The 72089-nt window shown below is 44.6% G+C and overlaps 1 protein-coding gene and 3 pseudogenes across 1 annotated transcript; 3 read left to right on the top strand and 1 right to left on the bottom strand.

Annotated features, from left to right (window-relative positions):
- Window positions 1-19976: 19976 nt before the first annotated feature.
- Window positions 19977-20115, top strand: LOC125526129 (small nucleolar RNA Z247; annotated as a pseudogene).
- Window positions 20116-46516: 26401 nt separating this feature from the next.
- On the top strand, window positions 46517-46655 carry LOC125526128 (small nucleolar RNA Z247; annotated as a pseudogene).
- An 18213-nt stretch (window positions 46656-64868) lies between these two features.
- On the bottom strand, window positions 64869-65726 carry LOC147962735 (MEIOTIC F-BOX protein MOF-like). The gene has a single exon (XM_087534293.1). The coding sequence runs from the start codon at window positions 65724-65726 to the stop codon at window positions 64869-64871; it is 858 nt and encodes a 285-aa protein (XP_087390419.1).
- Window positions 65727-69957: 4231 nt separating this feature from the next.
- LOC147962734 (uncharacterized) overlaps window positions 69958-72089 on the top strand; it is a 4080-nt pseudogene continuing 1948 nt past the window's right edge.

The raw sequence follows: 72089 nt of genomic DNA, 5'->3' as shown, positions 1-72089 counted from the left end.
CTCTTGTTCAACAAGTTACCACAACGAAAACTCAAATTAAAATAACAAAAAAAAGTTTAGAAAATTTAATTAGTAAATGGATTTCCCCATTTCTAAAAGAAACCTAGAAGTTCAAATTAAAGTAATGGAGCGGTTCAATGTTTATTGAAAACACGGATTCTAACCGCTAATAGAAAATAGACTAACGTAAGATTCGAATTAAAATAACATGGTAGTTTGGAGGTTATTAAAACCTAAGATTTACATGTTTCAAAAACAAAAACAAAAACCAATGCCATTTAGACATTTTTAAAACCAACTCATAAAAATGAAAAATATTTCTTGCTAGAAGTTCAAGTGCTTGACGAGGGAAAGTTGGAAATTGCTACCCACTTTATGCACACATAATTCTCTCTCCCGTTTGTGTCTATGTTTTTACAAATAAATCAAAATTTTAGAAAAGGTGGAGGTTTCCAATATTTCGAGAAGTTCGATATTTATAAAGAAACTCAGATTTTTCTTGTTACTAAAGAATAAAAATGACGAAGTTCAAATTAAAATAGAGGAGTAGTTCGATGTATACGGGAAACTCAAATTATTACCGTCTCTAATAAAGATAAAACTATGAAGTGCAATTTACAGAAAAAATGTTTGGTGCTTATTTAAAAACATTTTTCTTTTCTAAGAATATGACTAAGAAGTTGAAATTAAAATAACAGAGAAAGTCGAAGTATATAAAAAACTCAAATTTGTTGCAAGAAGTTCACGTGCACCTCCGTGCACGGTTCATAATTTATAATGCGGGACGCCCGACCTCCAATTACATGTTTTAAAATGGCAAAAAATGGCGTCCGACCTTCAATTGCGTGTAATTCGACGTATACACAAAAATGTGACAGAAATTCATAGTGAAAACAACGAGAAGTTCAAGTACTGTAAGGAATGCATTTCAGGTGAGAATAAAAAGTATAGAAAAATAAAAGCTTAAAAGGTTTGTTGAAAGAAGTTCAAGTGCTCTGTCCGGAGAAGTTCAAAAATTCTTGCGAGAGAGGTTCACCTTGTATTTCCATGTTCTGTTTTTTCCATATAAAAATCCAATATAATTCTTACTCAAAAATAAAGAAAAGTGAAGTTCAAATTGAAATAACAAAGAAGTTTGGAGTTTATTAAAACATAGGATTTACCTGTTCAAAAAATAAAAAAAACACAAGCCATTTTTTGCACTTTTAAAGACAACTCATAAACACAAAAAATGGTTGCTAGAACTTCAAGTGCTCATTGAGGAAAAGTTCAAAACATTCTTGTGAGAGAGGTTCACCGTGTATTTAGATGTCCAAAATACATATAAAACATATTGTTTTTTGTGTTTTATAATAATTCTCTAAAACCAGAGAGAAGTTCAAAGTGATAACAACCGGAAGTTCAGTACTACATGGTGTGTATTTCATATAAGAAAAATACAAATAAAGTGAAACAGAGTGAAGTTCAAATAGGCATGCCCCAGAAGTTCAACTACTTCACAGAGTGCAAAAAACAACACGTCAAAAACAGAGTGAGGTTCAAACAGACATGCCCGAGAAGTTCAACTACTTCATGTAGTGCGTTGCCATTTCTCTAATTTACTTCAAAACGACAAGAAGATCATTTGTGTAAATTCAAGTCCTCGGTCGGAGAAAGTTAATAAAAATATTGTGAGAGAGGTTTGTACAAAAAGAATATCATTTGTGTAACACTGACGAAATGGATGACAAAATTACAAACGAAAATACGTCATAGTAGTTTAACGTGAAAACAGCACGAAGTTCGACTACTACACTGAATGAATTTGAGAAGAATTTTTTTAAAATTGTCGCGAGTATGAAAAAATGATCAACACGGGAAAGTTGCGTGTTAAAGTAGCTTTCCATCGGTATATCATTTGCTCAATTCTGGTGAGTGGATGGAGAGCTACAAGCAGTGGATGGAGATCTACGAGGAAAAAAAGCACGTGAATAAAAGAGTGAAGTTCAAGAAGACATGCCGAGAAGTTTAGGTTCTTCACGTTGTGCATTTTTGAAGAATCTGTTTCGCGATAAAGGCAGAACGAATGATCTCGCCATTTTCGAAATTACTTGAAAACAACTAGTAATCACAGAAAATCATCAACATGAAAGAGTTTTGCATTTTCTTTAGCGTTTCAACGGTATATTATTTGCCCCATTCGGATAAAGTTTTAGAAATTACGGCGAAAATACATTTTTATCCATTTTTAAAATTGACTTAAAACAGTAAAGAACTGGGAGAAACAATATACACCAAAAAGTTTCGCATTTCCTCAAGCTTTCCAACGCCATATCATTCACTGCATTTGGACATACGGTTAAAAATATATATCGAAAATACGAACTCCGTGGAACTTGTACCGTTTTCTAAATTGCTCTTAAACCGTTCAAAATTAGAAAGAACTTTCTACATGAAAACGTAGCGCATTTTCATAAGCTTTCCAACGCCATATCATTTGCCTCAATTAGATTAGCCATTTAGAAATGACATCGAAAATACGAACTCAACTGTTCGGTTTGCGAAATTTTACGATTTTTCAAATTACTCTTTAACCGTAGAGAATTAGAGAAAACTTTCAACATGTGGAAGGAGCGGTTTTGCAGCAACTTTCCAACGCCATATTATTTGCCTCATTCCGATAAACGGTTTAGAAATGCGATCAGAAATACGATTCACGTTTTTTGTATGAAGAAAAAATGGTTTCCAAACTGCTCTTAAACCACTTACATTTTGCCAAAAATTTAACTTGGGTCATGACACTGGTGTCCATAGCTTTCCAACGGTATATCGCAAGTCCCATTTGGGCAATGTTGGCGGAAGTTCAACCTAGCACTGGGAGAAGTTCAGGTCGAACAGCTCAGGCAGTAAAATTGCAATACAGACATGTTTCATCATGACCCGAGAGCAAATCTACCAATGGGCGAGATTCCTATTTAAAACATGCATTTAGTTGCTAAAAACCGTTTGTAGATTATACTTACATCACATAGAACATGATTAACCAAAAAAATTCGCGCGGGGAGACATGGTTGGGAAGATAGACCAAAGGTCGGGTTCCTACAGAGGGAAGTTCAGGCATGTAACTCAGTCGAAGAAAGTTAAAAAAATTTACTGTGAGAGACGTTTGTACAAAAGGAATATTATTTGTATAACACTGATGAATAGATGAGAAAATTACAAACAAAAATACATCACAGAAGTTCAACATGAAAACAGCAGGAAGTTCACCTACTACACTGAATGAATTTCAGATGAAAAACTTTCAAAATCATCGCGAGTATGAAATAATGAGCAACACGGGAAAGTTGCGTGTTTAGAGCAGCTTCCCATCGGTATATCACCCGCTCAATTCCGGTGAATGGATGGAGAGCTACGAGCAGTGGATGAAGATCTACGAGCAAAACAATCACGTGAAAAACAGAGTGAAATTCAGGTACACGCACCGAGAAGTTCAGGTTCTTCACGCGGTACATTTTCGAAGAATCTGTTTCGCGATAAAGGCAGAACGCATGATCCCACCGTTTTCAAAATTACTTGAAAACGGCTAGGAATCATAGAAAACCATCAACATGAAAAAGTTTTGCATTTTCCGTAGCTTTTCAGCGGTATATTTTTTGCCCCATTCCGATAAAGTTTGTAGAAATTACGGCAAAAATACATTTTTAACCATTTTCAAAACTGACATAAAACCGTAATGAATTAGGAGAAACAATATATACAAAAAAGTTCCACATTTCTTCAAGCTTTCCAACGCCATATCATTTGCTGCATTTGGACGTATGGTTAAAAAATTAGCTCGAAAATGCGAACTTGGTGGAACTTGTACTATTTTCTAAATTACTTTTAAACCATTCAAAATTAGAAAACACTTTTAACATAAAAAAGTAGAACATTTTCATAAGCTTTCCAACGCCATATTATTTGCCTTAATTGGATTAGCCGTTTAGAAATGGTGTCAAAAATACGAACTCGGGTGTTCAGTTTGCGAAATTTTATGATTTTCCGAATTACTCTTTAACCGTAGGGAATTAGAGAAAACTTTCAACATGTGGAAGGAGCGGTTTTGCAGAAGCTTTCCAACGCCATATTATTTGTCTCATTCCGATAAACAGTTTACAAATGCGATTCAAAATACGATTCACATTTTATGTATGAAGAAAAAACGGTTTTCAAAACTGCTCTTAAACGCTTACATTTTGCCAAAAATTTAACTTGGGTCATGATACTGATGTCCATAGCTATCCAACGGTATATCGCAAGCCACATTTGGACACCTTTTAGTTGAAGTTCAACCTAGTACTCGGAAAAGGTCAGGCGCGTTACTCGGGAAGTTCATGTTGTGATCAGAATATTATTCTGGTCCCGTGATCAGAATAGTGTTTATGTGTGTGTGTGTGTGTGTGTATATATATATATATATTAAATTACAGTTTGTCTATTTCACTTTGAAAAGCAATCCTTTTTCATCTTGTTTCGAGCCTCGAGCCACTAGCCTCTCTTTAATTTCTTGGATGGGAGTAATTTGTAGGCTAGGGCGAAGCCACACACATACTTCACCAGCACAGCATCCAGGACGCAACCTCTTGACAACCTTGGTTTCATCATCTAAAAAGTTGTACCTAAACACGCCACCCCAATAGACAAAGTAGGCACACCCGCCGCCTTCGTCCAGCTTCGCCGTGAAGCTGGCAGGAGTTCCAAGGAGCAACATGTGGTTGCCTAGTCTCCGGTTGTCTCTCTCCACCCACTGCATCTTGTTACCGCCAGACTCTTTCTGCAATGTGCGCACCATCACCCGCAGCGCGCGCTGGATGGATGCATTCGTAACGACACAAAGACGGTCTTGCCAGGACGGATGCCACCAACAACTCACCGTGTGACTCCAAGATGTAGCTACATTGATGAGAATAATGTATATCCCCATATAGATCCCAACTCGACTCGAGTCTGCTGCCGACATCAACGCTGTTGCCTTCGTAGTCAGTCGTCATCTTGAAGTACCACAGAGAATCACCATCCAACACTAGGACCTTGCCATCATGGTACATGGCATAGGGTTGTGTAAACAATTTCAGCATCTTTGTCATGACCGTCCAGGTCGCACTGTCGGGGCACATGATAGCCGCCGTAATGGACTCTGAGGGGTACTTGTTAATAAAGTTGTAGAGAAAAACAGTACCATCGCCATAGACGACGCCGCGCAAATTCTCCATGGACATTCTTTCTTCGTCTGGGAAGGGAGGTAAGGGCTTGACGGCTCCCGTAAGAATGTCGACGAGTCTCGGCTGGGGACTCGCAATGAAGAGCCAGGTAGCCGTGCCATCCGCGCTAGCCACCCAGATTCTGATTCTGTTATTGGCACGTGGCGCAGTTGGTGGATCGGCGAGGATGAAGTCGCGGTGGTTGTGCCCGTCGTGCGGCGTCTCGAGGGGGTGATGAAAGTCGATGATGGAGTGTAGCATCTCGTCGCCGCACGATGTGAGAACCCACGGCAGGCAGGTGCGGCGGGAGAGCAGCGCCGCCGCATCACGCCAGGGCCTGCAGACGGCGTGGAAGCGGACGAAGTCGGTGGCATGCTGCAGGCGGCCGGAGATCTCGAGGAGCAGCTCCGGCGGTAGACCGCTCCAGGGGCTGGGCGTGGACGCGGGCGCCGGCGTGGACGCTGGTGCGGCGGACCGAGACGCCGCACGCGAGGGGATGCACCCCATTGATCGGATCGGATCGGATCTTGGGAGGAGAGGAGAGATCGACGTAGGGCAAATGAGAAGAAGGCCAGGCCCAGCCGTGAAGTTTCAGCTGTGGCACTGCATGCAGAGGCCCATCTCCATCCTAACTTCCAAAGATATACTTATGAAATTCCTTGTAAAAAAACTGTAATTCTGAAAAGATACTGCGGCTTTCAGTTTGTTTTCCTAATCAAACTTCAGAACGACCAAGCTCAGTTATGATTCTAAAGCCCCATCTCAAGCAAGGCATGCAGTCCATGCATGCACAGAGGAGCTTCTTTGCTTGGCATGCCCGCATCTTAATATCTTGCCGGGATGTTAAACCAAAGGGGAAAAAAACTTAGTAAGGTATTTTTATTAGCTTATATAAAATTATAGCATACCACATCGTGCTTGAAAGTTTTCATTTACTTATCTAATACTCCCTCCATTCTTAAATATAAGTCTTTGTAGAGATTCCACTATGGACCTATATACATTCGTATGTGGTCTATAGTGGCATCTATATACATCCGTATGTGGCCCATAGTGGCATCTCTACAAAGACTTATATTTGGGAATAGGAGGGAGTAAATCTTAGCTTGCCCTTGCACTGCATGTTTTTTTTTTTGAAAAGAAGGATTACCCCGGGCCTCTACGTCAATCGATGCATACAACCATCTTTACTAAATTATTGTTCAACAGAGTCTGACAAAGCAGATACATGGATCGACCCAAAGCCACCTTTCTGGCGACCTCAATCCCTAGACCTACAACTCTGATGGAGTGCACTGGCGCATCCATGCATGCCATCTAATTTGGTGGCCTCACCAGGCTGCCCAACTGCGAGCCGAGAGCACCAACCGATCTAGCAGACCCTCAACGCACACCGTATGCGCACGCTCTAGAATCCGCCGCCGCCATATTCCGTTGTCTCATCTTCAGGACAGATCAATGCATAGGCCTTGCCAGTCCTAACTATCCTCGACGCTAGACAGTGCCACCATCCATCGCCAGGACCCCGCTATGCCACGCCGCCAAGACCCTCCATCGCCGACGCAAGAGATGCCACACCGCACAACCTCATGCTCCGCCACCCCAGTTAACAGTATTTTAAAACGATGCCCTCGGGAGGGAGAACTTCACTAAATACACCGTCATTGTCCGATCTGGGAGACCCAAATCTAGGGTATCCCCCGGAACAGCCCGAGCAAGGTGAGCTCCAGCCCATAGAATGCCAGAACAAGATCAAAACTCTTCCAAGCGACGCCCCAAAGGGGGATGCGACGACTACGACTCTGTCGCCAACCCGAAGTCAGGTCTTAGGCTTTCTCCTGAAAATCTTGAACCAAGTGTAGCAGAGGTCAAAGATCTCCATGATTGTGCCTCAAAGGAGGGAAACATGCCCGCGAGCACTACTGCCGTCGGCCGACAACAACCGAGAAAGCCTTCACCCGGAGCATCTCGGGCACGAACCATACGTGTGGCAAACCGCTGATTTGCTGACCTCCCGCGCAGCAGACACACGGGAGCCACCACCAAGCTACCCTGACTAACCTCTCGCCACAACCCCAGCCGGCAGCACCATGTTGGGGAACATAGTAATTTCAAAAAAATCCGTACGCACACGCAAGATCATGATGATGCATAGCAACGAGAGGGGAGAGTGTGATCTACGTACCCTTGTAGACCGACAGCGGAAGCGTTAGCACAACGCGGTTGATGTAGTCGTACGTCTTCACGTCCCGACCGATCAAGCACCGAAACTACGGCACCTCCGAGTTTTAGCACACGTTCAGCTCGATGACGATCCCCGGACTCCGATCCAGCAAAGTGTCGGGGAAGAGTTCCGTCAGCACGACGGTGTGGTGACGATCTTGATGTACTACCATCGCAGGGCTTCACCTAAGCACCGCTACAATATTATCGAGGATTATGGTGGAAGGTTGCACCGCACACGGCTAAGAATATGATCACGTGGATCAACTTGTGTGTCTAGGGGTGCCCCCTGCCCCCGTATATAAAGGATCAAAGGGGGGGTGCGGCTGGCCAGGAGGAGGGCATGCCAGGAGGAGTCCTGCTCCTACCGGGAGTAGGATTCCCCCCCCCCCTTCCTAGTTGGAATAGGATTCGGGAGGGGGGAAAGAGGAGAGAGAGAAGGAAGGGGGGGCGCCGCCCCCCTCTACTTGTCCTATTCGGACTAGGGGCGAGGGGCGCGCGGCCCAGCCCTGGCCACCTCTCCTCTCTTCCACTAAAGCCCACTAAGGCCCATATACCTCCCGGGGGGTTCCGGTAACCTCCCGGTACTCCGGTAAAATCCCGATTTCACCCGGAACACTTCCGATATCCAAATATAGGCTTCCAATATATCAATCTTTATGTATCGACCATTTCGAGACTCCTCGTCATGTCCGTGATCACATCCGGGACTCCGAACAAACTTCGGTACATCAAAATGCATAAACTCATAATATAACTGTCATCGAAACCATAAGCGTGCGGACCCTACGGGTTCGAGAACAATGTAGACATGACCGAGACACGTCTCCGGTCAATAACCAATATCGGAACCTGGATGCTCATATTGGCTCCTACATATTCTACGAAGATCTTTTATCGGTCAGACCGCATAACAACATACGTTGTTCCCTTTGTCATCGGTATGTTACTTGCCCGAGATTCGATCGTCGGTATCTCAATACCTCGTTCAATCTCGTTACCGGCAAGTCTCTTTACTCGTTCCGTAATACATCATCTCACAACTAACTCATTAGTTGCAATGCTTGCAAGGCTTATGTGATGTGCATTACCGAGAGGGCCCAGAGATACCTCTCCGACAATCGGAGTGACAAATCCTAATCTCGAAATACGCCAACCCAACATGTACCTTTGGAGACACCTGTAGAGCTCCTTTATAATCACCCAGTTATGTTCTGACGTTTGGTAGCACACAAAGTGTTCTCCGGCAAACGGGAGTTGCATAATCTCATAGTCATAGGAACATGTATAAGTCATGAAGAAAGCCATAGCAACATACTAAACGATCGGGTGCTAAGCTAATGGAATGGGTCATGTCAATCAGATCATTCATCTAATGATGTGATCCCGTTAATCAAATAACAACTCTTTGTCCATGGTTAGGAAACATAACCATCTTTGATTAACGAGCTAGTCAAGTAGAGGCATACTAGTGACACTCTGTTTGTCTATGTATTCACACATGTATTATGTTTCCGGTTAATACAATTCTAGCATGAATAATAAACATTTATCATGATATAAGGAAATAAATAATAACTTTATTATTGCCTCTAGGGCATATTTCCTTCACACCAATGAACAGATGAGGACCGCCTTGGTACAACGGTCCTACAGGATCGTATGCGCTAGATCTGGATCCCGGAGGGGCCAGGCTTGCCCGAAGTCACCTCGAAGCCCCATGGCCGGCCAGAGCTAGCCACTGGAGAGTGGATGTGTTGACGAGCCGCTGCACCGGGGAAGACCACCGCTGGTCAAAGCCTAGATCGCGCCCTCCACATCTCCCTAGGGCAGAGTAGCATGGCCCCGTCACCACCGTCCTTGTCCGCGGCACGGACTTCGCCGATGCCAGCCTCAGGCGGTGGCAAGGGATCGGGGAAGGATGAGGCCTGGCGGCGCTAGTTCCTTCGCCTTGAGTCGCCCGCGCAAGGCGACGCCTCCCTTGCACTACATGTTACTAGGTTCCACGCGACATGGAGAACACCACACGATCACTATACATGTTAGGATTTGTTTGGTGTTCTCCTTAGATCTTATTGTAACCCTAATCATATGCATTCGTTGATTACAAACTAGAGTTATCAGCAAAAACTGGAGCTTTATTTCTTTTTATTCTTTGCCTTTAATTTCTTTGTTTGCGGGTAATCTTTACCTCTAATTTCAATTGAGTTCTTTATCAATCAGAACTTGATAAGAGTTATTATTTTGAAACATATAGTTGATTCTAATTAAACGACATAAAAAAACCAAGTTACATATTTGACGGCTCCCAGTAGAGCCTTTACCTCATGAAGAGCATCGACGTAACCAACAAATTGTGTTGTGTTTTTCACCACCACCTACTTCTTAGAGATGTCCGGGGAGCCATCACAATGCATTTCTTTTCTTGAAGAAACTGAGAGGGTTGGGATGGTAACTTGCTATACTTGTTGATAAAATGGGGTTGTGGTCTATTACCACTAATCTGAATATATTGATTTGGTTCAAAAATGGGATAAATTTCACCTCATTTCTATTGTGACCTTTTGGTGTACTACAGAAGACGATTTTCCTTTACAGGAGTGTGTTGTGCAACAAGACCATAATGTCACAATGATAATACCGTGTTGATTTTGGTCGCAGTGTCCAAAATGAATTGATGGTTATGTATCCAGTTGGTATAGCATAGAAGATTTAACAGTAGAGTTAAGACAATCAAACTAATACGAAGGACATGCTTCTTATTAGCTCTGCTTTTAGATCTATTGCGCTAGCTACCAGCTCAGAAAGCTCGATAGGAGAGTGTGAGGTAAATATTCTCACCATCTCTTTCTCCCCTCCCCCTCTCTCTCTGAGCGGAAAGATGAGCACGTGCGGCTAAACGGCTACCTGAGAGATCTTGACAACAAACGAAGAATGGGAAATGATAGAGTTGCTATCCTTGTCAACCAGATTAAGGCAACAAAATATGAGGCATAGAATGTCATCAGAATAGATGATAACTTGGATAGATAAACCGGCTAAAGACGGGCTTTACGGGTGCTATTTTAAGGTATGTTCGCTTCAAAGTGACCTGATTACTCTTCATAACATCGGTGTTTAAAACTCGGCGTATAAAAATAAAGTTTAGTTATATCTTTGAAAGTGAGGAAAAAACAATATTGGTTTGGATAATACTGCTATAGCTGAGGATGAATTGCCACAAAATTTTAATATTATGGACCAAGACTATCAAGATGATCTTGTCATGGTTGGTTTTGAGAACGAACATAGAATTAGTGGTATGTTTGTTGGCAATGAAGACAAGATTAGTGATGTCTCCTTAGTTGCCATGGGTGGTGCAGAAAAAGCAACACTCGCAAGAAAAGTACATGCCCCCGTCAATCAAAAATTTGAAAATTTTGCTTGGGTGATTATATCTGAAATATTCAAGGGTATTGGTTTATTAAAGGATATTATGCAGAAAACTGTGGAGGATATATAAAAATCTATTTTATTTCATCAAATCAGTGAGTATATTGTGGGAAAATGATCTATCATTTTCTATTAAACAAAAGAGAGTTGGAAGTTCTTAATTGTAAGGGGAAAGTGGACATATGGGAACAAATAACTAGAACGGTAAAGGCTTTTCCAGATTCAAATAACGGCAGCAGAATATTCTTGACCACACGAAACAAAGATGATGTCAATCATGTTGAAATGCTAACCCATGTCCATGCACTGAAGAACACAGATGAAAAGAAAAGCTGGGAACATTTTATTAGAAAAGCTCTACAGGCATAACTCATGTCGATGATTTTGAAGATATTGGAAGAAAGCTCGCAAGGAAGTTTGATGGAGTACTACTTGCACTTGTATCTTTTGGTGGTTATCTATCAAAGAATCTAAATACACCAACATGGTATTATATACTACTGGATTGGACATCAACACAACACATAAGGACAATGTGTGACATACTAGCTCGCAGCTACAAGGACCTGCCAAATCAAAATTTACGATCATGTTTAGTTTTTCTTGCCACTTTCTCTGAGGACTAGAAGATATATGTGTCTGATCTTATTGAATTGTGGATAGCAGAATACTTCATTCCACATACACCAAAATGCAAACTAGAAGAAATAGTGCACAAGTATGTTACCAAGTTGTCTCAAAGAAGTTTGGTCCAAGTTGTTGAAGGAAGCATGACCCACGGATTGATTCGTAGAATAAGGATACATGATATCTTACGTGATTGATGCATATATTTCGTGATGTCAGTAACAAACCTATAGGTCAGGATTCAGGCTCCTTTCACTTTGAATGTATGTATGTATGTGTGTATTCATTTCAATATAACTCGTCATTTGAGGCCTCGTTCTTAGGTCTACATATACTAAAAAAAATGTAGGTCGAACTGATGCGTCATCATCCGATATAATTATATCGCATCATTTTTCTTTTCAAAGTTTGAGTGGTGAGATTTTACCAGAGAAACCTTATGCCTGACCTTTTCTTGACTTTGGACTCACATCAGCATCCCTACCTAAGCTGAGATTCTTGAGATTTTTTCACATTAAAAACTCACGTTTGAAATATTTTCTCTAGAGTAATTGTTGGATGCATTCATCTTAGATGCGTTAGACTGAGACAATGTGAATGTGTAACTCGGTGATGTACAATTGGACAACACCTTTACTTGCAGACTATAGATCTAATGTACACAAAACTGAACTCGGGGGTACCAAATTATATATGGGCCATCCCTACTCTCAAACATGTTTACCTATGGAATGATTTTTCTACACCACCGCATGGAAGGAGTTTACGACCAAAGTAGAAAGTGCTCCATACCTTAAATCTTAATTTTGCTCGTACAAAATCCCATTGCCATAACTTGGTGATTTTATTGGGACATATGACTCAACTAACAACATTAATATTGGTGATGAGACGAAAATTGCATACCCACCGGGATGGTTAGCATACTTGCAAACATGCCTTTCCTAGTTGATATTTATTTGGGTGGAATTGGTGTAGTTGACGCATTACATGTTGAGCTCCCACAAGGCCCGAGACATCTTATTCTAATTGTTGATATCATTAAGTAAGATCGAATGTCTATCCTGGAGAAGCTCCCATGTGCTGAGGCTATATGGTTATGAAGATGTCTCATGCTCTGCACAAGGATTTCCTTGGCTGCAACTTCATACTATTGCAATTTCTTTTCCCTTGAGGAGTGGAGGACGGAGGATACAATGCCAAAGCTCTGCAGTCTAATACTTATGATGTGCAAGAAGATGAGTAGGCTCCCTCAAGGGTTGTTGCATATTTGTCACTCCATGATCTTTTGGCCAATATGTCCCAGATTTTTGAAGATGACACAACATTAAAGGCGATGCTCTAGAAAGAATGCGAGGCAAAAAAGTGGTTTTAGCTTAAGTTAAGTTTCCATGAACTTAATCATTGACCTTATTGTCCTAATAATTATTTTCCTTAAATTGCTATAATTGACGCGAATTAGTTTCAAGCATCGAGGCAGTTAATCGAGATACCATCTTGTTGGTTTAACCATTGGTGCATGTAGCTATAATAAATATATGCTAACATTTGTTTGGATGAATCGATTAATTTAATGAGATTATGATCAACTTCATAGCTGCCTCCAGCTAAATGAAGTTATTGTTTTGAGTGCTTGTGTTTTTATACATGTGAAACATTAATTTGAAAAATTTAATTACAAAGGAGGGCGGATATCCATGATGCACTTGGAACGTGCCCCACGAGATTATTGAAGAATATTTCTGCATGGTGTATTGATTTATCGATTCATCCTACCTCCAATCCATGGAACCGTTCGGATACTCTGCCATAGCAATCCTTCAGACCAAAATCTGTATTATTAGTTTCTTGTAAACTCTGTTTTAAATACAATGAGTAGGGCCCATGTATTGCATGCTTTTCTTATTATCTGCCTCCATCAAATATGCATGTTTATCTACATTTTGCCTCAATGTACTATGCATCAATGTTCATAAAAATGCTTTGTCATCAAAGAGATATGCTTTTTTTTGCTTGTGATGAAACAACGAGTTTTATTCCACAATACTTGTGTTACATGCAACTAGTACTAGCCATGAAACACAATAATGGTTCACCCAATTCCTGGTGCTCCCTCAGTTCTACGAAGATATTATCGAGCCAATCGGCAAACCAATTTTGATCATTCTCAATCTTCCGGAGCACAAACTCATGGAGTTCCATTAGACCCAGGAAATATTAGCATCCGGAGAGTTGGGGTTCCATTAAATCTATCATGGTATTCCTTTTTGTCCTCCATAGGCCTATGGAGGACAGTTGGAGGACGGTAGTTCTAGACCAGTGCATGTAGTATGGCTGATGTATGTATATTCCTTTTGTATGATGGTTTGGTTTGCAGAAAGCATATTTCTACAGGGATCCGTTGATCAACATTGCATATCCTTCCAACTGCATGTACCTTTCACATACGTACCTATACGTACGTTCATGTATTGTAGATAGATGTGCTCCTTTTATTTTGTCTCTTCATGAGCAATGAATAATGACTATACACATCTATTTATTTGTACGTAAAAGAGGGCCTTGGTTCAAGTGCATCGGATTATAATGCTACAAAATCAAGTAAAATGTTTAAACATTGCACATTGCTTTAATATAAGAATATACTTTCGTTTTCGAGAATCCGTCACAAGAAGTGCCTTTTGTGATGAAGCATTCCATAACATATTTCTATTGTCGATGATTCCTTTTCTTTGACACATTCTTGTTGACAATAAGCCATGCACGTGGCGGTGGTGACCGGCGTGAGAGCGACCAAGTCGAGTCCGTGCCGGGCGTGGGCGTGTGTGTGCGTCGGCGGAACTAGCTAGCTAGGTGCGTAGCGTGGCCGCAGGGACTGGCCGGGTCGTTTGGATGCTAAGAAGGCTACGCAGGCCTTGACCGTGCATGTAGGTAGTGGGTTATTAGCTGCGTGGGTTTAGTTAGCTAGCTTCATGCTGGAGTTTGTTAGCACTAGTGCGTGAGTGGCATAGGAGCCGGGCAGGTTGTTGTCTTGGTAGTGTGTGCATGCGTGTGTATGCACCTGGGGTATAAATCCCTCCCTCGTGTACTGATGTAAAGCACGCCAGTATGAGCCGAGCCAGTGGTATGTTCCGGACACGAGTTTGAGCTCGAAGAAAATATCGTTGTTCATCCGGCGAGGTGTTTGTGCGCCGGAAAAACAGTGTGTTCCTTCTTTCACCTTCGTCCGAGCGAATGTGTGATGAAGTATTTTGGTTTTGTAACCTTTTTCTAATGTTAATGAAATTGTGGGCCACATTGAAACAGAAAGAAATTTGAAAGAGGTGAAATCTGTTCGCATTATAGTGGAGACATAGTTTACATAAATTAAATAAAAATGTATTACATACACATGTTTGCAAAAAAAAATCCATCGATGCTGATGCGGTCCTCAATATGCCTCGTTGTAAGTCTCAGTATGATGACATCTGGTCCTGGGCTGGGAAAGAAATGGTCATATAGGGCCTTGTTTGAGAAGGCGCAGTGTAGCAGCATTAGTCCGTCGACTTCATTGGTTGGAGAGGAAATTTGGAAGAGGCTATGGAAATTTCGTGTTCAACCAAAGGTTCGTGTTTTTTGGTGGAGAGTGGTCTGGAATATTTTGCCATCCTACCATGAATTGAAGAGGAGGCACGTCATGGAGGAAGCAAGGTGCACCTTAAGTGGAAGTGGAGAGGAGACACTGCACCATGCGAGAAAACAAGAAATATCCACAAACTAACCAAAGTTAAAGCTCTTGAACCAAAAACTAAGAAATATCAACAAATACATAGTAGAGAATTAAATCACCATTTTCTGTTCAAAGAAAATGTGGAGACAAAGTAAATCAAAGCTATTAAACCTCACTTTATCCTTTTGAGTTCAAAAATTTAATGATCTTCTTGTTTCAAGCCTCGAGCATTTCCTTAATTTCATGGACAGGAGTAAATGTCAGGTTGGGGCAAAGCCACGCGCACTCATCGCCAACGCGGCATCCAGAAGGTAACCACTTCACGAGCTTGGTCTCATTGTTAATAAAGCTATACCTAAATACACCAGCTCCAAGGACAAAGTAGGCACACCCGTTGGCTTCATCCAGATTCACAGTAAAGCTGGCGGGAGATCCAAGAAACAATGCGTGGTCACCTAGGTTTCGCCCATCTGTCTCCACCCACTGCATCTTACCACTGCCTGGCTCCTTTCGCATTGTGTGTAATGTCACTCGGTACGGGTGCCCATCACCGCTGGTGTTACGAATCGAACACCTTTTCGTCAAGATGGATGCCAACAACAATTCACCATGTGACTCCAAGAAGTAACTGCATTCATGAAAATAATTGATGTCCCAGCATACATCCCACCTCAACTCGAGGTTGCTGCGGATATCACCCCCATTGGTTTCGAAGTCCATCATCATCAGCAACCTACCTGGAAAATTACCTGTCAATACTAGGACCTTGCCGTTATGATACATGGCATATGGTTGTTCCCATAATTTAAGTCTTTCTATCCTGACTGACCATGTTGCATCGCCAGGATGCAGGATGGCCGCTATAAATGGCGCCTCGTACCAGTAAGAGGGAGGCGGGTTAATGAAGGTATGCAGAAAGATAGTGTCATCGCCATAGACGACGCCGCGTAAATTCTCCATGGACATCCTGATCTCGTCTGGTAAGGGAGGTAGACCGGTGACGGCTCCGGTAAGAACATTGACGAGCCTCGGCTCAGGGTGCGCGACAAAGAGCCAGGCGGCTGTGCCGTCCGAGCTAACCACCAAGTTTCTATTGTTGTTGTTGGAAGGTGGTGGCTCTGCGAGGACGACGTCGGGAAAGCGGTGGGGCGTTTCGTGGGGGCGATTGAAGTCGACGACGGAGTGCAACATCTGGCCGTTATTGCGGGACGTGAGAACCCATGGCAGGCACCTGGGGCGAGAAAGCAGCGCCCCAGCGTCGCGCCACGACCTGCAGACGGCGTGGAAGCGGACGATGTCGGCGGCATGCCGGAGGCGACCAGAGACCTCGCGGAGCAGATCCGGCGGTAGGGCGGTCCATGGGCTGGGCGTGTCGGCGGTGGACCGAGACGCGCGCGAGGTGCTGCACCCCATCGATGGGATCGGATCGGATCTAGGGAGGAGGGAGATGCAGGGCGGCAGATTGTATCGGAGACCGAAATTCCCGTAGGCAAGTCGATGATCACGTACGTACAGCAGAACCTGCAGCCTGCGCAGATATTTTTCTTTTCTTTTCAGGGAAGCGTGCGCAGATGGAACGAAGCCTGTTTCAGAGAAAAACGGGAATGCAGCATCTTCTGGGGGGAGACTGACTTTACTCAACTCTTCTCTTACTGGCATCATATTCTACTACATGTCTATGTTCATGCTATCTAAGAAAGTGATTGAGAAGTTAGATAAACACAGAAAAAAGTTCTTTTGGCAGGAGACTGATGGTCGGAAAAGATACCACTTGGTAAAGTGGTCTAGAATCTGTAGATCCAAAAACAAAGGGGGGCTGGGAGTTAAAGATCTGCATAGACAAAATATCAGCATACTCACCAAATGGTGGTGGAAATTGGAAACTAAGCAAGGGCTTTGGCAGGAGGTGATTCGTGCTAAATATTTCAAAAATGACACGATCCCCTCGGCGAAAAGTAAGTTTGGGGATTCCCCCATTTGGAAAGCTATTATGAAAGTAAAGGAAGTGTATTTGGAAGAGAGGAAAGTGACCTTGAACTCTGGTAATATAGCCAGAGTTTGGAAGGATCCTATTAGAGGTGCTGCCCCCTTAAGAGATAAATTCCCAACCTTATTTCACATATGCAACTATCAGGAGATTACTGTTGCTGAATTTAAAAACTTTGGGGGTGGTGATATGTTCAGAAGAAATTTACACCCTCCTCTCACGGATCAGTGGAAGGATCTGGTTGAGGTGGTTACCTCTTGGCAGTTATCTGACGAAACTGATCAGATTAGTTGGGCGTTGGGTAAAAAAGGTAAATTCTCGACCAAATCGGTCTATACACACTTGGAAAGGCATCTGGCTGGATGTGACTATAGATGGATCTGGAAAGCTAAAATCCCCCTTAAAATCCAAATTTTTCTTTGGCAAGTATTCCAAGACGCGGTTCTGACTAGAAAAGTCATGAGAAAGCGCAACTGGGCAGGCAATCCTAATTGCTCTTTTTGTGAGAATGTGGAGACCTCACAGCATCTTTTCTTTACGTGCCATGTGGCTCGGGTGGTATGGAGGACGGTTGGATGTGTGCTGGGCACATCTTTATGTCCAAATAACATTTGGCAGTACTATTCCTGGTGTTATATTTTCCTTCCTGATGGAACCAAACTTTACACCTCTGGTTTGGCGGCAGTCTGTTGGGCGATTTGGAACAATCGTAACCAAGCTACTTTTGAACATAAAGATTCCAAAAGCCGTTTTAATGTGGTGTATGCTGCTTGTGGTTTTTTGATGTACTGGGCAGGTTTGATGGCTGGCGATGATCGGGAGACCATGGAGCGCGGAGCCAAGATGCTCAGGTCTAGTGCATCGATGATGATGAGAATCTGCGCGGCTCCAACCAACTCAGCTTCAAACTGATCCCTTCTGCATCTCTTCGGAGCTTCGAGTTCTCGTCTGTCAAAGATAGGCTGCCTTTCACTCCTGCGCAAGTGCTCTGATTGCTCTTTTGTGAGCCTGTAAGCTTGGTGAAGTTAGACTATTTCGGGTTCCTTTTGGGGACTCCTTGGTGTTTAGATCCTTTAGGTTGCGTGATCACAGGTGTCGCTGGGTTTTCGCCCCGCAATAAGCTGCTCGATGACGAGTGCTCATGGTGTGTTTCCAAGTGGTGCTTTGAACTCGCCTCCCCTTTCTAGTTTCCTTGCGATGTAGTTGGTACTTGGGTCTGTGGTTGTCTGAACTATGTATTTCTGTTATGCTTTTAATGGAAAGGGGTTGAGGCCCGGTTCAAAAAAAGAAGAAGAGAAAAACGATCCCACCAGGTCTGTCCAATTCGGTCTAAAGCTGTAATATGTTGTACTCCATATTATAGCTATCAGTAATTTGTACTGCTATAAAGCAAATTTTATAAAACGAGTAATCTGTATGGCTAATTCTAAAGGACGGGGTGCTCCAACATGCATTGCTCGCGGAGTTTCTCCTATAAAAAATGCCAATGAGGGTTAGTCCGTGGATTGGTCTTTTTTCTTACTGCTAATTCTAAAAAAAGTAATTTGTACTGCTTTATCTAATAAAAAGTAATTTGTACTTCTCAAAAAGGGCTCTCAGTTTGTGCCATGATATAATATGTTGAAAACACACACGTAGTATCCTTTTCTCTGACAAATTGTTTGTACCATGGCTTCAAGTTTGGGAATTGTGATGCACCTTCATGGGTTGTGATGCTCTCTCGTACTTTGAGTCTATACAAAGTTTTAGACTCGCATATATCCCAGATCTCGGTGTGTCTTTTCCCTGTCTGTTTATTTTCTACTACTTGACAAACAGTGAAGAGATTGGAAGATACTTTTATACTAATTTAACTCCATCGCAGCCAGGCTTTATTTATTTATTGCAATCCAGCACAACACCTGCTCTGCTCTCAAGAAAATCGCGTACTTCTGAGTCGGGTTCAATTGGCAGCCGTGACTGTTATTTTGGCACGCATGTTAGACTAGTTGTATAGGGAAAGGAGAGTTGTTCAAATTGCAACCTTATTTTATCCCTTCTTGTGTCTATCTCCTCTACTGACTCTCTCATGTATTGATCGATCTACAACTTGTAAGCCACGGCATTGTCAATATATATACAAGTGCGGCCCGAGCAAAGAGTTCAACGCTTCCATCATAGTTTTACATGGTCATCAGAGCCTCTTCCTCCTAGATTGATTCCGTCTAGCTCCAAGGAAAGCCATGGCCGGAACTATCTCCTCCGCTCTCGCCAGCACCATGAGTGCCCTCACTACCGATTCATCGTCCTCCCTCTTCGCCCCTTCATCCAGTACTACCAACGCCATGTCCATTGAACCTCCACCCCAAGAGAAGCTATCCAGGAGCAATTTTCTCCTTTGGAAGGCCGTCGTGCTGCCTCGAATTAAAAGCGCTCAGATGTCGCACTTCCTTGATCTGGCTAGCCAAGCGCCGCCGGCCACCCTCACCGTCACCAAGGACGGGAAGGAAGAACAAGTTGTCAATATGGCGCGCGTCATCTGGTCCGTCCACCAGCAGCACCTTCAAGGATTTTTGATGGGATCCCTCTCCCGCGAGATCTTGGCCCAAGTAGTACGCTTCAGACGCCTGCCGAGGTATGGGCTGCCATCCACGCGACGTTTGTGGCCCAATCACAAGTGCAAGCAATCAACACAAGAATTGCGCTGCACAATCTACAGAAGGGGAATTTGAGCATGTGAGACTATGTCGCCAAGGTCAAGTCTCTCACCGACGAAATTGCTTGTGCTGGAGGAACTGCTCTCACTGATGGTGAGATCACCTCTCATATCCTTGCTAGTCTCGACTTAGATTATAATCCAGTCGTCTCTGCTCTTGCTGCTCGAGTGGAGCCGATCACTGTTCCTGAGCTATACAACCAACTCCTCTCCTTTGATGCCCGCATGAATCTGCTCCATGGTCTAAATCTTCGCCAGTCCTCTGCTAATGCTGCCTCTCGCAGGCGCAACATAGGAGGTCGTGGGCAGAACCAGCAGGGACGCAGCCTCAGCAATAGTAGCAGCGGGCGTGGGCACGGTGCTTCTCAGTCCTCCCGCTCCGGTACAGGACGAGGCGGCTATGTTGAGGTCGTTTTGTGTCTGGAGGGCTTGTGTTTGTTACAAAATATCTTGTGAGGCCCAGCAATCATTTGCTTCGGATTGTGCAGGAGCGATAAGAGGGATAGAAGAAGGAAGTAAAGGAGAGAGTGCAACCACCATAAAGGAAGTGCAGGTGATTCTTTCAGGCATGTGAGGAGAGAATGTAATATAGATGCTCATAATATATCTTAAAGTTATTTAGCACTCTTGCTAGGACGACATGTATATAGAGCACCCATTATATGTAAGCAATGTAACTGATCAGTAATAAATTTGGATGCTTTCCTCAAAAGAAAAAAAAAGGAGAGACCAATAGAGACCTGTGTTATGGACATGGTATAAGCACTATTTTTTTTGGTGCTATTTAATGGTGAAAAACTAGAAAGCTTTAATCCCTCAAGAGGAATCCCTTAGGGAGATCCTCCTTCATCCTATTTTTTTTGCTGGCAACAGAGGGCCTTTCGTGCCTCTTAAAATCAAATGACCAGTCATCACAGGTCAGTGGCATCAAATTGGCTCCATCGTCTCCTCCGATGAATCAGGTACTCTTTGCTGATGATAGCCCGCTGTTCTTTAAAGCAAGTCAAGAAGGTGCGGAAGAGGTATCATTTTTTGGATATTTATTGCAAAGCATCGGGACAGAAAATAAATAAGGAGACATCTTCAGTTTTCTTAAGAAAAAATGTCCCCACGCTGTTAAGGAGGAGGTCAATGGGATTCTCAATGTTCTTAATGAGTCACTCAACGAGAAGTATTTAGGCATGCCTAGTGATGTCGGCAGGTCAAAGAATGGCTCACTTAAATTTCTGAAAGATTGGATACAGAAAAAGATCCAAGGTTGGCTTGATAAGTTGTTATCGGTTGGCGGCAAAGAAGTGCTTATAAAGTTAGTAGTGCAATCCGTCATAGTTTATTCTATGGGCCGCCCAAGGAATTTGTAAGCATATGAATACTCTCACCAGAATTTTTTGGTGGTGTAGTAACAAAGGAAGGGGAATGTTGCTTGAGTCCCGTGGGATGTGATGACGAGGCCCAAATACATGGGCGGTTTCGGCTTCAGGGATTTGAAGTTATTTAACTTAGCCCTCCTTTCTCGCTAGGCTTACAAGATACTACAAGAACCAGATTCTCTAATTGCGAAAATATTAGAAGCGGTATACTTCCCTAACATGCCCTTTTTGGAAGCTAATGTTGGGTGACACCCTTCACAAATTTGTCAATCTGTCTTAGAGTGGAGAGATGTTCTCGTGCAAGGCCTAATAAGGAGAATTGGGGATGGAGCAACGACTAAAATCTCGGGTCATAATTGGGTCCCACATGAAAGTACTATGAAGTCAATTACAAATCCTCAGAGTTCACAGTTTGTCATGGTCAATGAATTAATTGATGAGACTAGTGCGGCATGGTGTGAAGCTCTTATAAGGGAGACATTCCTGCCGATGGATACGTCTGCGATCCTCGCCATACCTTTATGCACACGAGCTATGGATGATTTTTGGTTCCAGTCTCAAGACAAAAAATGGTGACAACCAATTACCGCGGAGCCAAGAAAGTACAAGGAACAACAAAAGTGTGTGGGATGATCCTATCCGTCGGAAGGAGTTATGAATATTAACGTCGATTCAGCAGGCAATTATGACTTGGGAAAAGGAAGCATGGCTGCAGTTTTGTGTGTACAGTCACGGCAAGTGTATGGTAAGAATCAGTAAAAAGTAGGTCATATCATATCCGTAACCATACCATTTGTTCATATGTACATTAAATGGCAACACAAAAATGTGGAAACACATCAAACTTGGAATAACAAATTATAATGTCATAGGCGTAGCATTGCAAGGGAGCTGAATTTCCTGAATGTCGTTGGCATCAAAACTGTCACTAAGATTGCAGGCAGTGACGGAGAGTCGTCGGAAACAAGAATACATGAACAAATATACAATAAATACGACCAGAATTAGGACATGATCATGTACATAATTACTCACTTTTTGTGACATGATAAAAACCGAATTGGAAGCATGAATGGCCGATGCACTTCGTCTTGGATTAAGAGTAAAAAAAACCCCAAAAGTCCCGGGCATGGAGAAATCAAGTACCAATTATAGATGGCCCCAAATGCACGTTGTAGACGCAAATATCCAACGCACAAAATTGATCATAAATTGTTGTTAAAGGGCACCTATTTTATTCCTCCACGTGCGGAACTAGAACATCAGATCATAGTTTAAAAACAAAATCAAATTAGAAAGAAGCAGCATACAAGCCCTTCTACCAGAAACTAAGAATTACTTACAAATAGATGGTCCCAAAGTAGAACAATTTCTTTTATTCCAAAAAATAATATATATATATATATATATATAGAGAGAGAGAGAGTGGCACTATTCTAATCCTGAGATTAAAATAACTATTTGGATCACAGAGCCCTATATAGAGAGCAACGGAGGTCCTCCCGAACTCCACACTCCGCCCGGCTGCCTTTCGCCGCCGGCCCCTGGCACCGGTGCGCCTCCCGCCATTGCCTCCCTGGCCCTGCCGCGCCTCCCGCCGCCGCTCCCACTCCCCCGACACGCCTCCCGCCCCGCTCCCACTGCCCCGGCGAGCCTCCCGTCGCCGTCCAACCCCCGCCTGCCCCTCGTCCCCAGCACGCCTCGCGTCGCTCGCCTCGGATCCTAGCGTGTCTCCAGCTGTTGGACCTCCATCGGCGACCAGCACCGCCCCTGCAGGGCGCAGATGCAGGGCGGAGAGGTCGCGCGCCTCCTCTTGCTGCCTATCCGTCCACACTCCGTCATCCCTCCCACCGCGCTCGGATCTAGCTTGCTCCACCACCGCGCTACCCCTCCCCTGCCCCCGGATCAACCAGCATCGCCCCAACCATACTAGCCTAAGACGCACTTCTTCCTCCAGGTGGAACTCCCACGCCGCCCTTCTTCCTCATCCTGAATACCACACCTCCGCCGCCTCCCGATTAACCCAACAAAACCAAGCGCCATCCCAGTCCAGCCGCGCTGTGTCAGGGAGGTCGAGGCCACCGCGAGCAGCAGTCCACAACAGTTAAAGATGAGGCTCAGCACATCACTTCCATCCCATACATGTTCAGCATGTTTTGTGATTTTGGTTAGCAGCAATGTATAATGTATAGAAGCGACCATGCTCGCGTAGTCGCGTGTGATGCCGCCGCTCACCTCCCCACGACCTGCATATAGTTCTAACTTGTTGCAGAAGTTCAAAAAAGAAGAATATGTGCAGTCCAACTTATTCTAGCATGATGCTTCTCCTACAAATCTAGTTGCTACAGCGTCTTCCTTTCTGAAGATGAGCAGAATATTCTAGTTTTCATGTTCGACAGAATGTGTATTGAATTTTTCAGTTTTGGTTTTTACATGATATTCCTCGAGCCGGCGGCCACTGACCCTGTGCCGCCACGTGCCTCATCTCCCGCTGTTGGCGACGGCACTCCCTTCCACCGGCGCTTCAGTAGCGCGGCCAGCCACCTACACCGACTTCGGCTGCAATCATCTCTCTCCGTCAACCTCCTCGTCTCCTCTGTGAATCAGTTCGACTGCGTATAAACACAATTATTTAGTTTTCATGTCTGAAATTAAGGAGTTCATGATATGCATTACAGCAAAAATGCTCATTTTTTAGCAGTTCTAGCACATATGTTAGAAGAGATCGTTGACAAAAGAAAATTATCCGTTCTTAACAGTTAAATAAATGGATTCAACAACGTTTGTGGTGCAGAAAATTTCATGACCGGTGTTCGAGTTGTGTACTTTTAGCTTCTCTCGTGGCGCGCTCCGGGCTCTCTCGGCAACCAGCGGGTGCTCTCTTTCCTCAACCAGATGGCTAGCAAAGAGAAGGTAACACCAACCACGAGTTTCATTTACAATTCCTATGAAGTTCATACGACTGAAATGACAAGGGCATGGCTTCTGAACACAAAGTTTGCCTCTAAAAAAGCATGAAGTTCAACTTGACTTTGTGTTAGTTGGATCACTCGTGGTTTCAACAACAAGAAAAGAGCACCGTCGCTGCCCAGCTTGCTCAGCACACCCAAGGCCGGAGAGTACAAAAAATGTGCAATTTTGTTAATTAATGCTTCCTCGCTTTGACCAGAGATGATGCTCCGCATCGTATGTTAATCAGGATTGCATTTGAAGTTAGCTTTTGGTAGTGCAACACGAGTTCAGACTTAAACAGGGGGAGAATGGTAGCACGTGAGAGGATAAATATGTGTGTGGTAGAGGAACGTGTGCAACGCAAGCAAGTTCTACTACCTAGAAAAACAACTTCTTGTATAAAAAACATAGCTCTTTGTGATGTTAAAATATTTAACTATGTTCTATGAAGTAATTTAGGTTTTATCAAAAACATAGCTGCTGACACCATGCATCCCCGACATGGCGCTGCTCCGGCTCCTCCCCCGCTTGCTGCCAGGTTTGTCTTTCCTTCATTCCCTCCTTGCCGTCCTGTGCGGCGGTGGACGAGGCTACCAGATGTCGCGAAGCCAACCTCCTAACACCGGCAGTTGCACTGCACCCTGCGAAAAAAGAACAATCACAAGTTCAAAATCAAAAATGGGAAGTTCAGAATCAGAACAATCACAAGTCTTCACTCACGTACTTGCAAAAATCGCTAGGCTGTAGCTCGTATGTTGTTTGCAACCACCTTCAATTTCTTGAGTAGCTTGTACACATTTTGCCAAAAGCTAGTACTTTTAGAATAGTAAAGTTGATAGGTGGGGACAACCAGGTTGATGGCAATTGAATAAAGGATTCTGAAATAATATTATTGGGACTGAAGGCCAAGTTTGATGCACGATGTCAGAGGATTCCAGGGATTTTTCTGAGGCGGTCGATGTCTTTCGAAAGATGTTCATATCTCACAAGTTTTTACGGGTTCAAGTTCATCTATATAAGAAGGTATGCCAATTTTTTTGTACATCTGTGTGTGAAAGAGGCACTGAAACTTGATGTACTTGCTATTTCTTTTCTTGTAACACCTACCTACCTGATTGAGACTATTCAATCCTAGTTATTTTTGCCTGACATGCCCTGGCACCTCCTCCATCTCGGTGCCGCCGTCACGACCCAGCCTCCATTTGCTGGTCGCTGCCAGCTTCTGTTGGTGTGGCCTGCCTCGCTCTCTAGCTAATGTTGGTGTTGAAGTTCAACTAGAATGCTAGAGAGAGATTTCTGTGAGAGTTTAGCTATTATAGTCCTTGGTTTTGTGTTTGAAGTTGTTGTTGTCCATGGTTAACGATTATGATGTTTCTTTTCTACATATGGTCTTCCATTAGATATATCATTCTCCATCCTCTTGGAAGATACAACATTCTGAATGATCAGAACAAAAACAATGTAATATTAGTGTCCATGGTTAAAGATTATGATGTTTCTTTTCTTAGCTAATGTTGGTACTAAGCTTGCTAATGTGTTGGTCGTGCATGCAGCACATGAAGTGTATGTATATAGTTGTGTAATTTTCTTGAATTTCAATAGCATGCGAAGTTCATGTTTCAAAAATGTTAAGCTCACGTGTACCACATAGTGAACAAATTCATCAATGGAAAAAAGGACCGCCTAGGCCATTTCACCGACAACAAAAATGCCGCGAGACAAAAAAATAGGACTTCACAAGATATAACATAGTAAGTTCAAAGAAAGTGGAAAAAACCATAAATTTGTTTTATAAGTTAAACCATTTCTCAAAAAATATCTTGAAGTTCAAATTTAAATAATGGGGCAGTTTAAGGTTTATTACAAACTTGTGATATTCCCCGTTACTATAGAATAAACCAATAAGTTCAAAAGTGAAAAATGAAGGAATTCGAAAATTTTATTAAAAAATGATGTTTCTATATTTTGCTAAAAAATGGAGAATTTAAAATTTAATTAACATAGAAGTTCAAAATGTTTATTCCAAAACCAAGAAGGTCGAATTAAGAAAATCGAGTAGTTTATAAAAATTGTAAACATTGATTTGCCCCTGTTTTTAAGATATAGAAGTTAATATTTAAAGAAGTGAGTGGTTTGATGTCTATAAAAAACTCAGATTTTTTTCGTTGCTAAAGTGAAATAGAGAGAAGTTGAAATTGACAACAGATGGAAGTTCACGTACTGCATGGTGTGTGTGTTTCATATGAGAAAATAGGAGTAAAAAGGCGAAGTCCAAAATTTTTGGTCCTAGAAGTTCAAGTGCATAGACCGAGAAAATTCAAAAAGTTCCTCTTGTTCAACAAGTTACCACAACGAAAACTCAAATTAAAATAACAAAAAAAAGTTTAGAAAATTTAATTAGTAAATGGATTTCCCCATTTCTAAAAGAAACCTAGAAGTTCAAATTAAAGTAATGGAGCGGTTCAATGTTTATTGAAAACACGGATTCTAACCGCTAATAGAAAATAGACTAACGTAAGATTCGAATTAAAATAACATGGTAGTTTGGAGGTTATTAAAACCTAAGATTTACATGTTTCAAAAACAAAAACAAAAACCAATGCCATTTAGACATTTTTAAAACCAACTCATAAAAATGAAAAATATTTCTTGCTAGAAGTTCAAGTGCTTGACGAGGGAAAGTTGGAAATTGCTACCCACTTTATGCACACATAATTCTCTCTCCCGTTTGTGTCTATGTTTTTACAAATAAATCAAAATTTTAGAAAAGGTGGAGGTTTCCAATATTTCGAGAAGTTCGATATTTATAAAGAAACTCAGATTTTTCTTGTTACTAAAGAATAAAAATGACGAAGTTCAAATTAAAATAGAGGAGTAGTTCGATGTATACGGGAAACTCAAATTATTACCGTCTCTAATAAAGATAAAACTATGAAGTGCAATTTACAGAAAAAATGTTTGGTGCTTATTTAAAAACATTTTTCTTTTCTAAGAATATGACTAAGAAGTTGAAATTAAAATAACAGAGAAAGTCGAAGTATATAAAAAACTCAAATTTGTTGCAAGAAGTTCACGTGCACCTCCGTGCACGGTTCATAATTTATAATGCGGGACGCCCGACCTCCAATTACATGTTTTAAAATGGCAAAAAATGGCGTCCGACCTTCAATTGCGTGTAATTCGACGTATACACAAAAATGTGACAGAAATTCATAGTGAAAACAACGAGAAGTTCAAGTACTGTAAGGAATGCATTTCAGGTGAGAATAAAAAGTATAGAAAAATAAAAGCTTAAAAGGTTTGTTGAAAGAAGTTCAAGTGCTCTGTCCGGAGAAGTTCAAAAATTCTTGCGAGAGAGGTTCACCTTGTATTTCCATGTTCTGTTTTTTCCATATAAAAATCCAATATAATTCTTACTCAAAAATAAAGAAAAGTGAAGTTCAAATTGAAATAACAAAGAAGTTTGGAGTTTATTAAAACATAGGATTTACCTGTTCAAAAAATAAAAAAAACACAAGCCATTTTTTGCACTTTTAAAGACAACTCATAAACACAAAAAATGGTTGCTAGAACTTCAAGTGCTCATTGAGGAAAAGTTCAAAACATTCTTGTGAGAGAGGTTCACCGTGTATTTAGATGTCCAAAATACATATAAAACATATTGTTTTTTGTGTTTTATAATAATTCTCTAAAACCAGAGAGAAGTTCAAAGTGATAACAACCGGAAGTTCAGTACTACATGGTGTGTATTTCATATAAGAAAAATACAAATAAAGTGAAACAGAGTGAAGTTCAAATAGGCATGCCCCAGAAGTTCAACTACTTCACAGAGTGCAAAAAACAACACGTCAAAAACAGAGTGAGGTTCAAACAGACATGCCCGAGAAGTTCAACTACTTCATGTAGTGCGTTGCCATTTCTCTAATTTACTTCAAAACGACAAGAAGATCATTTGTGTAAATTCAAGTCCTCGGTCGGAGAAAGTTAATAAAAATATTGTGAGAGAGGTTTGTACAAAAAGAATATCATTTGTGTAACACTGACGAAATGGATGACAAAATTACAAACGAAAATACGTCATAGCAGTTTAACGTGAAAACAGCACGAAGTTCGACTACTACACTGAATGAATTTGAGAAGAATTTTTTTAAAATTGTCGCGAGTATGAAAAAATGATCAACACGGGAAAGTTGCGTGTTAAAGTAGCTTTCCATCGGTATATCATTTGCTCAATTCTGGTGAGTGGATGGAGAGCTACAAGCAGTGGATGGAGATCTACGAGGAAAAAAAGCACGTGAATAAAAGAGTGAAGTTCAAGAAGACATGCCGAGAAGTTTAGGTTCTTCACGTTGTGCATTTTTGAAGAATCTGTTTCGCGATAAAGGCAGAACGAATGATCTCGCCATTTTCGAAATTACTTGAAAACAACTAGTAATCACAGAAAATCATCAACATGAAAGAGTTTTGCATTTTCTTTAGCGTTTCAACGGTATATTATTTGCCCCATTCGGATAAAGTTTTAGAAATTACGGCGAAAATACATTTTTATCCATTTTTAAAATTGACTTAAAACAGTAAAGAACTGGGAGAAACAATATACACCAAAAAGTTTCGCATTTCCTCAAGCTTTCCAACGCCATATCATTCACTGCATTTGGACATACGGTTAAAAATATATATCGAAAATACGAACTCCGTGGAACTTGTACCGTTTTCTAAATTGCTCTTAAACCGTTCAAAATTAGAAAGAACTTTCTACATGAAAACGTAGCGCATTTTCATAAGCTTTCCAACGCCATATCATTTGCCTCAATTAGATTAGCCATTTAGAAATGACATCGAAAATACGAACTCAACTGTTCGGTTTGCGAAATTTTACGATTTTTCAAATTACTCTTTAACCGTAGAGAATTAGAGAAAACTTTCAACATGTGGAAGGAGCGGTTTTGCAGCAACTTTCCAACGCCATATTATTTGCCTCATTCCGATAAACGGTTTAGAAATGCGATCAGAAATACGATTCACGTTTTTTGTATGAAGAAAAAATGGTTTCCAAACTGCTCTTAAACCACTTACATTTTGCCAAAAATTTAACTTGGGTCATGACACTGGTGTCCATAGCTTTCCAACGGTATATCGCAAGTCCCATTTGGGCAATGTTGGCGGAAGTTCAACCTAGCACTGGGAGAAGTTCAGGTCGAACAGCTCAGGCAGTAAAATTGCAATACAGACATGTTTCATCATGACCCGAGAGCAAATCTACCAATGGGCGAGATTCCTATTTAAAACATGCATTTAGTTGCTAAAAACCGTTTGTAGATTATACTTACATCACATAGAACATGAGTAACCAAAAAAATTCGCGCGGGGAGACATGGTTGGGAAGATAGCCCAAAGGTCGGGTTCCTACAGAGGGAAGTTCAGGCATGTAACTCAGTCGGAGAAAGTTAAAAAAATTTACTGTGAGAGACGTTTGTACAAAAGGAATATTATTTGTATAACACTGATGAATAGATGAGAAAATTACAAACAAAAATACATCACAGAAGTTCAACATGAAAACAGCAGGAAGTTCACCTACTACACTGAATGAATTTCAGATGAAAAACTTTCAAAATCATCGCGAGTATGAAATAATGAGCAACACGGGAAAGTTGCGTGTTTAGAGCAGCTTCCCATCGGTATATCACCCGCTCAATTCCGGTGAATGGATGGAGAGCTACGAGCAGTGGATGAAGATCTACGAGCAAAACAATCACGTGAAAAACAGAGTGAAATTCAGGTACACGCACCGAGAAGTTCAGGTTCTTCACGCGGTACATTTTCGAAGAATCTGTTTCGCGATAAAGGCAGAACGCATGATCCCACCATTTTCAAAATTACTTGAAAACGGCTAGGAATCATAGAAAACCATCAACATGAAAAAGTTTTGCATTTTCCGTAGCTTTTCAGCGGTATATTTTTTGCCCCATTCCGATAAAGTTTGTAGAAATTACGGCAAAAATACATTTTTAACCATTTTCAAAACTGACATAAAACCGTAATGAATTAGGAGAAACAATATATACAAAAAAGTTCCACATTTCTTCAAGCTTTCCAACGCCATATCATTTGCTGCATTTGGACGTATGGTTAAAAAATTAGCTCGAAAATGCGAACTTGGTGGAACTTGTACTATTTTCTAAATTACTTTTAAACCATTCAAAATTAGAAAACACTTTTAACATAAAAAAGTAGAACATTTTCATAAGCTTTCCAACGCCATATTATTTGCCTTAATTGGATTAGCCGTTTAGAAATGGTGTCAAAAATACGAACTCGGGTGTTCAGTTTGCGAAATTTTATGATTTTCCGAATTACTCTTTAACCGTAGGGAATTAGAGAAAACTTTCAACATGTGGAAGGAGCGGTTTTGCAGAAGCTTTCCAACGCCATATTATTTGTCTCATTTCGATAAACAGTTTACAAATGCGATTCAAAATACGATTCACATTTTATGTATGAAGAAAAAACGGTTTTCAAAACTGCTCTTAAACGCTTACATTTTGCCAAAAATTTAACTTGGGTCATGATACTGATGTCCATAGCTATCCAACGGTATATCGCAAGCCACATTTGGACACCTTTTAGTTGAAGTTCAACCTAGTACTCGGAAAAGGTCAGGCGCGTTACTCGGGAAGTTCATGTTGTGATCAGAATATTATTCTGGTCCCGTGATCAGAATAGTGTTTATGTGTGTGTGTGTGTGTGTATATATATATATTAAATTACAGTTTGTCTATTTCACTTTGAAAAGCAATCCTTTTTCATCTTGTTTCGAGCCTCGAGCCACTAGCCTCTCTTTAATTTCTTGGATGGGAGTAATTTGTAGGCTAGGGCGAAGCCACACACATACTTCACCAGCACAGCATCCAGGACGCAACCTCTTGACAACCTTGGTTTCATCATCTAAAAAGTTGTACCTAAACACGCCACCCCAATAGACAAAGTAGGCACACCCGCCGCCTTCGTCCAGCTTCGCCGTGAAGCTGGCAGGAGTTCCAAGGAGCAACATGTGGTTGCCTAGTCTCCGGTTGTCTCTCTCCACCCACTGCATCTTGTTACCGCCAGACTCTTTCTGCAATGTGCGCACCATCACCCGCAGCGCGCGCTGGATGGATGCATTCGTAACGACACAAAGACGGTCTTGCCAGGACGGATGCCACCAACAACTCACCGTGTGACTCCAAGATGTAGCTACATTGATGAGAATAATGTATATCCCCATATAGATCCCAACTCGACTCGAGTCTGCTGCCGACATCAACGCTGTTGCCTTCGTAGTCAGTCGTCATCTTGAAGTACCACAGAGAATCACCATCCAACACTAGGACCTTGCCATCATGGTACATGGCATAGGGTTGTGTAAACAATTTCAGCATCTTTGTCATGACCGTCCAGGTCGCACTGTCGGGGCACATGATAGCCGCCGTAATGGACTCTGAGGGGTACTTGTTAATAAAGTTGTAGAGAAAAACAGTACCATCGCCATAGACGACGCCGCGCAAATTCTCCATGGACATTCTTTCTTCGTCTGGGAAGGGAGGTAAGGGCTTGACGGCTCCCGTAAGAATGTCGACGAGTCTCGGCTGGGGACTCGCAATGAAGAGCCAGGTAGCCGTGCCATCCGCGCTAGCCACCCAGATTCTGATTCTGTTATTGGCACGTGGCGCAGTTGGTGGATCGGCGAGGATGAAGTCGCGGTGGTTGTGCCCGTCGTGCGGCGTCTCGAGGGGGTGATGAAAGTCGATGATGGAGTGTAGCATCTCGTCGCCGCACGATGTGAGAACCCACGGCAGGCAGGTGCGGCGGGAGAGCAGCGCCGCCGCATCACGCCAGGGCCTGCAGACGGCGTGGAAGCGGACGAAGTCGGTGGCATGCTGCAGGCGGCCGGAGATCTCGAGGAGCAGCTCCGGCGGTAGACCGCTCCAGGGGCTGGGCGTGGACGCGGGCGCCGGCGTGGACGCTGGTGCGGCGGACCGAGACGCCGCACGCGAGGGGATGCACCCCATTGATCGGATCGGATCGGATCTTGGGAGGAGAGGAGAGATCGACGTAGGGCAAATGAGAAGAAGGCCAGGCCCAGCCGTGAAGTTTCAGCTGTGGCACTGCATGCAGAGGCCCATCTCCATCCTAACTTCCAAAGATATACTTATGAAATTCCTTGTAAAAAAACTGTAATTCTGAAAAGATACTGCGGCTTTCAGTTTGTTTTCCTAATCAAACTTCAGAACGACCAAGCTCAGTTATGATTCTAAAGCCCCATCTCAAGCAAGGCATGCAGTCCATGCATGCACAGAGGAGCTTCTTTGCTTGGCATGCCCGCATCTTAATATCTTGCCGGGATGTTAAACCAAAGGGGAAAAAAACTTAGTAAGGTATTTTTATTAGCTTATATAAAATTATAGCATACCACATCGTGCTTGAAAGTTTTCATTTACTTATCTAATACTCCCTCCATTCTTAAATATAAGTCTTTGTAGAGATTCCACTATGGACCTATATACATTCGTATGTGGTCTATAGTGGCATCTATATACATCCGTATGTGGCCCATAGTGGCATCTCTACAAAGACTTATATTTGGGAATAGGAGGGAGTAAATCTTAGCTTGCCCTTGCACTGCATGTTTTTTTTTTTGAAAAGAAGGATTACCCCGGGCCTCTACGTCAATCGATGCATACAACCATCTTTACTAAATTATTGTTCAACAGAGTCTGACAAAGCAGATACATGGATCGACCCAAAGCCACCTTTCTGGCGACCTCAATCCCTAGACCTACAACTCTGATGGAGTGCACTGGCGCATCCATGCATGCCATCTAATTTGGTGGCCTCACCAGGCTGCCCAACTGCGAGCCGAGAGCACCAACCGATCTAGCAGACCCTCAACGCACACCGTATGCGCACGCTCTAGAATCCGCCGCCGCCATATTCCGTTGTCTCATCTTCAGGACAGATCAATGCATAGGCCTTGCCAGTCCTAACTATCCTCGACGCTAGACAGTGCCACCATCCATCGCCAGGACCCCGCTATGCCACGCCGCCAAGACCCTCCATCGCCGACGCAAGAGATGCCACACCGCACAACCTCATGCTCCGCCACCCCAGTTAACAGTATTTTAAAACGATGCCCTCGGGAGGGAGAACTTCACTAAATACACCGTCATTGTCCGATCTGGGAGACCCAAATCTAGGGTATCCCCCGGAACAGCCCGAGCAAGGTGAGCTCCAGCCCATAGAATGCCAGAACAAGATCAAAACTCTTCCAAGCGACGCCCCAAAGGGGGATGCGACGACTACGACTCTGTCGCCAACCCGAAGTCAGGTCTTAGGCTTTCTCCTGAAAATCTTGAACCAAGTGTAGCAGAGGTCAAAGATCTCCATGATTGTGCCTCAAAGGAGGGAAACATGCCCGCGAGCACTACTGCCGTCGGCCGACAACAACCGAGAAAGCCTTCACCCGGAGCATCTCGGGCACGAACCATACGTGTGGCAAACCGCTGATTTGCTGACCTCCCGCGCAGCAGACACACGGGAGCCACCACCAAGCTACCCTGACTAACCTCTCGCCACAACCCCAGCCGGCAGCACCATGTTGGGGAACATAGTAATTTCAAAAAAATCCGTACGCACACGCAAGATCATGATGATGCATAGCAACGAGAGGGGAGAGTGTGATCTACGTACCCTTGTAGACCGACAGCGGAAGCGTTAGCACAACGCGGTTGATGTAGTCGTACGTCTTCACGTCCCGACCGATCAAGCACCGAAACTACGGCACCTCCGAGTTTTAGCACACGTTCAGCTCGATGACGATCCCCGGACTCCGATCCAGCAAAGTGTCGGGGAAGAGTTCCGTCAGCACGACGGTGTGGTGACGATCTTGATGTACTACCATCGCAGGGCTTCACCTAAGCACCGCTACAATATTATCGAGGATTATGGTGGAAGGTTGCACCGCACACGGCTAAGAATATGATCACGTGGATCAACTTGTGTGTCTAGGGGTGCCCCCTGCCCCCGTATATAAAGGATCAAAGGGGGGGTGCGGCTGGCCAGGAGGAGGGCATGCCAGGAGGAGTCCTGCTCCTACCGGGAGTAGGATTCCCCCCCCCCCCTTCCTAGTTGGAATAGGATTCGGGAGGGGGGAAAGAGGAGAGAGAGAAGGAAGGGGGGGCGCCGCCCCCCTCTACTTGTCCTATTCGGACTAGGGGCGAGGGGCGCGCGGCCCAGCCCTGGCCACCTCTCCTCTCTTCCACTAAAGCCCACTAAGGCCCATATACCTCCCGGGGGGTTCCGGTAACCTCCCGGTACTCCGGTAAAATCCCGATTTCACCCGGAACACTTCCGATATCCAAATATAGGCTTCCAATATATCAATCTTTATGTATCGACCATTTCGAGACTCCTCGTCATGTCCGTGATCACATCCGGGACTCCGAACAAACTTCGGTACATCAAAATGCATAAACTCATAATATAACTGTCATCGAAACCATAAGCGTGCGGACCCTACGGGTTCGAGAACAATGTAGACATGACCGAGACACGTCTCCGGTCAATAACCAATATCGGAACCTGGATGCTCATATTGGCTCCTACATATTCTACGAAGATCTTTTATCGGTCAGACCGCATAACAACATACGTTGTTCCCTTTGTCATCGGTATGTTACTTGCCCGAGATTCGATCGTCGGTATCTCAATACCTCGTTCAATCTCGTTACCGGCAAGTCTCTTTACTCGTTCCGTAATACATCATCTCACAACTAACTCATTAGTTGCAATGCTTGCAAGGCTTATGTGATGTGCATTACCGAGAGGGCCCAGAGATACCTCTCCGACAATCGGAGTGACAAATCCTAATCTCGAAATACGCCAACCCAACATGTACCTTTGGAGACACCTGTAGAGCTCCTTTATAATCACCCAGTTATGTTCTGACGTTTGGTAGCACACAAAGTGTTCTCCGGCAAACGGGAGTTGCATAATCTCATAGTCATAGGAACATGTATAAGTCATGAAGAAAGCCATAGCAACATACTAAACGATCGGGTGCTAAGCTAATGGAATGGGTCATGTCAATCAGATCATTCATCTAATGATGTGATCCCGTTAATCAAATAACAACTCTTTGTCCATGGTTAGGAAACATAACCATCTTTGATTAACGAGCTAGTCAAGTAGAGGCATACTAGTGACACTCTGTTTGTCTATGTATTCACACATGTATTATGTTTCCGGTTAATACAATTCTAGCATGAATAATAAACATTTATCATGATATAAGGAAATAAATAATAACTTTATTATTGCCTCTAGGGCATATTTCCTTCACACCAATGAACAGATGAGGACCGCCTTGGTACAACGGTCCTACAGGATCGTATGCGCTAGATCTGGATCCCGGAGGGGCCAGGCTTGCCCGAAGTCACCTCGAAGCCCCATGGCCGGCCAGAGCTAGCCACTGGAGAGTGGATGTGTTGACGAGCCGCTGCACCGGGGAAGACCACCGCTGGTCAAAGCCTAGATCGCGCCCTCCACATCTCCCTAGGGCAGAGTAGCATGGCCCCGTCACCACCGTCCTTGTCCGCGGCACGGACTTCGCCGATGCCAGCCTCAGGCGGTGGCAAGGGATCGGGGAAGGATGAGGCTTGGCGGCGCTAGTTCCTTCGCCTTGAGTCGCCCGCGCAAGGCGACGCCTCCCTTGCACTACATGTTACTAGGTTCCACGCGACATGGAGAACACCACACGATCACTATACATGTTAGGATTTGTTTGGTGTTCTCCTTAGATCTTATTGTAACCCTAATCATATGCATTCGTTGATTACAAACTAGAGTTATCAGCAAAAACTGGAGCTTTATTTCTTTTTATTCTTTGCCTTTAATTTCTTTGTTTGCGGGTAATCTTTACCTCTAATTTCAATTGAGTTCTTTATCAATCAGAACTTGATAAGAGTTATTATTTTGAAACATATAGTTGATTCTAATTAAACGACATAAAAAAACCAAGTTACATATTTGACGGCTCCCAGTAGAGCCTTTACCTCATGAAGAGCATCGACGTAACCAACAAATTGTGTTGTGTTTTTCACCACCACCTACTTCTTAGAGATGTCCGGGGAGCCATCACAATGCATTTCTTTTCTTGAAGAAACTGAGAGGGTTGGGATGGTAACTTGCTATACTTGTTGATAAAATGGGGTTGTGGTCTATTACCACTAATCTGAATATATTGATTTGGTTCAAAAATGGGATAAATTTCACCTCATTTCTATTGTGACCTTTTGGTGTACTACAGAAGACGATTTTCCTTTACAGGAGTGTGTTGTGCAACAAGACCATAATGTCACAATGATAATACCGTGTTGATTTTGGTCGCAGTGTCCAAAATGAATTGATGGTTATGTATCCAGTTGGTATAGCATAGAAGATTTAACAGTAGAGTTAAGACAATCAAACTAATACGAAGGACATGCTTCTTATTAGCTCTGCTTTTAGATCTATTGCGCTAGCTACCAGCTCAGAAAGCTCGATAGGAGAGTGTGAGGTAAATATTCTCACCATCTCTTTCTCCCCTCCCCCTCTCTCTCTGAGCGGAAAGATGAGCACGTGCGGCTAAACGGCTACCTGAGAGATCTTGACAACAAACGAAGAATGGGAAATGATAGAGTTGCTATCCTTGTCAACCAGATTAAGGCAACAAAATATGAGGCATAGAATGTCATCAGAATAGATGATAACTTGGATAGATAAACCGGCTAAAGACGGGCTTTACGGGTGCTATTTTAAGGTATGTTCGCTTCAAAGTGACCTGATTACTCTTCATAACATCGGTGTTTAAAACTCGGCGTATAAAAATAAAGTTTAGTTATATCTTTGAAAGTGAGGAAAAAACAATATTGGTTTGGATAATACTGCTATAGCTGAGGATGAATTGCCACAAAATTTTAATATTATGGACCAAGACTATCAAGATGATCTTGTCATGGTTGGTTTTGAGAACGAACATAGAATTAGTGGTATGTTTGTTGGCAATGAAGACAAGATTAGTGATGTCTCCTTAGTTGCCATGGGTGGTGCAGAAAAAGCAACACTCGCAAGAAAAGTACATGCCCCCGTCAATCAAAAATTTGAAAATTTTGCTTGGGTGATTATATCTGAAATATTCAAGGGTATTGGTTTATTAAAGGATATTATGCAGAAAACTGTGGAGGATATATAAAAATCTATTTTATTTCATCAAATCAGTGAGTATATTGTGGGAAAATGATCTATCATTTTCTATTAAACAAAAGAGAGTTGGAAGTTCTTAATTGTAAGGGGAAAGTGGACATATGGGAACAAATAACTAGAACGGTAAAGGCTTTTCCAGATTCAAATAACGGCAGCAGAATATTCTTGACCACACGAAACAAAGATGATGTCAATCATGTTGAAATGCTAACCCATGTCCATGCACTGAAGAACACAGATGAAAAGAAAAGCTGGGAACATTTTATTAGAAAAGCTCTACAGGCATAACTCATGTCGATGATTTTGAAGATATTGGAAGAAAGCTCGCAAGGAAGTTTGATGGAGTACTACTTGCACTTGTATCTTTTGGTGGTTATCTATCAAAGAATCTAAATACACCAACATGGTATTATATACTACTGGATTGGACATCAACACAACACATAAGGACAATGTGTGACATACTAGCTCGCAGCTACAAGGACCTGCCAAATCAAAATTTACGATCATGTTTAGTTTTTCTTGCCACTTTCTCTGAGGACTAGAAGATATATGTGTCTGATCTTATTGAATTGTGGATAGCAGAATACTTCATTCCACATACACCAAAATGCAAACTAGAAGAAATAGTGCACAAGTATGTTACCAAGTTGTCTCAAAGAAGTTTGGTCCAAGTTGTTGAAGGAAGCATGACCCACGGATTGATTCGTAGAATAAGGATACATGATATCTTACGTGATTGATGCATATATTTCGTGATGTCAGTAACAAACCTATAGGTCAGGATTCAGGCTCCTTTCACTTTGAATGTATGTATGTATGTGTGTATTCATTTCAATATAACTCGTCATTTGAGGCCTCGTTCTTAGGTCTACATATACTAAAAAAAATGTAGGTCGAACTGATGCGTCATCATCCGATATAATTATATCGCATCATTTTTCTTTTCAAAGTTTGAGTGGTGAGATTTTACCAGAGAAACCTTATGCCTGACCTTTTCTTGACTTTGGACTCACATCAGCATCCCTACCTAAGCTGAGATTCTTGAGATTTTTTCACATTAAAAACTCACGTTTGAAATATTTTCTCTAGAGTAATTGTTGGATGCATTCATCTTAGATGCGTTAGACTGAGACAATGTGAATGTGTAACTCGGTGATGTACAATTGGACAACACCTTTACTTGCAGACTATAGATCTAATGTACACAAAACTGAACTCGGGGGTACCAAATTATATATGGGCCATCCCTACTCTCAAACATGTTTACCTATGGAATGATTTTTCTACACCACCGCATGGAAGGAGTTTACGACCAAAGTAGAAAGTGCTCCATACCTTAAATCTTAATTTTGCTCGTACAAAATCCCATTGCCATAACTTGGTGATTTTATTGGGACATATGACTCAACTAACAACATTAATATTGGTGATGAGACGAAAATTGCATACCCACCGGGATGGTTAGCATACTTGCAAACATGCCTTTCCTAGTTGATATTTATTTGGGTGGAATTGGTGTAGTTGACGCATTACATGTTGAGCTCCCACAAGGCCCGAGACATCTTATTCTAATTGTTGATATCATTAAGTAAGATCGAATGTCTATCCTGGAGAAGCTCCCATGTGCTGAGGCTATATGGTTATGAAGATGTCTCATGCTCTGCACAAGGATTTCCTTGGCTGCAACTTCATACTATTGCAATTTCTTTTCCCTTGAGGAGTGGAGGACGGAGGATACAATGCCAAAGCTCTGCAGTCTAATACTTATGATGTGCAAGAAGATGAGTAGGCTCCCTCAAGGGTTGTTGCATATTTGTCACTCCATGATCTTTTGGCCAATATGTCCCAGATTTTTGAAGATGACACAACATTAAAGGCGATGCTCTAGAAAGAATGCGAGGCAAAAAAGTGGTTTTAGCTTAAGTTAAGTTTCCATGAACTTAATCATTGACCTTATTGTCCTAATAATTATTTTCCTTAAATTGCTATAATTGACGCGAATTAGTTTCAAGCATCGAGGCAGTTAATCGAGATACCATCTTGTTGGTTTAACCATTGGTGCATGTAGCTATAATAAATATATGCTAACATTTGTTTGGATGAATCGATTAATTTAATGAGATTATGATCAACTTCATAGCTGCCTCCAGCTAAATGAAGTTATTGTTTTGAGTGCTTGTGTTTTTATACATGTGAAACATTAATTTGAAAAATTTAATTACAAAGGAGGGCGGATATCCATGATGCACTTGGAACGTGCCCCACGAGATTATTGAAGAATATTTCTGCATGGTGTATTGATTTATCGATTCATCCTACCTCCAATCCATGGAACCGTTCAGATACTCTGCCATAGCAATCCTTCAGACCAAAATCTGTATTATTAGTTTCTTGTAAACTCTGTTTTAAATACAATGAGTAGGGCCCATGTATTGCATGCTTTTCTTATTATCTGCCTCCATCAAATATGCATGTTTATCTACATTTTGCCTCAATGTACTATGCATCAATGTTCATAAAAATGCTTTGTCATCAAAGAGATATGCTTTTTTTTGCTTGTGATGAAACAACGAGTTTTATTCCACAATACTTGTGTTACATGCAACTAGTACTAGCCATGAAACACAATAATGGTTCACCCAATTCCTGGTGCTCCCTCAGTTCTACGAAGATATTATCGAGCCAATCGGCAAACCAATTTTGATCATTCTCAATCTTCCGGAGCACAAACTCATGGAGTTCCATTAGACCCAGGAAATATTAGCATCCAGAGAGTTGGGGTTCCATTAAATCTATCATGGTATTCCTTTTTGTCCTCCATAGGCCTATGGAGGACAGTTGGAGGACGGTAGTTCTAGACCAGTGCATGTAGTATGGCTGATGTATGTATATTCCTTTTGTATGATGGTTTGGTTTGCAGAAAGCATATTTCTACAGGGATCCGTTGATCAACATTGCATATCCTTCCAACTGCATGTACCTTTCACATACGTACCTATACGTACGTTCATGTATTGTAGATAGATGTGCTCCTTTTATTTTGTCTCTTCATGAGCAATGAATAATGACTATACACATCTATTTATTTGTACGTAAAAGAGGGCCTTGGTTCAAGTGCATCGGATTATAATGCTACAAAATCAAGTAAAATGTTTAAACATTGCACATTGCTTTAATATAAGAATATACTTTCGTTTTCGAGAATCCGTCACAAGAAGTGCCTTTTGTGATGAAGCATTCCATAACATATTTCTATTGTCGATGATTCCTTTTCTTTGACACATTCTTGTTGACAATAAGCCATGCACGTGGCGGTGGTGACCGGCGTGAGAGCGACCAAGTCGAGTCCGTGCCGGGCGTGGGCGTGTGTGTGCGTCGGCGGAACTAGCTAGCTAGGTGCGTAGCGTGGCCGCAGGGACTGGCCGGGTCGTTTGGATGCTAAGAAGGCTACGCAGGCCTTGACCGTGCATGTAGGTAGTGGGTTATTAGCTGCGTGGGTTTAGTTAGCTAGCTTCATGCTGGAGTTTGTTAGCACTAGTGCGTGAGTGGCATAGGAGCCGGGCAGGTTGTTGTCTTGGTAGTGTGTGCATGCGTGTGTATGCACCTGGGGTATAAATCCCTCCCTCGTGTACTGATGTAAAGCACGCCAGTATGAGCCGAGCCAGTGGTATGTTCCGGACACGAGTTTGAGCTCGAAGAAAATATCGTTGTTCATCCGGCGAGGTGTTTGTGCGCCGGAAAAACAGTGTGTTCCTTCTTTCACCTTCGTCCGAGCGAATGTGTGATGAAGTATTTTGGTTTTGTAACCTTTTTCTAATGTTAATGAAATTGTGGGCCACATTGAAACAGAAAGAAATTTGAAAGAGGTGAAATCTGTTCGCATTATAGTGGAGACATAGTTTACATAAATTAAATAAAAATGTATTACATACACATGTTTGCAAAAAAAAATCCATCGATGCTGATGCGGTCCTCAATATGCCTCGTTGTAAGTCTCAGTATGATGACATCTGGTCCTGGGCTGGGAAAGAAATGGTCATATAGGGCCTTGTTTGAGAAGGCGCAGTGTAGCAGCATTAGTCCGTCGACTTCATTGGTTGGAGAGGAAATTTGGAAGAGGCTATGGAAATTTCGTGTTCAACCAAAGGTTCGTGTTTTTTGGTGGAGAGTGGTCTGGAATATTTTGCCATCCTACCATGAATTGAAGAGGAGGCACGTCATGGAGGAAGCAAGGTGCACCTTAAGTGGAAGTGGAGAGGAGACACTGCACCATGCGAGAAAACAAGAAATATCCACAAACTAACCAAAGTTAAAGCTCTTGAACCAAAAACTAAGAAATATCAACAAATACATAGTAGAGAATTAAATCACCATTTTCTGTTCAAAGAAAATGTGGAGACAAAGTAAATCAAAGCTATTAAACCTCACTTTATCCTTTTGAGTTCAAAAATTTAATGATCTTCTTGTTTCAAGCCTCGAGCATTTCCTTAATTTCATGGACAGGAGTAAATGTCAGGTTGGGGCAAAGCCACGCACACTCATCGCCAACGCGGCATCCAGAAGGTAACCACTTCACGAGCTTGGTCTCATTGTTAATAAAGCTATACCTAAATACACCAGCTCCAAGGACAAAGTAGGCACACCCGTTGGCTTCATCCAGATTCACAGTAAAGCTGGCGGGAGATCCAAGAAACAATGCGTGGTCACCTAGGTTTCGCCCATCTGTCTCCACCCACTGCATCTTACCACTGCCTGGCTCCTTTCGCATTGTGTGTAATGTCACTCGGTACGGGTGCCCATCACCGCTGGTGTTACGAATCGAACACCTTTTCGTCAAGATGGATGCCAACAACAATTCACCATGTGACTCCAAGAAGTAACTGCATTCATGAAAATAATTGATGTCCCAGCATACATCCCACCTCAACTCGAGGTTGCTGCGGATATCACCCCCATTGGTTTCGAAGTCCATCATCATCAGCAACCTACCTGGAAAATTACCTGTCAATACTAGGACCTTGCCGTTATGATACATGGCATATGGTTGTTCCCATAATTTAAGTCTTTCTATCCTGACTGACCATGTTGCATCGCCAGGATGCAGGATGGCCGCTATAAATGGCGCCTCGTACCAGTAAGAGGGAGGCGGGTTAATGAAGGTATGCAGAAAGATAGTGTCATCGCCATAGACGACGCCGCGTAAATTCTCCATGGACATCCTGATCTCGTCTGGTAAGGGAGGTAGACCGGTGACGGCTCCGGTAAGAACATTGACGAGCCTCGGCTCAGGGTGCGCGACAAAGAGCCAGGCGGCTGTGCCGTCCGAGCTAACCACCAAGTTTCTATTGTTGTTGTTGGCAGGTGGTGGCTCTGCGAGGACGACGTCGGGAAAGCGGTGGGGCGTTTCGTGGGGGCGATTGAAGTCGACGACGGAGTGCAACATCTGGCCGTTATTGCGGGACGTGAGAACCCATGGCAGGCACCTGGGGCGAGAAAGCAGCGCCCCAGCGTCGCGCCACGACCTGCAGACGGCGTGGAAGCGGACGATGTCGGCGGCATGCCGGAGGCGACCAGAGACCTCGCGGAGCAGATCCGGCGGTAGGGCGGTCCATGGGCTGGGCGTGTCGGCGGTGGACCGAGACGCGCGCGAGGTGCTGCACCCCATCGATGGGATCGGATCGGATCTAGGGAGGAGGGAGATGCAGGGCGGCAGATTGTATCGGAGACCGAAATTCCCGTAGGCAAGTCGATGATCACGTACGTACAGCAGAACCTGCAGCCTGCGCAGATATTTTTCTTTTCTTTTCAGGGAAGCGTGCGCAGATGGAACGAAGCCTGTTTCAGAGAAAAACGGGAATGCAGCATCTTCTGGGGGGAGACTGACTTTACTCAACTCTTCTCTTACTGGCATCATATTCTACTACATGTCTATGTTCATGCTATCTAAGAAAGTGATTGAGAAGTTAGATAAACACAGAAAAAAGTTCTTTTGGCAGGAGACTGATGGTCGGAAAAGATACCACTTGGTAAAGTGGTCTAGAATCTGTAGATCCAAAAACAAAGGGGGGCTGGGAGTTAAAGATCTGCATAGACAAAATATCAGCATACTCACCAAATGGTGGTGGAAATTGGAAACTAAGCAAGGGCTTTGGCAGGAGGTGATTCGTGCTAAATATTTCAAAAATGACACGATCCCCTCGGCGAAAAGTAAGTTTGGGGATTCCCCCATTTGGAAAGCTATTATGAAAGTAAAGGAAGTGTATTTGGAAGAGAGGAAAGTGACCTTGAACTCTGGTAATATAGCCAGAGTTTGGAAGGATCCTATTAGAGGTGCTGCCCCCTTAAGAGATAAATTCCCAACCTTATTTCACATATGCAACTATCAGGAGATTACTGTTGCTGAATTTAAAAACTTTGGGGGTGGTGACATGTTCAGAAGAAATTTACACCCTCCTCTCACGGATCAGTGGAAGGATCTGGTTGAGGTGGTTACCTCTTGGCAGTTATCTGACGAAACTGATCAGATTAGTTGGGCGTTGGGTAAAAAAGGTAAATTCTCGACCAAATCGGTCTATACACACTTGGAAAGGCATCTGGCTGGATGTGACTATAGATGGATCTGGAAAGCGAAAATCCCCCTTAAAATCCAAATTTTTCTTTGGCAAGTATTCCAAGACGCGGTTCTGACTAGAAAAGTCATGAGAAAGCGCAACTGGGCAGGCAATCCTAATTGCTCTTTTTGTGAGAATGTGGAGACCTCACAGCATCTTTTCTTTACGTGCCATGTGGCTCGGGTGGTATGGAGGACGGTTGGATGTGTGCTGGGCACATCTTTATGTCCAAATAACATTTGGCAGTACTATTCCTGGTGTTATATTTTCCTTCCTGATGGAACCAAACTTTACACCTCTGGTTTGGCGGCAGTCTGTTGGGCGATTTGGAACAATCGTAACCAAGCTACTTTTGAACATAAAGATCCCAAAAGCCGTTTTAATGTGGTGTATGCTGCTTGTGGTTTTTTGATGTACTGGGCAGGTTTGATGGCTGGCGATGATCGGGAGACCATGGAGCGCGGAGCCAAGATGCTCAGGTCTAGTGCATCGATGATGATGAGAATCTGCGCGGCTCCAACCAACTCAGCTTCAAACTGATCCCTTCTGCATCTCTTCGGAGCTTCGAGTTCTCGTCTGTCAAAGATAGGCTGCCTTTCACTCCTGCGCAAGTGCTCTGATTGCTCTTTTGTGAGCCTGTAAGCTTGGTGAAGTTAGACTATTTCGGGTTCCTTTTGGGGACTCCTTGGTGTTTAGATCCTTTAGGTTGCGTGATCACAGGTGTCGCTGGGTTTTCGCCCCGCAATAAGCTGCTCGATGACGAGTGCTCATGGTGTGTTTCCAAGTGGTGCTTTGAACTCGCCTCCCCTTTCTAGTTTCCTTGCGATGTAGTTGGTACTTGGGTCTGTGGTTGTCTGAACTATGTATTTCTGTTATGCTTTTAATGGAAAGGGGTTGAGGCCCGGTTCAAAAAAAGAAGAAGAGAAAAACGATCCCACCAGGTCTGTCCAATTCGGTCTAAAGCTGTAATATGTTGTACTCCATATTATAGCTATCAGTAATTTGTACTGCTATAAAGCAAATTTTATAAAACGAGTAATCTGTATGGCTAATTCTAAAGGACGGGGTGCTCCAACATGCATTGCTCGCGGAGTTTCTCCTATAAAAAATGCCAATGAGGGTTAGTCCGTGGATTGGTCTTTTTTCTTACTGCTAATTCTAAAAAAAGTAATTTGTACTGCTTTATCTAATAAAAAGTAATTTGTACTTCTCAAAAAGGGCTCTCAGTTTGTGCCATGATATAATATGTTGAAAACACACACGTAGTATCCTTTTCTCTGACAAATTGTTTGTACCATGGCTTCAAGTTTGGGAATTGTGATGCACCTTCATGGGTTGTGATGCTCTCTCGTACTTTGAGTCTATACAAAGTTTTAGACTCGCATATATCCCAGATCTCGGTGTGTCTTTTCCCTGTCTGTTTATTTTCTACTACTTGACAAACAGTGAAGAGATTGGAAGATACTTTTATACTAATTTAACTCCATCGCAGCCAGGCTTTATTTATTTATTGCAATCCAGCACAACACCTGCTCTGCTCTCAAGAAAATCGCGTACTTCTGAGTCGGGTTCAATTGGCAGCCGTGACTGTTATTTTGGCACGCATGTTAGACTAGTTGTATAGGGAAAGGAGAGTTGTTCAAATTGCAACCTTATTTTATCCCTTCTTGTGTCTATCTCCTCTACTGACTCTCTCATGTATTGATCGATCTACAACTTGTAAGCCACGGCATTGTCAATATATATACAAGTGCGGCCCGAGCAAAGAGTTCAACGCTTCCATCATAGTTTTACATGGTCATCAGAGCCTCTTCCTCCTAGATTGATTCCGTCTAGCTCCAAGGAAAGCCATGGCCGGAACTATCTCCTCCGCTCTCGCCAGCACCATGAGTGCCCTCACTACCGATTCATCGTCCTCCCTCTTCGCCCCTTCATCCAGTACTACCAACGCCATGTCCATTGAACCTCCACCCCAAGAGAAGCTATCCAGGAGCAATTTTCTCCTTTGGAAGGCCGTCGTGCTGCCTCGAATTAAAAGCGCTCAGATGTCGCACTTCCTTGATCTGGCTAGCCAAGCGCCGCCGGCCACCCTCACCGTCACCAAGGACGGGAAGGAAGAACAAGTTGTCAATATGGCGCGCGTCATCTGGTCCGTCCACCAGCAGCACCTTCAAGGATTTTTGATGGGATCCCTCTCCCGCGAGATCTTGGCCCAAGTAGTACGCTTCAGACGCCTGCCGAGGTATGGGCTGCCATCCACGCGACGTTTGTGGCCCAATCACAAGTGCAAGCAATCAACACAAGAATTGCGCTGCACAATCTACAGAAGGGGAATTTGAGCATGTGAGACTATGTCGCCAAGGTCAAGTCTCTCACCGACGAAATTGCTTGTGCTGGAGGAACTGCTCTCACTGATGGTGAGATCACCTCTCATATCCTTGCTAGTCTCGACTTAGATTATAATCCAGTCGTCTCTGCTCTTGCTGCTCGAGTGGAGCCGATCACTGTTCCTGAGCTATACAACCAACTCCTCTCCTTTGATGCCCGCATGAATCTGCTCCATGGTCTAAATCTTCGCCAGTCCTCTGCTAATGCTGCCTCTCGCAGGCGCAACATAGGAGGTCGTGGGCAGAACCAGCAGGGACGCAGCCTCAGCAATAGTAGCAGCGGGCGTGGGCACGGTGCTTCTCAGTCCTCCCGCTCCGGTACAGGACGAGGCGGCTACAACAGGCAGAACGCAGGTGGAGGTGGAGCCGGCTACAAGAGAACTAGAACCAGTACGGACGTAGAGTTGCACGTTCTTCCAATAATCGATGGCCCCGCTGACAGCTATGCAAAAAGCTGGGCCACGAGGTGATGGAGTGCTGGCATCGCTTTGATGAAGACTACGTCCCCGAGGAGCGTCATGTTGCTGCAGCCATCCGAGAACAAGAAGAAGATGCAGGTATCGTGTGGTACGCTGACACCGGTGAAACGGATCATGTCACAAGTGAACTCGAGAAGCTCACTTTCCGGGAGAAATACTACGGCGGCGACCAAATTCACACCGCAAGCGGTGGAGGTATGAACTTCATCACATGGATCAAGCATTAGTTAGTTCCCAAGTTCAAAATGTGATCTTCTTTTAAAAGATGTCCTTCATGTTCCACAAGCTGATAAAAATCGTGCATCTGTGTCTCGCATATCTGCTGATAACAATGTCTTCTTTGAAACTCATCCTACATATTTTCTTATAAAGGATCGGGCAGTGAGGGAGCTCCTCCATCACAGTAGTTGCATTGGAGGACTTTACCCCATCACATCCGGAGCTCTTAGTCATCATCGTCGTCGTCAAGTCTACTTTGTCGTCAAGCCCTCTTTGGCAAGATGGCATCAAAGATCGGGACATCCGTCATCAGTTATAGTTAAGCAAATAGTGAATAAAAGCAATCTTCTATTGTCCCATGTAAAGTTGAAGAGTCTGTTTGTGACGCTTGTCAATGTGCTAAAAGTCAACAACTTATCCTAAGTCAACTAGTGTGTCACATGCTCCTTTAGAACTTATTTTCAGTGATGTATTGGACAAGCCACAATAGACTACAAAGTTGCTCTTCAATTCACAGCACAACCACCAATGGTGAAAACATAAACTGTGAGTGAACTTCTCTTATCCAAATCACCAGTAAAATAAGAATCAACAAAACCAACAAGTCCATCACCAGTTTCCCCAAACTATAAATAAGCATTAGAAGTACTTTGCGGGTATCTGAAAATCTATTGAACTGCTCTCCAATGCGTTTTCCCAGGATTGGCCATGTATCTACTGACAACACTCGATGCATATGATAAATCTGAACGAGAACAAACCATGGCGTACATAAGTGAACCAACTGCACAGGGAAATCTACACATGTACTCAATATGAGCATCTGACTTAGTACATAAGGCTAATGATAAGTTGAAGTGTGAAGCTAACGGTGTACTCACCGGCTTGGCATTATGCATATTAAAATGACAAAGAACTTTATCAATATATCCCTTCTGACTTAGATATACTTTTCCAGACGATCCATCTCTAGATATTTCCATGCCAAGTATCTTCTTTGCTGCACCCAAACCCTTCATCTCAAATTCATTATTCAATTGTTTCTTTAGTTCATTAATCTCTGACATGCTCTTGGCAGCAATTAACATATCATCAACATAAAGGAGCAAATAAATAGTTGAACCATTGAAAGTTTTCAAATAAACACAACTATCATAATTAGATCTTTTAAAACATTGAGAGAGCATAAAGGTGTGAAATCTCTTTTACCACTGTCTAGGAGATTGCTTCAACACATAAAGAGATTTATTTAACTTACAGACAAGCTTTTCTTTTCCATGAATAACAAAACCTTCAGGTTGTTCCATATAGATATCCTCTTCTAATTCTCCATTTAGAATGTAGTTTTAACATCCCATTGTTCAAGCTCAAAATCATTCATAGCAACAATACCGAGTAAAGTGCGAATAGAGTTATGCTTCACAACAGGAGAAAAGACTTCATCATAGTCAATACCCGCCTACCTGGAATCTGGCTATAACCTTTAGCAACTAATATAAGCTTGATTTATATCTTGTCTCATCATTAGGAGAAACACATTCTTTTCTTTTGAAAACGCGATTGCAACGAATAGGTTTCTTCTCTCTACATAATTTTACTAAATCCCAAGTACCCATCTTTTCAAGTGATCCCATCTCATCATGCATAGTGGTCATCCACTTATTACTATCACCAGAAATAATAGCCTCACAATATGAAGAAGGCTCAACATTACCTTCAACTTCCTCTCCAATGGATCATGCAAAAGAAACCATACTGCACCCTGCAATTAAACTTTTAGGTTTTTCAATACCCCGCCTAACTCTGTCACACGCGAGATTCCAACCGGGTGGAATAATAGGTTGATTTGGAGTGACATGTTCATCATCAACGACGGGTTCATCATGTGCATCAACATTTTCCTTATCAGATTTATCACCTGAATCAATAACATGCTCCATCGGAAGAGTAGGCTGCTGAACAATAGGTTGTTGTTCACTCAAACATGAATATTAGTAGATGAAACATCATGTAACACAACAAATTCATTAAAGATAACATTTCTGTTAATAACAACCTTTCGGATTCCAGGATTCCACAATTTAAAACCATTAACACCAGATTTATAACAAAGAAAGGTGAACTTAACAGCCCTAGGATCCAACTTTCCACTATCAACATGAGCAAAAGCAGTGCAACCAAAAACTTTCAACTCTGAATAATCAGCAGGAGAACCAGACCATACCTCAACTGGAGTTTCTTATAAAGAGCAATAGATGGTGACTGATTAATGAGATAACAAGCAGTGGAAACGGCCTCAGCCCGAGAACGCCTATGCAAACCTGAATTGGACAACATGCAATGAACTTTGGAAATAGTGGTTGTCGGTGTCAAAACCAGCGGATCTCGGGTAGGGGGTCCCGAACTGTGCGTCTAGGCCGGATGGTAACAGGAGACAAGGGACACAATGTTTTTTACCCAGATTCGGGCCCTCTCGATGGAGGTAATACCCTACTCCTGCTTGATTAATATTGATGATATGGGTAGTACAAGAGTAGATCTACCACGAGATCAAGGAGGCTAAAACCCTAGAAGCTAGCCTATGGTATGATTGTTGTGTATGGAGTTGATTGCCTACGGACTACAACCCTCCGGTTTATATAGACACCAGATAGGGTTAGGGTTACATAAAGTCGGTTACAATGGTAGGAGATCTTGAATATCCGCATCGCCAAGCTTGCCTTCCACGCCAAGGAAAGTCCCATCCGGACACGGGACGAAGTCTTCAATCTTGTATCTTCATAGTCCAGGAGTCCAGCTGAAGGTATAGTCCGGCTACCCGAACACCCCCTAATCCAGGACTCCCTCAGTAGCCCCTGAACCAGGCTTCAATGACGACGAGTCCGGCGCGCAAATTGTCTTCGGCATTGCAAGGCGGGTTCCTCCTCCAAGTCCTTCATAGAAGATTGTAAACACCAATAGTAGTGTCCGGCTCTGCAAAATAAGCTCCCACATATTGCCATAGAGAGAATAATATTAACACAAATCAAATCTGCTGACGTATTCCGCAGTGCGTCATCACACTACAGCCAAGTCCTTTACTCGAATCATTTTTACTTTTCCACCTCAGCATGTTTTGCGAGGCGGTTTCCTTGGCACGTCTTGTCAAAGCAGAGATCGTGTACCCCCTTTACGGGATTCTCATCAATACGGATGTGGGTAATCCAACCGCGCCACTTATCATGGCGCTTGGGAGGCAAGCGAGTTTTACTAGGCAGGTGGGGATGCACAACCGCATCCGCCCATATAAGGGGATAAGGATCCACCTTTTTACCTACGCCTTCTTCCTCCTTTGCCTATCCATCTCATGTGCACTCGAGCTCCAGCGCCCAAGCCCGCACTTCCCATCTCAACCTTCTCCAGCAATGTTTGGAGCGGGAGGCAAGTGGAAGGTCTCCTCCGTCATGGAGGGCGACCTCAAAAAGCTTAGGAAGGCCGGATACTTGTCCAAAGACATCGCGCACCGGCTTCCCGAGAAGGGGCAGCTCCTCCCCACCCCAAGGCCCCACGAGAGGGTAGTATTCCTTCCCCACTTCCTCCGCGGACTGGGTTTTCCACTTCACCCATTTGTCCGGGGGCTCATGTTCTACTACGGCCTGGATTTCCACGATCTGGCCCCGAACTTCATCCTCAACATCTCGGCGTTTATCGTCGTGTGCGAGGCTTTCCTCCGCGTCCGCCCCCATTTCGGCCTCTGGGTCAAGACCTTCAACGTCAAGCCCAAGGTGGTGCGCGGCAGCCAGGCGGAGTGCGGAGGCGCCATGGCGGGCAAGATTGCCAGCGTCCTGTGGTTCGAGGGCTCCTTCGTAGAGACCCTAAAGGGGTGGCAAGCCGGGTGGTTTTACATCACCGAGCCACGCAATCCGAAATGGATCGCAGCCCCTGAGTTCCGATCCGGACCCCCCACGCGGCTCATGTCCTGGAAAGAGACGGGCCTATCGTGAGGTAACGAGGAAGAGGTGACCGGACTGAAGACATGCATCCAGTCCCTGGTAAACAAGCCAATCAGGCTTGTAAATGTAGTCCAGGTCATGCTCGTTCGCCGAATCCTCCCATGTCAACAACGGGACTTTACTCTGTGGGAGTTCGACCCGGCATAGCACCGAACCCTTAACAGGCTCTTCGGCACGACGTATGAAGACGTCTGGAAGGCGCTAATCAAAGGTGCCGAGGCTCCCGCATCCGCTTCCGAGGACCGCGGATACAGCTCGCAGCGTCACGCTAGCGAGGTAAGCTATTTTCACCTTTTACAGGATGTTAAGTTTTTTCATAGTTTGACTCTATGCGGGATATAAACTCCCTTACCTTTGACAGGCTTGGCGGGCGATATCCGGACCGATTAACTGTCCGGCTCCGCTGCCCGAAGACCCAGCCCCAGCTCTACTAGCGAAGCTGCTGGTTCCGGCGCCTTATGTGGTGCTGGAGAAGAAGGCCAAGAAGAAGAAGACCACGGGGACTCGAAAGAGTGCCCGCAACATGGTGGTGTCCGACTCGTCATCTGACGAATCCGAGACGCCCTCCTCCCACGAAAACGAGGAGGAGGAAGAAGAAAACTCCCCCCCCCCCCCCCCCCGCGCGGAGGGAGGAGAGAAGAGGAAGGCCGCCCCAACGGGGGTGGCCGAGGGATCTAGGAAAAGGAAGACCCCTCCGCCGGACTACGCCCCGAGCGCCGAAGAGGGCAAAGAGGAGTGGCCAAACAGGGCCAAGCGTCCGGCGAAATCGTAAGTTCGGATATCAGAATAACTCATGATGTTCCTTTGTTGCACAGCTTTCCCTAATGTCGAATGTAATTATGCAGTCTGCCCCGGGCCGAATTCAACGAATTGTCGGGCGGCTCCCTGGACTCATCGGACGTGAACTCAGTTCCGCCCGCTGTCTCCCCCCGCACTGCAGACGACGCCGAAGTGGCATCGCGACAAGCTCCGAGGCAGGAGGAGGTGATCCCGGAGGAGCCGCAAGGCAACCTCCCGGACTCCAGGAGTGAAGGGGATAAGGCCCCCTAGGGCTCCAAGTCCGGCTTTGTGCCGGACACCGTGCCGGAATCTTCCACAGTTCCGGACCGCGGTAGGCGAACTCCTTCCAAGAGGAGCAAGCCTTCTGAGCCGGCGGCCTCCGTCCAACCGGAGGTGCCGGACAATCTGCTGGAGGTGCTTGACGGCGTCTCCATCGACAAGGGGCACCGTACTATTATGAGTACGGTGATCCAGAAGGTTCAGTCCGCCAAGAGCGGACTGACTGAAGCTTGCGCTAGCCTTCTAACAGGCTTCGAGGTAAGTAAAAATATGTAAAAATAGTACCGCATAGACAGTAGCCCCTGATGCTCTGTTTGGCATTCGGAAAGAAAAGCCGAATAGAGGATCTAGTAAATTTCGCAGGAGTCTAACAATAAAGAGTGAATATGCGTGTGCAGGCTTCGCTGCTATCCACCGCCGCACTGACTGCGGAGGTGGGTGTCCTGAAACAGGACCTCAAGCGAACCGAGCAAGAGCTCGGCCTTGCCAAGCGGCAGCTCGAGGAAAAAGAAGGTAGGAAATACCTTACAGAAAAAGTGCCTATAGAGAGGCATGATTGCAAAAAATAACAGGATTGCACTGCTTATTATAAGGGCCACGAGTGAGGTGGCGACCCTCAAGCAGGCGCTGTCCGAGGCCGAAAAGAAAACGGCCGCGGAGCGCACCGAGCGAGAGAAACTTGGGGCTCAGGTCAGCGAGGTGCAGCAAGAGCTTCAGGCTCTCATGAAAAAACATGAGAGTTTGGAGCTTGAGTCAAAGACCCAAGCGTCCGAGCTCGCGGCGGCCCTTGAGACTGCCAAGTCTGCCAAGGCCGAAGCCCAAAAGGCCCTCCAAGAGTTGGAGGAGATGAAGAAGATAGCAGCGGGTAAGGCATTCTTTATGTAAAGCAGAAATATAAAAGTAAACTACTTGTTACTTACCTGAATCCGGAGTTCTCCAAGGGCATTCGCAGATCTTCCCCGCAGCGTATCCGACGCCGCCGCATTCTACCGAGCTGAAGAGGGCAGCTCGATGAAGAAGGTGTTCTGGTCTCAGTATGCTGAGGCCGGACACCCTGTGCCCTTGAGCGACCAGCTGAAACAGCTGGTCGAGCTCCACAAGGCGGCCGAACAGGCCATGAAGGGCTTCATAGTTTGGCTGTGGCCCGGAGAGGCCCTGCCTGGGAGCTACTTCGGGCTGGTGCGGCGGCTGGTGGAGGCCTGTCCAAGGCTCGAGGTCATCAAGCGCTCCGTCTGCATCGAAGGTGCCCGTCGGGCCTTGCCCGTGCAAAGGTGCACTGGGGTAAGCTGGACGGTGAGAAGCTTGTGAAGGACGGGTCGCCGCCGGGGAAGGAGCATCGCAAGCCCGAGAACTATTACAAGGATGTTCTTGCGGGTGCCCGCCTTGTGGCGGATGAATGTACCAAGGATGTAATTTTTGAATAAACTCGCTCGTTTTTATCCTGTGCGCTGAAAACTTGTTCATAGGCGCTTAAGCAATGCTTGTTGAATTTAAAATATTATTTTCTGTGCGGCCGTTTATCAAAAAATTGAGAGATGGCCAGTCGTCGGCTTCTGCCCCCATGCCACTAGTGCTGGGGTGTTCGGGATAAACCTAAGCGCTCTTTTTCCCATAGTTGGGTCCTTCGAGGGAGGCGCTCAGCACAACGAACCAGACAATCGGACTATAATGCTTGAACACTCTCACTTAGCCATAGAACTTTATAATTTTAAATTTCGGCGAAGCCCCTAGTTCGGAAGACCGAGTTCGGGGCGCTATCCACGCCTTGGCCGGACAAATCCGGCTCCTCGCTCGAAGCGGCATAAGTCTTTAGGGACTCGAAAAACCTCTCGAACAGCGACTGGTCTCTCGCCTCATCATGACAGTGAGTTTTAGCTTTCTCCACTGAGGTGCTTAACCTAGCTCAACCGGGGCACAATCGCAGTGGTTCTCTTAGTGCTACCTTAACCGATATAGCGGAACGTAAGGTACCAAAATATAGGAGCCGGGCAAACCCAACTATTGACCCAAATCATGATTCGGAGCCGATGCATATAGTGTTATAAGTTCGGGGTGCCACACTTGTGAAAGTATACAGACTTCTCACACCATATTAAAGGGTACTGAAGCCCCTGGCGTACTTGCCGTACCACAGTGTACGGGTGCAACATGTCAATAATGAACATATATAAAAGAGAGTAATGCAGAAAATAGACAAAAGCTATGCATTGTTTATAGAGAGGCTATTTATCAAAGCCGAACGATACAAATAGTGCGGTAAGCAAAAGATATTGGACTATTCAGTATGTCCTGACCAGGGGCAGGCCGCGGAATTGTATTTAAAACAGGTATACCGCTCGTAACAGAGACCACCTGGGGGTTCCATAATGCGGCATGGCTTGTCTGCCTCCCTGAATCTTGCATCGTTTGTGCGGCAGTCGAATTGCCGAACAGGTCGTCCGAAGTATGGAGTCCTGAAAGTAAGAAAAAATTAAAAGAAGAATCTGGCAGCCCCTAGTACGTTTTAAGCCGTATTTTGGGCGTGCCGTTAGTGTGCCCCTTCCCCTGTGCCCATGGTATTTTATGGGCATAGTTATGTACGCGAGGTACTGGTTTCGCTATGTCGCGAAAGCTGGGGTTGGGGCCGCATTGCTACGCTTGCTCAGAGTGTGCCAGGCGGTCCTGTTGTGGGTTACTCCGGGCACGCTTGGCAGTGTCTGGCTTTTTAATGGCCGGACTGGAGAATTGCCTGAGAAGGCTACTTTGTACCTCCGCTGCGAGAGCCGCCGTATGCTCCTCTGTACGGAGGGAGCATTCGGTGTTTCCGTTGACCGTAATTACTCCTCGAGGGCCTGGCATCTTGAGCTTGAGATATGCGTAGTGCGGCACCGCATTGAATTTTGCGAATGCGGTTCGTCCGAGCAGGGCGTGATAGCCACTGCGAAACGGGACTATATTGAAAATTAACTCTTCGCTTCGGAAATTGTCCGGGGATCCGAAGACCACGTCAAGTGTTACTGAGCCTGTACAGTTGGCTTCTACACCTGGTATAACGCCTTTAAAGGTCATTTTTGTGGGCCTAATCCTTGAGGGATCTATGCCCATTTTCCGCACTGTATTCTGATAAAGCAGGTTCAGGCTACTGCCGCCGTCCATGAGGACTCTTGTGAGATGAAATCCGTCGATGATTGGGTCGAGAACCAATGCGGCGAAGCCGCCATGACGGATACTAGTGGGATGGTCCCTTCGATCAAAAGTGATCGGGCAGGAGGACCATGGGTTGAACTTTGGGGCGACTGACTCTATCGCGTATACGTCCCGTAGCGCACGCTTCCGCTCCCACTTGGGAATGTGGGTTGCGTATATCATGTTCACCGTCCGCACTTGTGGGGGAAAGCCCTTCTGTACATTGTTGTTCGGCGGCTTGGGCTCCTCGTCGTCGCTGTGCAGCCCCTTGTCTCTGTTTTCGGCCCTTAACTTGGCTGCCTGCTTGAACACCCAACAATCCCTGTTAGTGTGATTGGCCGGCCTTTCGGGGGTGCCATGTATCTGGCACAAGCGATCGAGTATTCGGTCCAAACTGGACGGGCCCTGAGTATTCTTTTTGAATGGTTTTTTCCGCTGACCGGATTTATAGCCTTTGAATCCGGCATTGACTGCCGTGTCTTCATTGCTGTCGCTGTTAACACGGCGTTTTTTCTTATTCCGACGTGTCCTGCCACTTTTGTCCTTGGTATCCGAATTACCAGGGTTCTTTGATAAGTTGTTACTGCGGGCTAGCCAGCTGTCTTCTCCCGCGCAAAAGCGGGTCATGAGTGTCGTGAGGGCTGCCATGGATTTCGGCTTTTCCTATCCCGGGTGCCGGGCAAGCCACTCGTCGCGGATGTTATGCTTGAAGGCTGCTAGGGCCTCTGCGTCCGGACAGTCGACTATCTGGTTTTTCTTTGTTAGGAACCGTGTCCAGAATTGTCTGGCCGATTCCTCTGGCTGCTGAATTATGTGGCTTAAGTCGTCGGCATCCGGCGGTCGCACGTAAGTGCCCTGGAAGTTGTCGAGGAATGCGGCTTCCAGGTCCTCCCAAGAACCGATTGAGTCTGCTGGCAAGCTGTTAAGCCAATACCGGGCCGGTCCTTTAAGTTTGAGCGGGAGGTATTTGATGGCGTGTAGATCATCGCCGTGTGCCATGTGGATGTGAAGGAGATAATCCTCGATCCATACCGCCGAATCTGTTGTGCCATCGTATGATTCGATGTTTACGGGTTTGAAACCCTCTGGGATTTTATGATCCATTACTTCATTCGTGAAGCATAGCGGGTGTGCGGCGCCTCTGTACTGGGCTATATCACGACGCAGCTTGGAAGAGCTATGTCTGTTGTGTTCGGCCCGGCCGGATTTGTTGTATCTGGAGTGAAGATCATTGTCACATGTCGTAGGGTGCCTGTGCGATCCGTAGATCAATCTTGTTTGTCTTGCCTTATCCTCCAGTATGTCTCGCAGGTCGGGCGCATTTTCCCGTGCCTTAGTTGAGCGACGTCGGGGCATGGCTTGGGTGGAGGGCCGAGAGGCCTCTCTGTCGCGGCCGCGAGGTGGCCAGTCTGCCATGTCATGCGCTGGTGATGTAGGTGCTTCCTCCTCTGATCGGGGTAGCGGCCTGCGCTTCAGGTAACTCTTGGAGGGGCGTTCGAGTTCATACTCTTCGGCCGCAAGGACTTCAGTCCATCTATCAGCTAACAAATCTTGGGCATCTCTAAGCTGTTGCTGCTTTTTCTTGAGGCTGCTTGCCGTGGCTAAAATCCTGCGTTTAAACCGCTCTTGTTCGGCGGGGTCTGATGGTATGACGAATTCGTCGTCATCGAGGCTTGCCTCGTCTTCGGAGGGAGGCGTATAGTTATCATCCTCGACCTCTCGGTCTGCCGCTATCTCATGAGGACTGGCTTCTCCATCTTCCTGTGCCGAATCTTGCTGAGGTGGGTGTTCTTCGGCGCTATCCGGGGTAGTATTATCTCCCATGCCGAAATCACCGTTTTTGCTTTGGCGGGACTTAGAGCGGCGCCGCTGACGCCGGCGCTTTGGCTGTTTCTTGGGGGCGTCATCCCCCACTGTTCCATCGCCATCTCCATCTTTTGGAGTATCCACAATATATATGTCATATGACGAGGTGGCCTTCTAGCGCCCTACAGGTGCTGGTTCCTGTTCGTCTGCTACATCGTCGTCCATGCCGTCGATGTCTTCGGAGCTGAAGTCAAGCATGTCGGTTAGATCGTCGACAGTGGCTACAAAGTGGGTGGTGGGTGGGCTTTGAATTTCTTCATCATCCGTATCCCACCCTCGCTGACTGTAGTCCGGCCAGGGCTCTCCTGATAAAGAGAGAGACTTAAGAGAATTCAGGATGTCGCCAAAAGGCGAATGCTAAAAGATGTCTGTGGCGGTGAACTCCATTATCGGCGCCCAATCGGATTCGATTGGCAGGGGCGCGGGGGGTTCGGAGTCCGGGGAGGAGTCCGGATCCTCGAAGTCACGGGTCGTGCAGAGTGCGGGGCTGGAGGTCGGCTCGATCGCCTCTGAGATCGCAGCCCCTGAGGCAGCGTCCAACCGCTGATCCTCGATCGGCGCAGTAGGCTCCGAATCAATGGTCGAAACCGATGCGTGTGCGGCCTCCAAGGCGCTGTTCGGCGGCAGAGCTATATCATGCCCATCGAGACAGTGCGGCGCGCTTGGCTGTGGCTCGAATCCGTCGAAGATCAAGTCCCCGTGGATGTCAGCCGTGTAGTTTAGGCTTCCAAACCTGACCTGATGGCCAGGGGCGTAGATTTCGATCTGCTCAAGGTGTCCGAGCGAATTGGCCCGCAGAGCGAAGCCGCCGAAGATGAAGATCTGTCCGGGGAGAAAAGTCTCACCCTGGACCGTATCGTTGTTGATGATCAAAGGAGCCATCGGGCCTAAAGGCGACGACATAGAGGAACTCTCAATGAAAGCACCAATGTCGGTGTCAAAACCGGCAGATCTCGGGTAGGGGTTCCCGAACTGTGCGTCTAGGCCAGATGGTAACAGGAGACAAGGGACACAATGTTTTTTACCCAGGTTCGGGCCCTCTCGATGGAGGTAATACCCTACTCCTGCTTGATTAATATTGATGATATGGGTAGTACAAGAGTAGATCTACCACGAGATCAAGGAGGCTAAAACCCTAGAAGCTAGCCTATGGTATGATTGTTGTGTAAGGAGTTGATTGCCTACGAACTACAACCCTCCGGTTTATATAGACACCGGATAGGGTTAGGGTTACATAAAGTCAGTTACAATGGTAGGAGATCTTGAATATCCGCATCGCCAAGCTTGCCTTCCACGCCAAGGAAAGTCCCATCCGGACACGGGACGAAGTCTTCAATCTTGTATCTTCATAGTCCAGGAGTCCGGCTACCCGAACACCCCCTAATCCAGGACTCCCTCAGTGGTCTTGTTCATATGCTCAGCAACACCATTTTGTTGAGGAGTATAAGGAATGGTGTAATGTCTTCCAATGCTTTGAGACTTGCAATAATTCTCAAATTGCTTAGAACAGAATTCTATACAATTATCAATGCGAAATATATTACCTTCTTTTTAGTTCGCCTATCAATCGTAATCTTCCAGTCCTTAAATTATGAAAAGGCTTGATATTTATGATTCAAAAATAAGGCCATACTTTTCTTGAGTAATCAACAATAATAGTCAACATGTAACTAGCACCAGCTAGTGACTTTCGGCGAGATGGTCCCCATGAATCAAAATGCACATAATCAAGAATAACTTCATTTTTATGAACCTAAGTGTTGAACTTCACCCTCTTGTGCTTGCCAAATATACAATGCTCACAAAATTTCATTTTTCTAGTTTTGTATCCATCAAGAAGACCTCTCTTATTAAACTCTGCCAAACCAAGTTCACTCGTATGTCCAAGATGCATATGCCAAAGGTTAGCAGCATCAAAATCAAAATTCTTTAAAATAACCAGAGTAGCATTATCTGAAACGGTAGAGCATCGATGGTAATAAAGACCATTGGTTGAACTTAAGTCACCTTTCATCACAATCAGGGAACCTTTGGTGACATTCACAACGTTGTCTCCACCTGAATAGTTGTACCCCTTTGCATCAAGGGTACTAACAGAGATGGGATTTTTCTTCATCTTCAGAATATACCGAACATCTATGTAAGTTCTGATTGTGCCATCAAGCATCTTGATTCAAACCGAACCTATGCCTTCAATCTTGCAGGGTGAATTATCAAAACCCAAGACGGAACTAGCTGTAGTAGTACAATCAAAAGTAGTAAACCAATCTCTATGTTGACACATATGAAAACTACATGCAGTGTCAAGTACCCAGTCATCATTGGTCTCAGCACATCCAGCAATAACAACAAGGGCATCATCGGAACTATCATCAAGAGCAACATTACCAGAATTTTCACCTTGTTTGTTACCTTTAGGTTTGTATGTACCATTCCTCTTTTCCTTTTTTCTGTAACTTGAAACATTATGAGATGTCATGCTCGTCTCTTTTGTAATATCTGCAATACTGTTTCTTGTGTCTGGATTGTGATCTGTAGCCGTTTTTTACTTTTGCCTGTGTTTCCACTACTTGAGTTCTTCTTCTTTGTCCTGCCAAGAACAGATAATCCCTTGGCTTGGGATAAACTTTGATCCATCATGAGGCACAATTAGTTTCATATTCTCCTTAGAGTTTAAAGCTTCATAAACTTCATGAAGTGTGAGAATGTCACGACTGTATAATATGGTGTCTTTAAAATTGGTATAAGAACTTAGCAGTGAATAAAAAACTTAGCAGTGAATAAAGTAACATTAAAATTGTATCTTGCTCGTCATACTTAACATCCATTGCAGTAAGATCAGATATAATCTCCTTAAATTATGTATTATGATTCAAAACATTACCTCCCTCGGGTTACCTGTGCAGGAATATTTTTGCTTCAGATGCATCTTGCGGGTGAGATCTTTTGTTACGCAAATCCCTTCCAGCTTTAACCATAGAGCGGCGGCAGTTTTCTCGCTCAATACTTCCTGCAAAATATTATTATGCAAATGGAGTTGAATTTGTGACAATGCTTGATGGTCCTTTCTTTTCTCCTCATCAGTCCAGTCCTGAATTCTATTCTTTGAAAAACTATCCAGTGCATCATCATAATTGGATTGTGCCAACAATGCCTGCATCTTGACTTGTCAGAGGGTAAACCTTGTGTCACGATCCAGTAGCGGAAGATCGTACTTCATGGAGACCATGAGTCGATAAAATCAGTGCACAAAGTAGTACAAGTCAGAAGTAAAAAAATTCTAGACATAATTAATTTACGGCTCGAATAGAATAGGATGAACAACACCTGATATGGCTTCAGGTAGCTGTAGCAATTCAAGAAGAAAAGGTATATTGTAGCCTTCACGAGTTCACGCGACACGAATAGGAGTACTAGTAGATGAAATCATATTTGCACCTCGTAGTACTAGTTTTCTTCACGTGAGGAATCTCCGTGGAACGAGCGGACAAACGGAGCTTGATCTCCTCGTAACTTGTAGCCCTGGTGGATGTTGACTTTGGTTCACGCCTGGAACAGCAGCAACTGCGGCTAGCAGAATGATCTCCTCCAGATTGACGTGACAGCGCGGCGGAACACCACAAATTGATGAATCCCGGACCACTCCATCTCCTGTCGGTCTCCGGGACCTTTCGGGACGGCGGCGGCGTAGCAGACCTCAACTTCTCTCGAACTCGAATCTAATCTCGTATATACGAACTTGCCTCTCTATATCACTTGTTAGATAAAATAAGAATAAACGAGACACGAAAGACAGATTTTTAAGTGAAAACCCTTGCGGAAGAAAACTGCGGACATACGAAAGCGCAATCACTATAATAAAGGAGTATTACAAGCACGAGACGACATGTCGTCTTTACGTGTGACTACATGAGGTATATATGAGGGCAATACTCTGAGGAAGCATATTCGGTCATTGTATCTCAAACATTCAAGGGCACTGTTCTACTAGCTAAAGGATATTATGAAACAAATAATTGGGGGGGAGAGATGAGTCAATTGCTAGGATGAACTAGAAGATGTCCGGCCAATTGATGCGGAATCTTGCTAGAAGAAACGCGTAAAAAGTTGCTAGAAAAGTATCAAACTTGAAAAGAAAATATAATCTAAAAAATAAAATAAATATGAAGCCTATAAAGAAATTGAATTGCAGTTAAAAGAATGGCATATCTAACAGAAAAATTGAAGGGTGAACTATATAGATATGCTCCAATCGCCCAACAGATATTATCAATACAAACTCTAATGCAAAAAATTACTTAACATGCACGAATTTATGATGTGGCAGCATTGCATGCATAGAGTAATTCAATAAATAGCACTCCCTCCGTCCACAAATACTTGTCGGAGAAATGAATGCATCTAGACGCATTTCAGTTCTAGATACATTCATTTTTATCCATTTCTTCGACAAGTATTTCCAGACGGAGGGAGGAATATATGATTTAAATGTATAATTTGCTTATGTGGCATGGTTGCATGGCTAGGACAGATATGTGGTGGCTTGTAGCTATTTAGGAATAGAAGATGAGTATGAGGTGGGAAAGGAGATCCACGATTTTCTATTGGAAAAAATATACTTGGTAGTTCTTGATGATGTGTGGGAAACCGACACATGTGACCAAATAAATAAAAAGGTTAAAGCTTTTGTAGATGCAGCGAATGGTGGTAGAGTATTTATTATTAACCACGCAGAGGGAAGATGTTGCAAATCATGTCCACAAGCCAACCTATGTTCATCATTTGAAGAAGATAGATGAAGAGAAAAGTTGGGAACATTTTAGTAGCAAAGTTTACCATCATACAGAAGGTCCATCATATGTGATGTGGACGAGTTTGAAAAACTTGGGAGAAAGCTTACAAAAAAACAAAGAAATGTGATGGATTTACACTTGCACTTGCTGTTTTGAGGGGTCATCTAGAAAAAAAATTCTAAATACACAAACATGGTCTGATATATACTCTGATTGGCCATCAACCAAGAATGGACAGATGATGCAAGACATACTGGCTCACAGTTACAAGGACCTGCCAAATCATTATTTAAGAGCTTCTTTACTATATCTTGCTGCTTTTCCCGAAGATTCTGTAATATATGTGCCAGGTCTCATTGAATTATTGATAGAAGAAAGCTTCATTCCACATACACCAAAGCATATACTAGAAGAAACAACACATAATTATGTAACCGAATTGGCTTAAAGAAGCTTGGTACAAGTTGTTGGCAGAAGTACGACACATGGATGGATAGAGAGAATAATGATTCACAATATCTTACGTGACTGGTGGATAGAAGAACCAAGACATGATGGTTTTCTTGATGCTATCAATTAAACTGCAGGACAGGCTTCTCCTGGTGGTCTCTTCCTATTAATTGATTCTATTTTCTATTTTACTACATGCCCTTTATATGTGGATAGCTTCTTTCTAACATGTGGTGCACTCTAAAAATATTTGCAATACAAGCTGGTGCATCGTCATCATCTGATAACTTGATATATTATCGTTTTAGTATTCAAACTTTGAGTGGTCAGATTTTACCTGTGGCACCTAATATCATGTTTGCTTCCAATCTGGTCCACGTCAGGGATGTCATGGCTCAATGGATGTTAACCCATGACCAGTGTAGTGTGCTGCAAGGTGGGTCCTACTAGGTCCTCAGCGGCCATCGGGCAGGGCTAAAACAGGTCAGCACTAGATGCACCCTATAGATCAACGTTGTCCTCATGCGGTAGCCATGCATAAACACAAAATGGTTGCCCATGACGGCCAACGGCGCATGCACTGAGGACGGCGAGTTCTTCGTTGGTTGGAGTACAAGGACTTTTGCCGGCTTTATCGGAGGGTCTTGATTGGCCGAAGATGTGCACTTCTGCGCCTACTAGAACTACCACTCATGGTCATGGGCCAATCTACTTGTGCAGCTTTGTGGAAGCACATCTCAAGGATCCACTGTTGTCGGCACCACCGGATACGTAGATCATGGCATCTTTAGCTGTAATTACCATCGTGCTAATAATGATGGGGAATATCAGATAGTTCAAAGCCAAGACAGGCATACGCGTGGATGGAGATGGACAAAGACCGCCAGGGCGGAAGAAGAAGCGGGGAGAGACCCCGCAGCTGCCGCCTGGCATCAGATGGCCTCTTCCAGCAGTGACGAGGTGAATGGCACGACGGGGGTAGATATTTTTTTGATGGCAGTGGTGGCGCCTCCGAAGTCACTCGAGAGCAACCCGGGAGGCTATGGTTCAGGTTCAGATTGACAGAAGCACAGAAAGCCAAAATCAAGCACTTCTGTGGCTAGGTAGCGATGAAAAGCACAAGAAAAGCCTTCTCACAATAAGTGGCATCCCAACATCAGAAGAGATCATAACTAGAGTAGATTTGTTTTTCTACGATCAATTACGACAATCTTTTAAAAATACGTAACGTGTACTCAGCACAATGTTGATGCTTGTCCAACCGAGTAATTAACATGTAATGATACACATGACGAGAAATTGTAACAGAAACTTTAAGTTCACAACTAGTAGCTATTATGAATGTGTCAAGTTCTTTAAACTTTGGTGAGTTTGATGTTGGTCCTGCCTAGGTTCCGCCAAAGGCCCGTTAGGAGCTCAAACAACTCATCGGTATCGTCATCTTTGCTATGCTTGATTTCAATCACCTCCAAATTATCACACTTGAAAGACATAAGATTCTGGCTTTTGATAGCAACATTTCGCCACTTGGCCCTTGATGTCCTCCTCTTCGAGCGATCTGTGAACTTTAGGTAGTATAAAACCATATAAGAGGATGTCTAGAAAGGCAATTAAGTGATGAAATATTGCATTAAATGCAAATATGGTTGAAATACCTCACAGTTCTGCAGAGTAAGCGTTTCTAAGCTCGGCATGCTTTGGAGAAAGTGATCCAGTGTTTTAATATTTACGTTCGTTTTGAGATCGCATCGGTTGATTAATAAAGTTCTCACATTATTGAACTGTGGGAGTTTATCTGAAATCTGTAGTAGGTTTACCTGAAACAGAAAAATAATATACTACTATTAATACTCACAAACAGAACTTCCTAATGGGGTAATTTGAAATATCCAATGTCACATTATTTGTCTCATTTTTATCGAACGATGCAAACAAAAAGATTATATTAAGAAATAAATATACTTTAAATTTTGATGGATGTTTATGGTGATGTAATATCATTCAATAAAAGACAATAATAGATCGAGCAAATTACTACCCTTAACATGATAAGATTTTTTTCTGATTAAATAAGTATATGTATATATTTTTTGTAATGCAGCAGTACCTTGCTAGAACACAACATTAACGGAAAATTAACCTAGGTGTGAGATAAATCAAGGCAATATGTGAAGAAATGAAGCAACATATATAGAACTAGTTGAGCAACGACATGAACACAAATCAACTAGTGGAATGGCATGGTGGGCCGTGAAAAATAAATAGAATGAGAGACTTACCATCATGTTGAAACCAAACAATTCTAGATGCTGTATGTTAAATATCCTATATAAGTTGTCCAAAAAGCTAGCCTTTGTCTGGTACCATGATGTCACACATAGTGATGTCTTGACGAAGGAAGGTGATGCTAGTTGACAAAGAAGTATGCAAAAACGTTAGCCTTGGAGCAGCGACCACAATTCCATCAGAAAACCCGTGATGGCCTACACAGTCATCAATTGTGAGGTGTGTTAGGCTTCCGGACGCAATGTCGCCAATGCGATAGAAGCACTTAACGAGACTCAGATGCTCAAGAACAAGGTACCCGCCACGGAGCTGCTCTGCAAAGCTATCGTCCAATTGTACACCATGAAGGAGCAGCGTTGTTAGGCGATATGAACTGGATCCCAGATCGGGGAGGAACCATTTTCCCCAACCCCAACTTGAGTCCATGTGAATGTCGATCACCGTGGGGCTGCGCTGGACGCCCCTGCTGATCCATCTGGAGCACGCCTGCCTGTCATCATAGTTTACGTCCAGGACATGTATCCGGAGCCTGTCCAATGATGGGGCGCTGTGAAGCAGCAAGAGCTTGTCGCTGAACTCCTCGAACGGCCGCCACTCCTTGGCACATACCTTCATCCGTCCGTAATCAGTTACGCAGCACTTTCGGCTTCGACAGCGGGCTTGACGGCGGAACAATGTGAAGTCGATGTCGAGGCACGGTACGGAGCGCCAGATGTTCCTCCACCTCCGTGAGAGCACGCTTGATCGGACCGCCTGCCGGGACTCGAGGAAGGAGAGGATGCTCTGCAGGAGACAGTCGGGCATGTCGCTTAGCCGGTCATCTTGGGCGGCGCCGCGGATCCGCTTACTGTGTAGATCCATTGATTGATTTTCGAGAGGGTCTATGGCGGCATGAATCAGCTTGCTGGAGGGCTCCATCGATGGATCCATCTCTTCTCCGGCCGGGATCTCGTTGGATTTCTCGCAGCCTGCGGGCGAAGCCGTATGCCGACGATGTAAACCCTAGCTAGGGCTAGGGCGAAAGGAGAAGATGTACTGCGATTTGGACGCCATAATGTACGCTTCACCGATTCGTATGACAGCGATTTAGTTTAGGCCACCTAACCATCTGACACATGATTAGCCACGTGGAGTAATATTCTCAGCTCTTCAGTTTCGTTACGTTCCCCTTCAAAACGTAACTTTTTATCCTTGCAACGATCGATCTAACCGTCACAAAATCTCAAATGCCATGCTACGGAATGATGGGGAATGATTCAACCATGTCGGTCGTTAGAGCATCTACAGCCAGCTGGGCGCCACAAACTCCTCTCAAACGCCCGGGTGGACAGCCCGATAACTTACCAATCAAAAAAGAGTTGATCAAGACGGACACCTTAAACCGGCCTCAAACGCCAGCTGACCAGTACCCTTTTTATATATTTACCTACTAATAAACCAGCGATTGCTTCTGGTCGTACATCATGCTTTTTTGCAAAAAAGTCCCTCTATTTCTGAGAAATAAACCCGCAGTACTACTTAAAGTGTGGATAACGTTACGTTTGATTACAAAAAACACCCTGCCTCCATTGAACTGCCGTGCACCCCCCGCCGCTTGCCGCCGGCGTCGACGCCGCAGAAGCCAAGGCTGGGGATGCGTCGCGGCGGACGTCAGAGCCGCCCGAGCCCAGGAATGGGGCGAGGTATCGCGGCTGGCGTTGTAGAGCGCGGCGTACCGAGGCGTCGCAGCGGGCGTTGAAGGGAGGGGCGGACCGAGGCGTCGCAGCGGAGGATGATAAGGCGGCCTGCATGCTCTCTTGGGGCGAGGCGTCGCGGCACGCCGGCGGCACGCGAGGGCGGTGTTGGCTGCTGTGGAGCACGCTACGGAGGGGCGGCTTCAAGCTGTATTGGCTGAACTGGAGTGCGGGTGCTACCGCAACGGCGAACTGGTGGAGAGGCTCTGGCAGTAAGCCCAGCATGGCTAGGCGTCGCCAAGAGCCACGAGGTCGTCGCTGCCGGCCTCCACGCCAAACTAGACCAGCTGCAGCCCACCAGTGAAGTCGCGGTGGGACGCCTGTGTTCTGTCATTCTGCTGCTCCGTTGCCGGCGGCTATCCCTGTGCGGTACGTGCGAACCCACCATGGCGACCTGCCCCGTGTGCGCGCAGGGCCGGTCCTGAGATTTTGGGGGCACAGGGCGAAACTGAAATTTGGGGCCCTTGATATTAACATTATACTCCCTTCATTTCTATAAATAAGGTGCCCACGCATCCCAAAAACAACTTTAATCATAATTTAGACCAATCAAACATGGGTTATATGTGATAACAATTATACCTTTGAATTTGTATCGAAAAGAGGTTCTCAACGGTATAGTTTTTAAGTTACAAAAATATATATTATATTAATCTAATTTATGGTTAAAGTTAAATTTTGAGAAGCATGCGCCCCTTCATTGAAATGGAGGGAGTAACAATAACAATTGTCATAACAATACCAAAAGACATTTAAATGAATCTAACAGCAATATTTATATCAAATTGTTTATGCATATTATCTTGAAAAACATTCTTGGTACAAAGTCACTTATGATGCAAAATTACCTTAAAACCTTATTAGCTGACCGTGCATGTGCATCCGATGCGACCTGTATTCTCAGGGACACTTCCGTTAACATCTTCGTCCTACTCCCATTAGTTTGGCCATCCATAGCTATTTTCCTCAATTCATCAGATTTCGTCAAAGCCTCAGTGTTATTATTGAAAAAATTGTCCATGGCTCCCCTCTATGATTCTATCAACTCATCCAGAAGTCTTTCTAAAGAGGTGAAAAAAATAATTGCACAATAGCTACTTCCCCCGTTTCAAAATAGATGATCCAACTTTGTACTAAATCAGTGAGAATTAAATTACTTAATAGCAGTAGACACATAGAAAATGAATTACTGATTCATGGTATAGTATACCTACAAAATTTCCGGACGGCAAGACAACGAGTGGTCAACGCGATCGGTTGATCACCTGATTGGATCGAAGCAGGTCCAAGCGGAGCACTAGCGCAGCGATCAGATCAACGAAGGAGGCGCCGCGGCAGAGCACTAGAGCAGCGATCAGATCACAGAAGGAGGCGTCGAGGTAGAGCACTACAGTCTACAGCAGCGATCTACCGGCTGACCGTCTCAAGATCTTGTGCCTCCGCGTTGTACGCTGCTAGTTGCCGCTTTCGTCGCGTATAGTCGGCTGATCGATAGGCCTCGATGAAGGAAGATCTTTGTAGGCAAACGAGCGAAAAAAGATCAGAGCACGACCGCATATTGCTCCAGGGCTAGCGCCGGGCCTTTGACTACGCGATCAGCCGGCATCGTACGTACGTGCAGCAGAAAATTGGGCCCTGGCCTACCGGCCACATGCATGCCTGCATACGTGGAATGGGGCCCCGGGGCGGCCGCCCCCTCTGCCCCCCCTCAGGGCCGGCCCTGTGTGCGCGGCCACCAAGTACGCCTCATTCCCTGTCAAGCCATGCCGCCGACGGTGGACGCGCGAGACCGTGCCTAATTTGGATAGATTGCAGACCGTGTCCGGCGATCCCCTTGGCCACCGAGGAGACGAGTTGCGCCGCCGGTGAGCACCTCTCCCGATTCCTCTCTTCCCTCGCCCGCATCGGCCGTGCCAAGTAGGAACACGCCGCCCTGCCGCGCGTCGTTGGCCATGGATGCGGCCTAGAACTGCCGCCGCCGCCCTTGCCCTGCCATGCGCCAACGGCCATGGACCAGCCGCGCGAGTAGGAGCACGCCACGGCGCCGCGCATGGATGCGGCCGAGAACTGCTGCCGCCCCTGAACTGTAGCCGCGCCGCGCCGCACCTGCCGTGCCCCCCTGTCTGGGCGTGATGCTACTGCTGCCCGGTGTTGCCGCTGGGGCGTGCTGCTGGTCGCCTCACCGGTCCACCGGTGCCTCCCGATCGGGCGGCGTCCCGGGCTGACGGGGAGGCAGTGCGTGCGTCCGAGCTACTGCTCGCGAGGCGACCGCTGCTGGACCCGAGGGAGCCGCCGGCTGCGCGCGTCCGGGGGAGGCAAGTGCGGGAGATGCTCCTGCTCGACTGTCCGCCAACACCAAGCGAAGACCAAGTCCGGGGAGGCCGCAAGGGGGAGCACTGGAAGGACACACGACGCCGCTGCAAGGGTGAGCGGCGCCATTGTTGTGCTGGAGCTGCTGCGTCCTGTTCGAGAGCGAAAAGAGAGGGTGATGAGAGAGAGGAGACCGAGGGTAGAAGGAGAAGGAGAACCGCGGAGGAGCTGACTCACCGGCGACGTCCTGCTGCTCTACTGCTGCTACAGATCCCGGCGGGGGGTTGGGGGGCGACTGGGTCCACCGACTCTGCTTCGAGCTCCTTCGAACGCTCTCGTCGCTCGGGCGACTGAAAACGAGATGGAGATTCAGGCTTTTACTAAGGATAAAAATAGACCACGTTTAAGCACACCAGACAGTGTGTGCATGTGTCGCTAAGCACTGCTCGGGATGTCACACGAAGCCACCAGACTTCACACGCGTCGACCACGCTGACCAAACGAAGCACATAAAGGAGCAGGGGAGGATTATTAGAATCAGATCGGTGCCAGCAAGATACACGTCTGTCCATTCTGCTTTGGTTTGGCCGGCTGCACTCCACAACAAGGAGGAAGGAAAAATACCGGGTTTACATTCTGATGTGCATGCAATGATAATTGGTAGCGCCCTTGGATAACATTGAATATTGAATTACTTCCGGCCTAACAATAAATAACGGGCAAAGCAAATAACAAAATATGACTTGTGCGGAAACTAGAACCGAAATGTTGGTGCACATACAATTCTAAAAAAAATGAAGACGTGTCAAATTTTTTTCTGTCATTCCAACCACGGGCATGTTTACTACCATAGCAGTTTGATCAATTAACTCAAATACTACCTCCGTGTGGGATTAAAAGGCGTGTGAGCCAATTCTCTGAAACCAAGGCACGGTGTAGCTTTTAACATCTTTTTTATCCCATAGCAACGCACGGGCCATTTTTCTAGTCTAACCTAAATATAGAACAAATATGAGGTGGACCGGGAATGACCGGGCGCGTCCGCCACGTCAGACCAGGCCTACGCTGGCCCACCTGACCCATATATATCCGTCCCCAACCGCGTCATGGTGAACGTCGCCGGCTCCTCACAAGATGGATCCATCATCCATCTCACATCCAACGGCACCGTGAAGGTTCTGGACTCCGATCAGGAATAGTAGGGCATGGAAGACAGTGGCGCCTTGAATTCGATGAGACGGTGTGTGTTCCATGTCCTACTCTACCTAGACGGCGACCAGAGCAATAATTCGAGTGGCGCAGCCGGCCGCCGGACATGGCTACGGCGGAGTCCGATGAGCTCCGCTAGGTTTTATGTTGCATGTAATAGTATGGATTTGAAGTTTCTAATTAAGGTATCTGGTTGTGGAAGAGATTAATTCAGAACTAATCAGTCACTTTCTGCGGACGTCCCCAGGCGTGTCCAGTGGCGTAGCCAGGATTTTATGACAGGGTGGTCCAATTGACAAAAAGAAAATACACCACAAATTCAACTAACATACGCATATATAATACTTCAAGTGCACATATCAAGAAGATCTTTCAAAACATATTAAAATTCATGGTTAAATCACAAATTCGCGTAATAGAAGATATCACACCTTGTTTGTGACGATAACGCCTTCTCCTGACTATCAAAGTCTCAATTGTTGCATGTCAGATGAAAAAGGAGCAACAATCTTCTTCTGCATGTCCCCAAAAAAAGGATGCAGTGTCTAAGGTCCTCTTTATTTTGCATCAGTTCTACCAAAAAAATATTAACTGCTACTTGGAACAAATCCTAATAATCAATCTGTTCAATTTACCAATTATCATTTTAAAAAACTTAAATGCCTGCACTCTCAGCTAATCTGTTCAGAACTTAAGACCTTCCTAGCAAAATAAAATTACACTTTGCGCGTCTAGGGAGCAGCCGGCTGCTCCCTAGCGTTTCCTGGCGGCCCAGCCAAATAAGGTAATTTCCTGTCCCCCCCTAGTACATAAAAGGTAAGGCCCATAGCCCACCGGCCACCAGCCACCTGTTCCTTCGTCCCGACCCAACCAACCCCCCTCCACGCGATATCTATTGGTCCCCTCATCACGTGCTCTTCCTCCCCCGTACCTTGCACCCGCCGGTTGCTTCCAGCTCCATTACCTACCCCACCCAACCATCTTCTTCTCCCCCAAGTAAGGCACAGATTTCTTGCCCACGCTCCAACAAGATCCATTAGACCTTCAGATCCTTTGTAATGGCGGCAAGAAAACCTTGAGATGACCTGCACGGCTGTTTTGATTAGTTGCTTCTCCTCTTAAATCTTTTCTGATCTGAGAAGGGAAAAACAAGAGAAAAAGGGCAGGGCTGCAATTTTAGAGGTCAGATCTCTGACCTCCTTTCGCTTGATTTTGCTGTTTCTCATCAGTATTCGGAAAAGCCAAATTGTCTGCCACTACATATAAGTCCCTCTGTGTACAAGAACATATAAACACCTCTGTAAAAAAAGCCATCTAATCTGCTGTTCTTCAGGTTCTCTTAATCACTAGATGCTTCGTCTACTTGATGTAAACAAAACAAACAACTTTCATGCTATTTTGGGCAAATGCACAAGTGACAGGCAAGCAAGTCTTAGAACCTTGGAAATCCAAGTTATTCATCGTGAGAAAATGATGGTGTTGACATACATAATGCAATCTAACTACTACATTTGAGATGCTCTTAATCACTACATGCTTTTAGCCTGCAAAAAGGTTTGTATTAAAAAAGTGGCAACTTATATGCATTGTTCAGGCAACTGCAACACAATTGGCAGGCAAGTCATGTGTAAAAACTTGGTACTGTTGAACTAATAAGTTGTGCAGTTTTTGTTAGCAACTTATAAGTGGCAACTTATATGCATTGTTTAGGCAACTGCAACACAATAGGAAGGCAAGTCATGTGTAAAAACTTGGTACTGTTGAACTAATAAGGTGTGCAGTTTTGTTAGCATGTCTGTGGAACAGCCAAAGTGCATATCATAAAAAGCTAGGCATAAGCAAAAAAAGATGGTTTTAAGCAGATGGGTGTTGATTTCAAGAGAAAAACAATAATTGTATGAACAAAAACTTGAAAGTAACCTAAGATGCAAAAACTCCTAAATGTGGTTGCAGCATCACTACTTTAGTAACCTAAGTTGCTTATAAAATGTATGATGCTTTGATGTTTTAATTGTAGATCAGTTTTCTC

This window comes from Triticum urartu, chromosome 7A (assembly GCF_056163025.1).
Source record: "Triticum urartu cultivar PI428250 chromosome 7A, HENAU_Tu73, whole genome shotgun sequence".
NCBI classification, from domain to species: domain Eukaryota; kingdom Viridiplantae; phylum Streptophyta; class Magnoliopsida; order Poales; family Poaceae; genus Triticum; species Triticum urartu.
The sequence above is the reverse complement of the archived record's forward strand: the minus strand, read 5'-3'. Positions and strand labels throughout refer to the sequence as shown.

Coding starts and splice junctions, on each gene's coding strand:
- LOC147962735 (XM_087534293.1), bottom strand. CDS start 65,726: ATGGAGCCCTCCAGCAAGCTGATTCATGCCGCCATAGACCCTCTCGAA.